Consider the following 72,089-nt stretch of genomic DNA (forward strand, 5'->3'; position numbering starts at 1 on the left):
CTATTTCTTTTCTGAAATGGGACTATTCAAAATTTACTTCCTCCTCTGTTAGTCTGGGAAGTCTATATTTTTGGAGGTATTCATCCATTTCACTTAGGTTATCAAATTTATTGGCATAAAGTTGAGCAAAATAACTCTTATTATTTCTCTAATTTCCTCTTCCTTGGTGGAAAGTTCTCCCTTTTCATTTTAAGACTACTATTTCATTTTCCTCCCTCCTTTTCTAATCAGATTTACCAAAGGCTTATCTATTTTATTGGCTTTTTTCATAGAACCAACTCTTAGTTTTATTAATTAGTTCAATAGATTTTTACTTTCAATATTTTTAATTTCTCCTTTAATTTTAGAATTTCCAATTTAGTATTTGATTGGGGTTTTTAATTTGGTCTTTTTTTTTTTAGTTGCAAGCCCAATTCATTAATCTTTCTTTCTCTGTTTTATTCAAGTAAGCCTCTAAGGATATAAAATTCCTCTTATTACCGCTTTGGCTGCATCCCACAAATTTTGGTATGATGTCTCATCATTGTCATTATCTTGAGTGAAATTATTAATTGTATCTATAATTTGCTGCTTCACCCAATCATTCTTTAAGATGAGATTGTTTAGTTTCCAATTACTTTTGGTCTATTTCCCCTAATTTTTGTTGAATGTAGTTTTTATTGCATCATGATCTGAAAAGAAAGCATTTACTATTTCTGCTTTGCATTTAATTTTGAGGTCTTTATGTCCTAATATATGGTCAATTTTTGAATAGGTTCCATGAACTGCTGAGGAAGAAAGTATATTCCTTCTATCTCCATTCAATTTTCTCCAAGATCCAACATACCTAATTTTTCTAATATTCTGTTTACTTCTTTAATTTCTTTCTATTTGTTTTGTGGTTTGATTTGTCTAATTCTGAGAGTGCAAGGTTGAGATCTCCTACTATTACAGTTTTGTTGTCTATTTCTTCTTGCAATCTCTTAACTTCCTCCTTTAGGAAGCTGAGTGCCATACCACTTGGTGCATATATGTTTAATATTGATATTGCTTCGTTGTTTATGCTACTTTAGCAGGATGTAGTTTCCTTCCTTATCTCTTTTAATTAGATCAATTTTACTTTTGCTTGATCTGAGATAAGGATGGCTACCCTACTTTTGACTTCACCTGAAGCATAATAGATTTTGCTCCAGCCTTTACCTTTACTCTATATATCCCCTGCTTTAAATGTGTTTCTTGTAAACAACATATTGTAGGGTTCTGACTTTTGATCCAGTCTTATCTGCCTCCTCTTTATTGGGGAGTTCATCCATTCACATTTACGGTTAGAATTACTAAATCTGTATTTCCTGCCATCCTAATAACCCCAGATTGTGCTTTCTATTCTTGCCTCCCCAACCCTCTTCCCCTTTTAAACTTATTCCTCTTGTATCACGATACTTATCCTCTTATAGCCTCCCTCCCCTTGAGTCTTCCCCCTTCCTTCCCTTATTACTCTTTTTCTTTTCCTTTCCTCTCCCCGTTTTTAATGGGCGAGAAATTTTCTCTAAAACAAATGTCATATTTTTCCTTTGAGCCAACTCTGATGAGTAAGATTCACACAATGTTCCTCCCCCTCTAAATTCCTCAGATATGATAAGTTTCTTAGCCTCTTTGTGGATGTGGTTTCCTTTTATCCCTCCTTCCCACCTTATTCTGCCATCATCCCTTTTCATATCTACTTCCCTTTTTATGTTATATCAGTACTATCAAATTTTAATTTTTTTTGTATATCCACAACAGAAATACAATTCTCAAGAGTTATTTTACCTTTCCTGCATCTCTTGAGTTCTATTCTTGGAGATCAAATTTTTGTTTAATTCTGGTTTCTTCAGAAACAAATGGAATTCATTTGTTTCATTAAATGTCCATCTTCTTCCCTGGAAGAAAATGCTCAACTTAGCTGGTAGTTTATTCTTGGCTGCATCCAAGTTCTTGTGCCTTTCGGATATCATATTCCAGGCCCTTCTTTCCTTTAATGTAGAGGCAGCCAGATCCTGGGTGATCCTTATTGTGGCACCTCGGTATTTAAATGGTTTTTGGCTGCTTGTAAAATTTTTTCCTTTATCTGATAGTTCTGAAATTTTGCCACAATATTCCTTGAGTGTTTTATTTTAGGGTTTCTTTCAGAAGGTGTTCGATGAATTCTTTCAATGCCTATTTTACCTTCTGATTCTATTACATCTGGGCAGTTCTCTTTGATGATTTCTTGTAAAATAGTATCTAGGCTCTTTTTTCATCATAGTTTTGGAAGTCCAATAATCCTCAGATTATCTCTCCTAGATCTATTTTCAAGTCTGTCATTTAGCAAGTAGATAATTCATGGTTTTCAGTTTGTCATTTTTGGTTTTGCTTGACTGATTCTTGCTGTCTCAATGCATCATTAGTTTCAATTTGTTCAGTTCTAATTTTAAAGAATTATTTTCTTCATTAGCTTTTTTACTTCTTTCTGTATATGTCCAATTGAGTTTTGATGTATTGTTTGGTCTGTGGAATTTTTTCCATTTCACTAATTTTTTTTTAGTGAATTATTTTCTTTTTCCAATTCACAGATCCTACTTTCTTGCGTGTTCTTATGTTTTCCAATTCAACGGATCTACTTTCTAGTGAATTCTTTATTTTTCCAATTCACAATTCTTACTTTCCTGTGATTTTTTATTTTTCCATTCACCAATTTGCACTTCCTGGGAATTTTTAACTTTTCAATTCGTATTTCAGGAAGTTGTTGCTCTCTTGTAAGGCTTCTTTCCTTTCCATTTATCTTCTAACTCTCTTTTGAGACTTTTAATGGTCTCTTCATGAGAGCATTATGTAAAGGAGGACAGTCTGATGCATTTTGCTGTTTGAGGTCTCTTCAGGTTTGCTGACCTGCTCTTTTTCTGCATAGAAGCTGTGATTGTTCTTTTCATCTTTTTTATTCATGTTTTAAAGCCTTTAGGTAGGTCTCCTAGGCAAGGGGTTCAGCTTCCTCTGCAGAGCAGGGAAAGATTTAAAGCGATTCCGGCTCCGAGGTATGGGAGTGCTCTGTTGAGAGTTTTCCCTTCCCCCAACAGGAAGTGGATTCAGCACTGGCCGAGTTATCAAACGGCTTAGTAGGGCTGAGTGGATTATCGATTGCCCTAGGCTAGAGACTAAGTGGTGAAAGTGTCACCGCCCAGGCCGGAGCCTCTTGTGGGACTGTGAGTATTAGCAGCTGAGCGCAGACCGCAGACCGCCTGGAACTCTGCCCCAGTGTCTCTGCCCAATGCAAATCGGCCCTGGTAAGCTCTATGGCCCTGCCGAGCTCCCCACTGTGCAGATTGAGGCTAACCTGGGCTGCGTCCTCCTGCCGTGCAGGATCACAACTGCCCCAAGGAAAAGCCCTTACTGCGGTTGGGGCTGCGCGCTTGTGCTGAGATCTGTGCTTTCACCCTCGGTTTGAGACTCTCCTCGAACCTAATTTCTCTCCCGCTGCGATCTCCCCTGGCCCCGCTAACCAACCTTTTTGGCGAGACTGCAGATTTTCTTTGGCAGGTGAGTTGTTCTACTTCTTATCTTTCCGAATTGTAGCAGTCAAGACTATTTTTGAGGCTCAATATAATATTGGTAACGAGGGTAAGAGAAGAGCTTAGAAAGTCGCGTGTGTCTTCTCCGCCATCTTGGCTCCGCCCCCCAAAGGAAAACAGGTTATTTAAATTCTTAAGGCTCAAGGAAACTTACTGTGGTACTTCTTTCTTTTACAACAATTTAAAATCTTATTATATGATTCTGGAATTTTAAAAAATGTCTATGTCATATTTAATAAATATATGTGTTCATATACACACATACATGCACATGCATATTTGCACATATAACTATCTATATCTATACCATTTATGTATATTATATATGTATATTTATATATACATTATATATAGGTATCCCTATATCATGATATCAATATACATGCAAACATATGTATATAAAATACATTTATATGTAAAAATTCATCTACATATCTATGAATATATATATATATACATATATATGTATGTGTATATATATATATATATATATATACACACACACATATACACACATATGTTGTTTGCCCTCATATTTGAAAAAGATCATTAACATCACAGGATGACATATTGGCCAAGAATGAATAGGAGTCAGATAAAGCAGAATTGTATAGTCATCAGCTTCACTTTCTCTTCCAAACATTGAAGTCTAGTGACTGAACAAAAATCAAGACATCTGGCAATGGTCTGGGATGTCATGGATGACCTTGGCATCTTTGATATCTGATCAAGTTCTAAGGGCTTCACAGTGCTTGCTTCAGCTGTCCTCATGATCACTAGAACAAATTGTTTTCAGACACTTGTTCCATTGGGGGAAGTCTTCACATGCTTGGGGTAGCCATCTCTCTAATTCATTAGCAGTTGTGAAACTTCTCAGTTGCTATATATATGTATATATATATATATATATATATAGAGAGAGAGAGAGAGAGAGAGAGAGAGAGAGAGATGAAGAATCCAGAATTTCTTTTTAAATGATCAGTTTTGTTAATAATCTGTTATATCTGTATTATTATATTATAATTATGCATAATTATACATGATTGTCTTTGACCATTATATATAGTTATGCATTATAATTAATTTATTACATTCTTTCCTCCCTTTGTTTGTTTGTTTGTTTTTTGTTATTTCACCTAGTTTGTTTTGTTCTTGATTTTGGAAATTTGATTTTTCTCTTTGATAAATGGTCAAAGGATATGAACAGACAGTTTTCAGATAAAGAAATCAAAGCTATCCATAGTCATATAAATAAATGCTCCAAGGTGTCAGTCTTTTCAAAGAAGCAGTTTTAATTATGTTGCTCAGTTTTATAACCTTTTTAGTTTTCTATTTTATCTATTTGTTCTCTATTTTTAAAGATTTCTTATTTATGCTATTTTGGGATTTTGTTATTAATTTTCTATTTTTAAATTTTGATTTTTCACTTTGATTATATCAAAAGATATAACTTTCCTCTGAATACTATTTTGATTCATGCAAGAAATATCAAAGATATAATTTTCTTTCACATAATTATTACTTCTGTTATTTGTTCTTTGAACCACACATTATTCAGAATGTCATTTAACTTTTACTTATGTCCCCTTAATTAATTATTATCTTTGCTGTATTAAGATCTACAATGGTTGCCTTTTTACATTAATTTATATTTTTGTGTCTCATTGCATGTTTTTTTAAATAATTTCATTAATGTCTGTTTTCTTATATCACCATAATTTTTCCTACCATCCATTCCTCATATTCACCCAGAAAGTTATCAGTTAATAAACAATATTTTAAAGACAAACAAAAGAAAGAAAAAAATCAGCATAACAATATATTGAACATGATAAATTTTTGTAAGACACCATGAGTTATTAAGAAAGAGATATATTCTTTAATGTGCTCATTCAGACGATACCATTAAATTCTCCAGTAGTTTGCTCAATGTATATTTCCTTCTGTTATTCTTATTTGTTTTTCTTTGTTAAAGGAACATTAGATTATCCTGAAATTATTGTGTTACTATATGTGGTGGAAATATTTTCATATGTTGCTGGTTTATGTCTATGTCTATGGTTACTTAAAGCATCATGAATTTTTCTCATTTATTTCTTTTGACAGTGTGAATTTTAAGCTTTATTTTATCTGATAACATGACTACTGTTTCTGCTTTTTTGTGTGTATGTTTAACTGATGCATAGTAAAGTTTGTGCCAGTCTTTAATTTTAATTTTATGAATATGGCTTGTAGCTGTGTTTCTAGATTGTTTTTGTTGTTAATTCATTCTTCTGCTCTTGTTTTATTGTAACTATTTAATCTAATCCATTTAAAGTTATAATGTTAATGTTGGTGTTTCCCTTTATTTGTTTCTTTTGTGTCGATTTTTATCCCTTTTATTCTAAATCCTAGTGATTCATTTTCTTTTCAGTCCTTTAACTTTAGTCAATTGCCACAGGCCCTCCCTAAATCCCTATTTTACATCTGCCTTTCCTATTCCAAGTACTTTGAATTTATTTAATTTTTTTCTTTTCCTCCCCCTCCCCCGTCCCCCTCCCCTCCTCTTCCCCTTCCCTTTCTCTTCCTCTCCCCTTTCTTCCCTTTCCCTTCCCTTTCCTACTAAGTGGTTCCAAATCTTCCTTCCCTTTAAATCTTTTTTGTAAAAAATGCATTTCATTATTGGACCCTTTCAGAAAAGTTTTGTTTGTTTTGTCATCTCATTATTTCTCTTCTAGTTCATTCTGAATTTTATTTTTATCATTCATGCATTATATCATTACTTGTCCCTTTCCCATATTCTCTGTGTAACAGTTGGATATAAAGCTTATGAAATACTGAATCCATGCTCCCTCTTCTATCTAATTTCTATTTTGCTGCCTCTGGAGATCTTATCCGGCCTTTTTTTTTTTTTAATTCATAAAGTATTCATTGTTAAATGGAAGCAAAAATTTGGGGTAGAAGTCTTTCTGTATCCAGATCCTGAGATCTACTCCTAATCCCTGCCTCTACCTTTCTCAATATCCATTCTTAAGATCATGTTATTATACCTCTGGTTCTATGTTCTCCCTATCCTTTTGAGAGTGGTCTCAGGCAATTTTTTTTTCTTGCAAGTTACTAAAAGGTTGTAGTTTTCTATTGATAAAGGCTATTTCCTTATATGGCAGCTTTCCTATATGACATCAAAGTCTGAATAAAGCAAAAAAAAAAAAAAAAAAGAAAAAAGAAAAGTTGTGATGGGAAGGAGATTGGAAACAAACAATAAATACTTAATGAAACCAGAAGAAAATATAGACAAGGTAGTGTGTCTTAGACGTAAAAATTATTTGCATTAGGCTAAAATACTCAAACAGATTTAGCCTTGATGCAAGTGATGATCTATCTTCCTTATTACTCTCCTTTTTATAAGGTTTTCATGGGAATCAGTTTGCTAAATGTGTTCAGTCTCAGGCTTATGAGCTTCTGTGGGGTAGGGACTTTACTTTCCTGTCTCCAGCTTTCATATTCTTTCCCCCACCTTCATGATGAAAAGCATCTAAGATAGGGTTATACACACTCAAATTGCTTCCCAAATAGTCGCTAGGTCCCTGGACTTGGAGGTAGGAAGAACCAGATTCACATTTTGTCCAAGATACTCTTTTGCTATATCACCTCTGGGCAAGTCATTTAATCTCTTTGTTCTTCTGTTCTCTCATCTTTAAAAGGAGAATGTCAGACTTGTAAGGGTCCACCATCTCTAGAACTATAAAATATGATCATAGATGGAACAGAAGCAAGTAGCTGTGATAATATTTTCCCAAGACTTTATGATGTCCTAGAGAGTTCTCTAAATAACTCATTTTGAGCAGTGTACTGGTAAATGCTTGACAACCAATTATCTGGGAAAAAACATTTTAAATTTAATATGCATTATTAACATTTTCTACATTCACCATCACTTTCTTAAGCCAAATAGAATCCTAATTTTTAGTAATTTCTGATTTTGAAAGTTTAAATGCTTACACTGAAAATGTAAGAATAGAACTTTATTAATTAGCTCCATTATACCTCTGACAGTTTCAATAGTAATGGTCAATATGGGATTAAGGGATGTGGCAACTGATCTAATTGAATACTGAACATATATTTGTTGAACACTCACTTCATACTAGCCCCTATGGGAAATACAAAAATTGCTAGGTTTTTGCCTTGATGAAGTTTAATAATCTGGTGTGCATAACCACATACATGAATAATTATAATACAAGACAGTGTGGGATAAGCACCCCAATCAGGGTTCAAATAAGGGACTATGTGAGTTATGAAGTATCTTTTCTAGAATACCTCATAAAAGCATAAAGAACTGGCATCTATATGGTGTTGACCATACTGACTCTCCAGGGTGTTAGAGGAAACATAGGGCAGGTGCTCTTGTTGGTTTGATTTGGCTGAAGTGCAGTGATGAATTTGCCAACTTCTTGAAGTGGGGTGTAATGATTGGCATGACTCTGCAGCTGGCAGCAGATCTTAGATTGTAGAGCATGTACCTCGAGAGCTGGGAGACTGGAGTCTAGGTTGGAATGATGGATAAACATTAGGAGTGGAAAAAGACCAATCAGATTGGAAGCAGGACCTGGGAGCAAGTGGGCAAAATGTTACTGGGAGTCTGCAACCAGCGGAGTGTTTTGGCTCATGTGGGTATCAAAAAAGACAGAGAAAAGTTGTGTTAGGCAGGCAGGCAGGCAAGCAGGAGTCGGACAGCAAGCAGAATGATAGGAACCCCAAAGACAATAAGACATAGCAAGGGGGTTAGGCAAAAATAGGGAGTGAAATTGGCAGGAATCTATACCATGTGTCATGAAAAGAGACTTGGGAAAACAAGAAAAGTTCTGAAAACTCAGGCAGTTAGGTATTTGAATATAACTCTCTTGAGCATTGTGGTTGAAAGCTGAGCAGATAATTTATAGCAATTGGCTGGATGGTAAACTTTGAGAGTATAATTGGGGTTTGAGATCTGTTTGACATCCTGGTAATTGTAATGCTTGAGGGACAAACATTCCCTCTCAGCACTGTTACAGTTGTGAGTATCCCGATCTTAAAGCTTTAAGGAAGCTTTGCTTTATGTGCAGGAATTCTTAAGGAAATCTCTCTGATAGATACTCTCTGAGAAGAAAACATGAGGACCTTAAAACTGAACACCAGAGGCAAAATAGGAGTCACCCTCCCTTGCCCCAGTCAGGGCTTAATGGGCTGAGCCAGGAAGAATACATCAAGGTAATAGACAAAAAAAAAAAAAAAAACTGAAAGTTGAGACTGAAAAGAGAAAAAAAATAGAGGGTTGAACTGTGGTGCAAAAGAGAAAAATTGAGGACGATTATTGCCTCCTACAGGCATCTCAGAGAAGAAATCTTAAGTTGAAACTATTGATTGCAGTTACTTCTTTAAGATCTGAGAGAAATTTTTCAAATGGCCTAAGCTTCCTCCAAGTTCCCCATCCCATTCCTGTCTAGGGACAATCACTGTAATAAACTATTCACTTCTTTTAGCTAAATGTTTCCTGTATGATGAATTTTTCCTTCAACAAAAAGAGGCCAGTCTTTAGATGGAAATAAATATAAATTTGAATTAGGGAAGACAGCCAAACATCCTTCTAAAAATCAAGAATTTTCCTAATTCAAAATCTGAGTTATGGTGATTATATTCCTAACATTTAGTTTGTTATAAATCCATAAGGCAGAAGAAAAACCTAAGGGATTATTATATTGCCCCTAGGCTAAAAACCAGCATTACTGTTCTAATATGGTGTAGTTGATTGAATGTGTTTGTTTTTTCATACTTAAATCTCTACTTTTTTTTTAATACAAAGTGGGTGTGGAGGAGAAGATGTGACAAAACTGCTTAGGTTAAATATACTCTCCACAGCAGATACTCTCTATCCTAGTACTATTTGTGATGGGGGAGGAAATAGCATATTTAAGAAGCGAAGTCCTGATTCAAGTAGAGGGATATGCAGTTCCAAATTTCAAGATCAACCAATAAATTTATTAAGCACCTTTTTATATACCAGGCATTATGTTAAGTATTGAGTATACAAATAAAAAAAAAACTGAAATAGTTCTTAATCTCAAGGAGTGTTCTATCAGAGGAGGTATACATACACATACACATAAAGGAAGTACAAGATAATAAATGTAAAGGCACTAACAGTTGGGAAGATCAGGAAATTACTCATGTAGAAAGTAGTATTTGAAATAAAATTTGAATGGGGCTAGGAATTCTGAGACAGAGGGGAGGAGGGAGGGTATTCTAGAATGGGAGGGACAAGCAATAGGAAAACTCAAAATAAAAATTGGGATATTATGTGTGAGGTACAGCAAGTAGGCCTAGATTGGTAAAGTCACTTTCCTAAGATCATATAATTAGTATTTAGAAGTGTAAGTTGAGCTAATAATTCTTATAATTTCAGAGCCTCCACACTCTTCACTGTATTTATGTTGAACCCTGGAGGAATGTAGAAGCAGAAGCTAGTCATACAGAGCTAATGTCTTATATCTAGGGTAGGGAGGAGGGAAGAGAGGTTGATATTTTGTCTGTTCAAATCTTGTGAAATATTGTTAAGGAATCCATGGTAACAAGTGGGGTAGAGATGAACATTAATAAAGGAAATATTAGCACACTCTGTAAGGCAGGGAAATTCAAGTCCAATGTGGACTTCTCAGGGACTTGTGTCAGCCTTCTGTTTTTCAAATGTTTCTCATTTGCCTAAGCCCATCTGGTTGTCAGATTCTTTCTAATAGACATTGTATAGTGAGATAATAAACAAGTTATCTAGAAAGGGTAGAGGAATACTATTGCCCAGAGGTAAGAGGCCAGGGTAGGTGACCTCTGAATCTCTTTTCTAAGTGTATGATTTCATTTAATTCATTTCCCTCCCCCTGCAAATTTTTAAAATTGCACTCTGCAGAAATGCCTTAAGGAACAGGCACAATAAATAAAGACTCCATGAATTCAAATATTTAAAAAAGGAACTTTTTTGAAAGAGTAATAAAATAATCTGGAGAGGTTGGGGGGAAGGTGTACAATAAACATGAGACTTCATCATCAACTTGGCCCTCTTAGGACATGCTGACTGTGCATAGGGCCATTTATTACAAGGATTCTAAAGGCCATTGAGGTGGGAGAGTTCTGTCACATAACAGGAATCCCAAAAAGAAGAGGTGTTAGAGGGAAATAATCTGCTTCCTTAGTGCCTGGGAACCATACCAGTAGAAGGGGACCTAGGAAGCAAAATTAGGGGAGAGAAAGAGAGAGAGAGAGAGAGAGAAGAGAGAGAGAGAGAGAGAGAGAGAGAGAGAGAGAGAGAGAGAGAGAGAGAGAGAGATTTTTTAGGTAAGTCCTTAAGGATTTTAAGATTTGAGACTTTTTTTCTGGAAAATGGGAATGATATTCAAATCATCCTTGATTATTTTAGCTGTGGACACTATAAATGGAGACCTTGACAATTATAGGATTTTATAAAACCATTCAGACTGATCTGATTATGCATATATAGATATAACAAATCTACTTTTATTTGGTTCTGTTCAGTTGGTTAAATTGGGGATTTCAAATTTGGGTGGCAGTACAGCTCTAAGCTGCTTATAGCCCTCCCCAAGTTGTATAATTTATCCCTTTGTTATGTTACTGTTATGAAACAGCAATAGGACAAATACATGTGAACCTAAAGAAGTCTTGACAGTGAACATCATTGATTTATCAGAGAAATTTCCAATGGTTTTCCATTATAAATAATGTTAAATCTTGATTTTTATATATGTGTTTTTATCACAATAATGGAAGTCCTTTACATTCCTGTACTTTTAGTGCTTTTAACATTAATGAGCACTATATTTTGTCCAAGGCTCTTTCTCCATCTAATGATACAATCATTTTTGTTATTAATGTGACTAACTATGTTAATTCCTTTCCTAATGTAAAACTATCATATTTTTGGTATAAATCCAACTTGGTCATAATTAATTATTTGGGAGAAATATTGTATAGTACTTTTGTTGAGGTTTTATCTTTATTTAAGATTTTGGCATCAAAATTCCTTAATGATATTGGATTCCTTCTTTTGTATTTTCAATGTTATTTTGCTTTATCTCTGTATGAAGCCCATGTTTGTTTCACAGAAAGATTTTGGTAGCTTAGAATAGTTTCTTTTTTTGGTCAGACATTTCATTCCTATTTCTATCATTTAACCTCACTGGGCTCCAGTTTCCTCATCTGTAAAATGAGGGGTTTGGGCTAGATGACTTCTGTGGTCCTTTCCAGTTCTAAATCTATGCTCTTCTATTCATGGCCAACCATCTTGAAAATATTGGTTACAAGGCAGATGGAATAAAAAAGCGAGGACATCTTAACACAACTCATCCGTTATTACTAGTACTGAACAAATCCATTCAAAACTTATGTGTCCCTGAAAAAATAAGGGGAATATGTTTTATAAAAGAAAGATATTATTATTACTCTATACATTATTATATGCATCAAACATATCCCATAATAGAGAACATAGGCTATTAGCCATTTTGTAAGGTAGAGTAGATAGAATGATACTCTTGGAGTCAGCAAAAACTAAGTTTGAATCTTGGCTCAGATGTTTGCATACATTTAGCTTTGGACAAATTACTTAAACACCATCTGCCTCAGTTTCTCCAGTTGTAAGCATCAAATGAGATAACATTCAAAATCATTTGTAAACCTACAAAATTATAACATGTATAGGTTGCTTTTATGTATTTATATATTATTATTTTTTTTTTTAGCCTTTAGAAGGTCATTTAATCTCCCTAAGCCTATTGTTTCATCTGTTAAATGAGGATTTCAATTATACATCTATGTTCCTACACAGATCAGAGGATCTTCTGAAATTTCAACATGGTGTATAGTAGGTGATGTAATTCAGAGAAAACAGTGTGTAATATATTATATAATATACGTATGTGTCTTTTGCTAGCTATTATTTATGAGAACACATATCCATCTGAAAATGGGCCAGTTGGCTCTGTTCAAAAGAAGCATTCAGAACCATCAGATTTATTGGCTCTGACTTAAAGACAGAATAAATAAATCCCTACACAAGTTTGAACTAATAATGCTGTCTTGCTCTGAGTTTTCATTCATGAAAACAGATAAAATAACAGGTCCAAGGAGAATGTTACTTTCCCAAATCTTTAGAGATAGTAACCATTAAAGATAGGATTTTAACCCAAGACTTTCCATTAAAGGCCTATAATCCTCCATTGTAGGACAATGAATTATCTATACTGTGTCCACATGCCACATTTCCCAATACATAGTAATTAAATTTTCATTTCATCCAAAATGTTTCTTAATAATTTTCTCTGAATTTGGTCATACACAATGTGTCTGAGGATACATTAGGGGTTTTTAATCATTTTGTGTATTATCACTTTGGCTGTCTGGAGAGTCTATGGATTCCTACCCAAGAAAATGCTTTTAGAAGCATAAAATAAAATGCATGGTACTACAAAGAAAACTAAATGTATTGAAAAATAACAAAGTGATACACTGAAATCTTTCCATAGATCCCTTGAAGATATATGGATTTCCAGGTTAAAAGCCCCTCAAATAGGCAAACATATCTCCAAAGAAGCAACTTTTTTTTCCTTAATGTGGGTTAATATATGTCAGTATACTGTCTTACAAATTGATTTAAAATAACATGTGAATAGTAATACCTTAATTTTCCCAATGAATCTCCAGAAATTCTGTTACTTTTTCACAAAAGATGCCAGCATCTCCTACTTTAAACCATGATCTAGATCTAGTCATGGAAGTCTGGCGACTCCCTCACGCATTTTTTGTCCTTTTTATCTCCTAAATTCTTCACACTGATGTTTTAGGTTCGTGTGTGTGTGTGTGTGTGTGTGTGTGTATGTGTGTATGTGTGTGAATCTAAATATGGCAGTAATTGTCACATATATGCTTAGATGATTGTCCCATGTGAAGCAGTAAGCACATATCAATTGTTGTCCAGTCTCTTTTTGGACTAAATATATTCTATCTGAATCATGCTATCTTTGTCTGCCTTCAGATGTTGCACAAAATAAGAAACTGATAATTTGACATACTGACCAATCAAATTTCTTCTTTCCTTTTATTGAGAACTGTCATGCTTCTAAATAGCACAATTAAGTGCCTTGACAAAACCTAGTGTCCGAGTCGACAACTCTTTTCTCCTGCATTTTCCTGCTAACCTTATTAATTTTATATAATCTATTGGAAGTTAGACAAAACCAAAATTTTTGTGCTTTGAAAAACATCTACAACTTTAGCTCACATTCTAAATTGAAGTGATAGCACAAGCCAAAACCCAAGCTTCTAGGTAAAATAAATGGCAAGTGAATTGCCAGGGAGTATGAAGATTGAACTCTTAAAGCAGGACCAAGAAACTCTTCCCAAGACTTTCCTAGGAAGAAAGAATCAAAATCTTATTTTAATGTGAATGCCCTAATTATATTCCCATTGAAAGGATAAAGTATGAAGTATGGGAAATCAGACCTGTGGGAAACTGAAATAAACATATAATCATTGAAAAATTAGGAAACTGAAAATTCAAATGACTTTTCCAAAGTTACACAGTTAATTAGGAAAGAGTTGTATCTAAAATTCAGGTCTCCTGCTTTCTAATCTACTTCTTCTTGAAATCGTTAAATCTATCTAGTTTAATCTATCTAATTAAATTTATCTAGTAATAGAAAATGGTTTAAATTTTTCAGGAACAGATCTGGATGAGAGGGACCAGAAGGTCATATATTTCTAAATAGGATAGGACATTATAATAAGTCCCATTGCTTGAACATTTCCTTTTTTAAAATTTTTTATTATAGCTTTTTATTTACAAGATATAAGCATGGGTAATTTTTCAGCATTGACCCTTGCAAAATCTTCTGCTCCAACTTTTCCTCTCCATTCCATTCTTAAGCAGCAAAACAAAGCAATACAAAACATACAACGACAAATGATATGAAACATAGAGAAGAGAAAGGGAAAAATAATCTGAAGTATCTGAAAACACAGGAAAAAAAATCAGCTATGACTAATGAACATCTGTACCAATGTTTATGCTTTGGGGGTATTTAGTTATATAAGACACTGGGTTTCATAGGAACGAAGAAGCAAGAAAGAATATGTTAGAAGGACAGAGGTCTTCAGTTTATAACATATGAGAGTTATATGAGTGGGTGGGAATATGTATTTGGGACAGTATATGGCTTTAGGAAATATTTTCCCATAGGTGAATGACTGAACTGCCTAAGGCTCCTGAATATGGGTAAGAATCAGAGAAATGTATGACTAATAGCCTAGGGGCACAAGGAGAGATAAAATGTACCAAACAGAATCCAAATACAAACACTGGGTATCAGGGTTAATTCCCAGAATTCAGATGCCAGAGGCATCCAAGCACTAAAAGGACTTGTTGCCCTTGGCAAGCACTGCTTTTTAAAATCAAGTGTTATTTTATTTTCCAGGAAATGTTAAAGAATGTCCAATTTTCAGAACTAAAACACCTTTTCTGTCCCTCTTCTATCCTTGCTTTCTCAATAACAACTCTCTAGCTGTTGGCACTCATCGTCCTAATTCACTTAATACTATTCATATTAAGTGAGTGGGAACTGGGAGTTCTTATCAGGTGCTTCAGATCTCTAACATTCTTTATGAGTGGAATTCTAAAATCATAGAAGGTAGAACACGCGGAACAATAAAGATCCTCTCAACTCATTTTGCAAATGTGTAAAAAAGAGTAGCAAGTGGAGTAAACCTTATTCAGAGTCTATATTTCAAATGGGATATATGATAAACCACACACACACAGGAGCATACACACAGACACACAATGTTCTATGGTCATAGATGGCCATAGCAGCTCAAACTCTCACTGTCATGAAATTGAAACATACACATAATATGCATGATATTTATATTTTCTGTGTTTGTCAGGGAAATTAGAGTTACCATTCTCCCTACTGCATCTAGAAATATCTAGAATTTTGTCCTAGAAGTCTATTATAAAAAAAAATTTTATTTTTTGAGGGGGCATTCCTAAAAATGCTGTGCGGTACCTTATACATACAGAGTATTTATAATATAAATGGTCTTTATAAATGTAAGGCTGATGAAAGAGGCAACAAGGGAATAGTGGGAAAAGATGGGAGTTAGAAGGATGAAAGATATACTTGTTTATCTCACTAGGCCAACATCCTAACAAGAACAAAAGGTTAATTTACCCAAGTAGACTCTTGTGGAAATTTTCTATGGAGAAGTAGCACTTAGGAAATTATCTACCAACAATAGCCTATGCTATAGACTTTGGGCATCCAATAAGGTACATTAATGACTCCTGAAAATACAAGGAAAATCTGAGGGGTATTTTTGAGGGAAAATATTTCCAGGAGCTGGTACTAGAGGTACAGATTAGAACAGGATAAACCCCTGAAAGAAATCCAGTGAGCAAATCATATATTTTGGTTAGCTAAAAAAAAGTTGACCTCAGGTTGTTTATAATAAGCCTACCTGTTTTCCACCAGGCCTGCTTCCCTCAGAGGACCCTATGAAGCTGCTGATTACAAATGGCAGGAGGATAGAAAGACCTTCCTACCATTTCATGGTTTCATTGCAGAATTATTTTTACTTGTGCTAATGAGTCTGCTCCTTTGAATTTGTAGGAAAAATAAGAAAAATCACCCCCCCCCCCCCCAGGGTCCAAGAGTGAGTGAGACTGAATGCCATTGAAAACAACCTGGTAATTCCTATGGTTAACATCAGATATATTTCAAAGAGTTAGGAGACAGCCAGTCAGAGAGATGAAGACAGAGAGACAGAAACAGAGACAAAGACAGAGACAAAAAGAAAGAGAAAAAAATAAATAGAAATAAAGACAGAAACAAAGAGAGATAAAGAGTGATAGTGACAGAAAATGACACAAAGAGGCAAAGAAATAGAGAAACAGAGACAATCAAAGGCAAAGAAAGAATCAGAAAAATAGAAACAGAGATAGATAAATATAATGAGATAACATGGGCAAAGACAGAAAAAGAGAGACAGATTTCTGCCCCCCCCCCCCCGCCATATACATACAAACACAGACAGAGGCAGACAGACAGACAGAGGAGAGATACAGAAAAAAGAAAGAGAAGAGAGAGATAGACAGAAATTGGTTTTGGTTTCTTTGAGTATGAAATAGAGATTTGTGTGTCTCTGAAAATACTTTCTTTTTCAACTTTTGAATATTCCAAATGCTGCAGTTGGATCCATGATATCACAGATATGGATATTGTCTCTCATGAGACAGATTATAAATTATCTATACCTGACCATGCTCTGTGTGAGTCCCACCAATGTCCTCCCAGCAGATTATGCTGAAGTCTACTTTTCATTTTCTGAACATAGTACAATAAGCTGATGAAATATATGAGATGACTAGTGCTTGTCCCAGATTCTTGCTCCATAGTGACTCATTTTGTTTTTTGGGGGGAATCGTACTTATTATCAGGATCAAGCCATATAATAGTTCTCCTTTGTAGCTCCATATTTGCAATGTGTTTCAGCTGTTCATGCCCATAATATAGCCCTCTATTGCCTTTCGGGTGATTCTGAAATGTAATTCTTTGGAGCCTGTAATGTGCCATGACTCACGGTCATAAAATAACAAGAAACTATCATTGTTGAAAAGATGGATCTGTTTCAGGTAAAATATTGGGGTTATTCTATATATCCAAAAACCTATAACCATTATCCTGCCTCCCCAAACTCTTCCCTACCCCAAAACTTCTTCTGTACCTCTCCTATATCCTGAAATGTAATAAACAGCATTTCTTTTTTAGCTTTCACTTAATTGCCTGGCTCTAATATGGCAGAAGAAAAGGAAATGAGCCCTATGGAGATCTTAGGTTAAAGATCCTCTGGGGAACTTTGGACTCCTCATGCCCAATGAGAATGCAGTGTATATTATTCTACCTAGGAAGTTGGACCAAAGTTGCCTCAGAGATTTTAACTTAGCTGCTTGCTAGGCCAATCATTCATTGTTGGCCCTGGAAGCTACAATTTTGCTCAGCTGCCTTCAGAGCCAAAGAGAATTGCTCATTTGCATATGTGAACTGTTCATTAGTGTCAGAAAGAAATGCCCAAACAATGCCAATAAAAGTGTCAAACAAAACCAATTACTGCATTTGGGTGATTTTATTTCTTCTTAGATTAAGACTAGAAAGGAAATTATATCACTTTGTAAGTAATGCATGGTGATGAAAGCAATGGGTTTTCTAGAGATATCATATAATTTTCTTTTTGTAAAACAATACTCCAATACTCTATTGGTTTAGTGATCTTAGTGTTCTTATTGCATCCTCCAGTGAAAGATATTTCAACCCAACCATGTATATGATCATCTTGTCTAACCTTTTCCCTTGTAATCTAATAAACTTAGCATGCTGGTCCATTCAACATACTAGGAACAGTGCTCAAGCTCTCTTCACTTTCACTGGACCCAAAGCATCTTTTGTCCCTCATTCTTTATACATAATTAGTCCATTATATTTTTTCCAGCTACATGTTTCCCAGATGATATCCTTTGGCATGATTCCTCATTTGTAATGTGTTGAAGTCTGCCCAGCACACCATGCACTTCTGTATTATCTTTTAAGTGAATCTTTAATTCTTTGGATACTTCACTCTTTCCTGACTCACAGTCATACAACATCACCATAAGATTACTGGTGTTTAAAAGAGGAACATTTTTCCCCCTTGAGGAGATGCTAGGAGCCCTTAAAAGAACTGGGAAATTTTCCATAATATGACTTAATCTCCTATTTCTGTTTAGCTTTGATTCAGCTTAAGGTCCATTTGCAGCATCTCTTAGAGATACAGGTCTTGGTGACAAGCTCTGATATTGTTCATGCAGTGACCTTGACATTAGGCATTCTTAAGTCTATTATTATTTTTTCTGTATACATAATTGGAACAAAAAGTTTTGAATGATTATGGATCATACTTAGGAGGTTCTTTAAAACCTAAGTAAAATATAAAGAAGAATGAAAATACGTTATTTTGTTCTTTAATGCCTCACCAGATGCTAACTGCTACTTGAAGTTTTTGCTAATCAATTTAGGCCCCAAAGAATTTCTGCTTTTTTGAATTCCCATTGTACTTGTTACTTCTATCATTCATTGGATATTAAAGCTGCTCCTTATATAATCTTAGAAAGATTATTTGTTAAGCCATTCTCCAATTGATAAATGGTTAAAGGATATGAAAAGACAATTTTCAGATGTAGAAATTGAAAATATTTTTAGTCATATGAAAAGGTGCTCCAAATCACTATTGATCAGAGAAATACAAACATACAAATGCAAATTAAAATTTGTATATACAAATATATAAATGTAAATTAAGACAGCTCTGAGATACCACTACACACTTCTCAGATTGGCTAAAATGACAAGAAAAGATAATGATGAATGTGGGAGGGGATGTGGGAAAACTGGGACACTGCTACATTGTTAGTGGAACTGTGAATGGATCCAACCATTCTGGAGAGCAGTTTGGAACTATGCTCAAAAAGTTATCAAACTGGGCATACCCTTTGATCCAGCAGTGTTACTACTGGGTTTATATCCCAAAGAGATCTTAAAGAAGGGAAAGGGACCTGTATGTACAAGAATGTTTGTGGCAGCCCTGTTTGTAGTGGCTAGAAACTGGAAACTGAGGGGATGCCCATCAATTGCATAATGACTGAGTAAATTATGGCATATGAATGTTATGGGATATTATTGTTCAGTAAGAAATGATCAGCAGGATGAATACAGAGAGGCTTGGAGAGAGTTACATGAACTGATGCTAAGTGAAACAAGCAAAAGCAGGAGATCATTATACATGGCAACAACAAGACTATACGCCCATCAATTCTGATGGACATGGCTCTCTTCAACAATGAAATGATGCAAAGCAGTTCCAATTATTCAGTGATGAAGAGAGCCACCTATACCCAGAGACAGGACTGTGGGAATTGAGTATGGAACACAACATAGCATTTTTACTTTCTCTATTTTTTGTTTGCATTTTGTTTTCTTTCTCAGTTTTTTCTTTCTTCTTGATCCGATTTTTCTTGTGCATCAAGATAACTGCATAACTATGTATACATATATTGGATTTAACATATATTGTAACTTATTTAACATGTATAGGTCTACCTGCCATCTAGGGAAGGGAGTGGGGGGAAGGAGGGGAAAATTTGGAACAGAAGGTTTTGCAAGGGTCAATGTTGAAAATTACCCAGGCATATGTTTTTAAAAAGCTTTAATAAAAAAAGAAAGATTATTTAATGTCACTGAGAATCAGTTTCAACATTTCTAAAATGAAGGGAATGACATGGGGAAAAAGAGAAATGTGAATTTATTAAATGCCTACTCTGTGCCAGGCATTTTAAAATATTGAATTTGATTCTCACAAATAAGTTATAAGGTAGGTGTTGTTATCATCCCCATTTTACAGGTGAGGAAATTGAAGAACAGGTAAAAATCCATGATAATGCAGTTCTTGTCTAAAGATGGATTTGAACTCTGGCATTCTTGATTTCAGGATCAATGCTCTCTCTTCTGTACCTCTTAGTAGTGATAAAATACCTCTGAACTTCTAAATGTTTATAATTCTATATACTGCCATGGAATCTTTTCTATTATTGTCTTGTTATTTAATATTTCTTGTGGATTCCATTCAGTATGCCAAAGAACAGAAACAGTTTTACATTCTTTTGCTAACCACTAGGCAATTGATAGCATATTAACAACCCCAAATATAAGCACTACACACACACACAAACACATATATATATATATATACACCTATGGTGACATTTATTGAGCAGCTTAACTGCTGTCTGTTACTATTGATATATTGTTAACTCTCTTAAAACAAAATGTACCACGATACTCTTTTAAATTTAACAAGCATTATTAACATTTTCTCTATCACTTTCTTAAGACAACCAACAAAACAATAAATCAAGCAGCCCTGGTTATATCATTTCCTGATTTTCAAAGTGTTAATACAGACATTGAAAAATTAATAATTAACTCTCCCAATGTGTCTCCCTTTCTAGATTGTGATATACACAATATTTATGATACACAAGATTATAGGGTAAATTGAAGGTAACCTTAGAAAGAAGGTAGTAACATTGAGGGGACCTTGGATCTTGTAGAAGATGGGCTTTGAATTTAATTTTTTGGAGACAGAAAAAAAGAGAAATAGCATTTCAGGCATGAGGGACAGCCAGTGAAAAGGTATGGATTTAGTGATGGGGCCAGTATGGCTGTATCACAGTTTGTGGAGGTTAAGAAGGTATAAGACGAAAAGAAAGGCAGAAAGCAGTCAAATTTTTTTTAAAGATTTTAAAAGCTAAAATATTCATTTTCTATTTGATCCTGGAGGTTTGTGTGTATGTGTGTATGTGTGTACACAGAGTAGGAAGGAAAGCATGATCAGGCTTGGGCTTTAAGAAGATGACTTTGAAAGCTGACTGGAGGATGACTAGAGTGGGGAGGGACTTGAAGCGGGGGATCATTCAAGGAGAAACACTAGAATTGATAGAATTTGCTTCATGTCAAGAATTGTAAATATGGATCTATCAATGACTTTAGATGTTTCTATCTACACTAATACTCTACTGCCTCAATTTTGGAGAAAGGGCATATTCTAAGTAATTTGCATCACTGTACACATATTTTGTCTCCCCAACTAAATTGTGAACTCTCTGAGGGTTAGGGTGGATCATGTTTTAAATATCTTTAAGCTCTACATTTCTTATCAAGGCGCTAGACCAAGATGGCAGTTACCTAATATCATTCAATAGGAAAGGTTAGATATAGGACTGTCCCACACTAACTTGCTATTTCTTTCTGAGCCCTGATGAGTATAAGTTCTGAGGAAATACTAAATTCTGTAAGATTCTCAGAGTGACTATTTTGTAAAATTGTTTGGAGGAAGAAATGAGGTAATATTTGTGAAGGACTTAGTATTTAGCATGGCACGGAATCTGCACTCAAAAAATGCTTGTTTTCTTCCTTACTTAATTCTACCTATCATTAGATCTATGACATTTTTCTTGTCTAAGTGAGATGGTTAGTGAGAATTTATCCAAATAATCTTGTGGCAGATTTTGGCATTTTAATAATCATCTTGTTGTATAACCCTGGGCAAGTATTTACTCTGGGTCTGTCTGTTTCCAAATCTGTAACATGGAGATAACAATAACATATACTTAACTACAAAAAACTTTCCACACAAATAAAGTCAGATTTAAACAACTGGAAAAATATTAAGTGCTCTTGGATAGGCCGAGTGAATATAATAAAGATGACAATACAACCTAAACTAATCTATTTATTTAGTGCTATACCAATCAGACTTCCAAGAAACTATTTAATGACCTAGAAAAAATAACAACAAAATTCATATGAAAGAACAAAAGGTCAAGAATTTCAAGAGAACTAATGAAAAAAAAATCAAATGATGGCGGCCTAGCTGTACTGGATCTAAAATTATATTATAAAGCAGTGGGCATCAAAGCCATTTGGTATTGGCTAAAAAATAGACCAGTTGATCAGTGGAATAGGTTAGGTTCACAGGACAAAATTGTTAATAACTATAATAATCTAGTGTTTGACAAACCCAAAGATCCCAATTTTGGGGATAAGGATTCACTATTTGACAAAAACTGCCGGGAAAACTCGAAATTAGTATGGCAGAAACTAGGCATGGACCCACATTTAACACCGTATACCAAGATAAGATCAAAATGGGTTCATGATTTAGGCATAAATAATAAGATTATAAATAAATTAGAGGAACATAGGATAGTTTATCTCTCAGACTTGTGGAGGAGGAAGAAATTTATGACCAAAGAAGAACAAGAGACATAATTTTGATTATATCAAATTAAAAAGCTTTTGTACAAACAAAATTAATGCAAACAAGATTAGAAGGGAATCAATGAATTGGGAAAACATTTTTACAGTTAAAGGTTCTGATAAAGGCCTCATTTCCAAAATATATAGAGAATTGACCCTAATTTATAAGAAATGAAGCCATTCTCCAATTGATAAATGGTCAAAAGATATGAATAGACAACTTTCAGATGAAGAAATTGAAACTATTTCTACTTATATGAAAGAGTCTTCCAAATCACTATTAATCAGAGAAATGCCAATTAAGACAATTCTGAGATATAACTACACACCTCAGATTGACTAAGATGACAGGAAAAGATAATGATGAATATTGGAGGGGATGTGGGAAAATTGGGACACTAATGCATTGTTGTTGGAATTGTGAATGGATCCAACCATTCTGGAGAGCAATTTGGAACTATGCTCAAAAAGTTATCAAACTGTGCATACCCTTTGATCCAGCAGTGTTACTACTGGGCTTATACCCCAAAGGGATCTGTATGTGAAAGAATGTTTGTGGCAGCCCTTTTTGTAGTGGCAAGAAATTGGAAACTGAGTGGATGCCCATCAATTGGAGAATGGCTGAGTAAATTATGGCATATGAATGTTATGGGATATTATTGTTCAATAAGAAATGACCAGCAGGATGAATAAGAGAGGCCTGGAGAGACTTACATGAACTGATACTGAGTGAAGTGAGCAGAAACAGCAGATCATTGTACACTTCAACAACAATACTGTATGAAGATGTATTTTGATAGAAATGGATGTCTTCAACAAAGAGAAGATCCAATTCAGTTCCAATTGATCAATGATGGACAGAATCAGCTACACCCAGAGAAGGAACACTGGGAAATGAATGTGAAGTACTTGCATTTTTGTTTTTCTTCCCAGGTTATTTTTATCTTCTGAATTCGATTTTTCTTGTGCAACAAGAGAACTGTATGGATCTGCACACATATATTGTATTTAAGATATACTTTAACATGTTTAACATGTATGAGATTGCCTGCCATCTAGGGGAAGGGGTGGAGGAAGGGAAGGGAAAAATTGGAACAGAAGTGAGTGCAAGGGACAATGTTGCAAAAATTACCAATGTTGCATATGTTCTGTCAATAAAAAGCTATAATAAAAAAAACATACTTTTCAGGATTGTTGTGAGGATAAAATGAAATAATATTCATAAAGTACTCTATTGACCTTAAATCACTACATAAATTCAATTGATTGATGTATGATTATTAAAATTTGTAGTAGCAATATTTATTTTTTGCTCAGAATCAATAGAAACAATAATTATACACGACAAAATTTCAACCACATGACTAAATGCCCACGAGTTGTACTAGATAGAAGCATTTTCTACAATGTTCATACCCATTCTGAATTCAGGAACTCTGGGAAAGCTTGGATCAGTTTTTTTTTTTTTAACCTTCTTAGTCACCCTTGTGTAAAGACAAAGGAATCCATAAGAGCACCTCAGTCATACTGACAGACACTGAAAACCACTCTTTGATGCTTCTCCAAATGTGAGGAATAGAGTTAGGATCTGCCTTGTTATTGTCGGATTTCCTTTGGTTCATCTTGTTCTGTGGAACCTCTAACTGCATCTTTTCATGACCAACTTATCAGTCCTGGAACTCATGGAATTTTGCTTTAAAGGTGAATATGGGCCAGAGACAAAATTTCTCTATCTTGCCTACCACCTTGTCTCCTATGTAACCAAATCTTTTTTTTCTTATATCGAGTTTGTTACTTCACATTTTCTATGTCACATTTGTCATCAGTAGAACTTGATTCTTTCCTCCTTCTTCCCTGACCCCCAAATTCTGAGGTGGAGGGCCAAGACATAATAGAATAAGAATATTACTTATTCATGTATGTGTTAGTTTACTAATTAAGCATGCATTTGTTGAAGATCCCATTACATATAACTCATTATATGACATCTTATAACACACACCATTATGTACATAGTAGATGATCAAGAAATATTTTTATGAATAAACAATGAAGGAATTATGATAGTCTTCCTCTTCAAATGTCTTCACATATACAATACATTTTTCAAAACATAACTGAGGAAGAAACTCATATTGACCTATAATACTGGTCATAATCCTGGCCCAGGACACTAACAATAAAAATATATATTTCTGTTGGGCCTTTAGTTTTGCAAAGCAATTTACATACATTATCGCTTCTGAACTTCATACCCCACTACAACTATATGAAGCAGGTGTAATTAGTCCCATTTTACAAGTGAAAAAAATCAAAGTCTAGAAACTGCCTTAGTCACAGAGTGAGTAAAGTTTAGATTTGAACAAAGGTCTTTCTGACTCCAGATGCAATCATTTATCAATTAAACTGTAAAGAATTCTATTGTGTTCTCCAAGGTTGTCTCTTTATCCCTGACTTCCTTTAAGTTTTACATATCAAGTTGCTTATGTCAGGATGAAGCCTCATACATCTTGGGCAGAATCTTGACATGGAGGTACCTGGTAGCAGCTTTTGCAAGCAAAGAATAATTTGGTTTGGAAATTGCTGACTTTTAAATTATTAACAACAGAGCACACTAGGAAAAGGAGGATTTCTTTAGCAAAACACTCTCACTGCAGTCCTTTCTCTTGAAATTGTCACCATGCAATATGAAGGATTGTTTGATGTTGCTGAGGCTGAGAAACACCCGTTCATTTTTTTCCTAAAGAAAAGCCTTTGTTTCTCAGTTTGATATTTTTCATGAATAATTGGAGACTGGGGAAATCGAAAAGGAATTTTGTTTCAGGCTGAAGTGAAGTGGTAAACATTCTCAAGTATCAAAACCTGCAAAACAATTTGCGTGCATGTATGTGTGTGTATGAATGTGTGTGTGTTGCTTAAATATATATATATATATATATATATATATATGTATACATATATATATATGTATATGTATTTATGTATGTATGTATGTCCAGGGCATTGCAAAGCAGAGAACTCTTATCAATGGATTTTTTGTTTGCTGCCCCACAGGAAGTCCCTGCAAAAACTGTCTCTCCAGACCTCAAAGTTCTCTGATAAGAGTTATTAACCTAGTCAATCCTTTATAGCCAGCCTCATCAGATTGTCAATGGAAGAGTCCACCCTGTCAAAGCCTTTAAGGACTGTGCAAGAAGGTGTAGCTATTTTTACTGATCAATAACTGTGAATCCTTAAGTTGTTCTGGAAGCTGACAGTCTCTGTGTCTCTGAGAGCATCCCTGTAGGTTTTGTTGTTCACTAGAAGTAGAGCAGAAAAAGGTCATTATTTCCCTCCTCCATGTTCCTGCCATACTCCTTATAGTAATCATTAATGTTAACTACAACTAGCCTTTCAATTCCTCTTATAGTTAAGACACTGGTTATACACACTCCTTGTTCTGAATGAGACTTCTACTCTAACTTAAAATTAGAAGAGAGGATCATAGATTTATAGCTAGAAAGGACCTAAAGAAATCACCTGTACAAACATTTCTTTATTTTAAAAGTGAAGAGAATGAATCTCAAAGAGGGCTTATGGACTGCTCTAAGTGTGCATATGTAATAAGGAATAAGACAAAATCTATGCATAAAAGAATAAATAACAATCTAGAAGCCAAATGAGTATTCCTTCAATGAAGTACCCCAGAATTTTAAGAAAAAGAGGGTTCAAAAAAGTTGCATGAAAGAACTGAGATTAAGAATGCTCTTTATAGGTCAATTGATTATTCTACATTTAAGTCAGGGAGGTTCACATTCTTTTCTTTTGATTTCTAAGTTAATGAGAGACAACATTTCTTTACCTTCTCTGTCACATCCCTTGATACTACAAAGGAATATTCCATCAGAAGATAGAGCTGCCTGTAAATCTAGGAGCTCCTTTCCCAAATCTCATAGTGTTACCCCATCCAGATACTGATATCTCACTTTCAAAGCATTATATAAGTCCTTACCTACTCAAAATCATAACTCTTGAACTCCATTAATGTACTCACTTTTGGTACTCATCCAGAAAATTCAATAAGTTCTAAAGAATGATATTTAATGAAATAATATAGCAAGAGAATAACAATGAATCATTTTTCCCTTTCTCTATACATCCTGTCACTAGAAGTTACATATAGGGAAAATGCAAAGTCTGGATGTGGTAGTGGAGGGTCAATTCATACATCTAATATATGGGTTGCTAATGTGATAATTGGTGATATCATGTTCTTGCCACTAGGTCTAATTAATGATATCACAGTCTCTGCTGGATATAAAGTCATAATATATACTTCTTATCAAGGGTTTCTTCCTATTGGTCTTATGTCATTGATACTCAGAATTCTCTTTATGGGCCCATAGTCTCTGCTGGTTTTTACTACATATAGCTTCAAGATATCTGTGTCCAGCTTCCCCTGCAGTCAGTTAAACCAGTTACCTCTTCCTTACATGAAAATGAGCTCTGACATTTCCATTTAGCTTAAAATTACAAAGGTTTTAAGAAAGGCCTCCACTATTTTTGTTTGTTTTACATAAAAAGAAGTATTTTAGTTTATCAGTTTTTTGGCTGGAATGGAATCCCAATTACTATTAATATGAAATACTAAATACCATTATAAAACTACATTAAATACTACTATCAATACTATTTTAATACTATATTTAATACTATTTTAATAGGAAATGCTAAATATTCTTCTTCACATTTTAAGCATTTCACTTTCTGGCTCCAACTTACCTTATCTTATTATGTATCACATCCTTTCATGCCCTCTATGATTTAGTCAAATAAGACTTTTTGATGCTTTTCTCTTTCAATGTTTCTTCTCTGACTGCCATGTCTTGGAAGTCTATCTGTCTTGACCAGAATATTTTCCTTCATCACTCCTATGTCTTAGAAATTTTACTTTCCTTCAAGGATCTGCTAAAGTTTTCATGTTTATATGGACCCTTTCTTAATCACTTAGTTTCTAGCACACTCTTCTCTTCAACTAATTATCTTGTATTATGCTATATGTATTTTGTATACACTTATGACTATATATATTGCCTCTCATATAGAATACAAACTCTTTGTTGGCAAGGGATATTTCATTTTCTGTCTTGGTACTTCAGTACCTACATAAGCCAGACACATAGTAGGGAATGAGTAAATGTCTTGTTTGATTGATTTTCTTATGCCAGGAACTAAGTTCTTTGAAAGGAAATGGAATTATCTGAACTAATGGATGCTTTTAAAGATAAATCTATTTTTTCCTCACACATATTTCCTGCTCACAAAAGAGCTTCACTCTGATTTAGGATCAAAAAAGTTTACATAACTACTTGGCCAATCTTTCTTGGGGGATTTTTTTTCCTCATCCCAAAGATGATCTTTCAAAAACTCTCACAAAGTTCTGTGAATTTGACCCATTGCAATCATCTCAGAAGACACAGATTGCACTCATTAATATAAATCACATTAAAAGCTATGTCCAGAAGCCAAGGTCATTGTCTTTCAATTACCTAATACTATTCCATGCACTTTATATATTTATGTGATCATATAGAAAAAGTGCAATTCAAGTACTTTTACATTCCTCTATATCAATCAATTAAACACCTGCTATGTTCCAGGCCCTGTGAAATTGGGCTAGGATGGATGGATAAATAGACAGATAGATAGACAGACAGATGGACAGATAGATAGGCAGACAGACAAAGAGACTAGTTAGAGATTTCCATCCAGAAGCCTCAAATTCTAAAAATCCATCTTACAGTTTTTAGCAGAGATCTAATAGTTGAGTAATAATTATATTTAGATTATTATCAAATAAGAACAATATCTTTAGTCAGTTATTATGAGAATCAAATGAAATAACATATTTTGTTGTTCCCTCATTTAAGTCATGTCCAACTTAATGTGACTTCATTTGGGGTTTTCTTGGGAAAGTGGTTTTCTATTCCCTGCTCTAGCTCATTTTACTGATGAAGAAACTAAGATAAATTGAGTTAAGTGACTTGCTCGGGATAACTCAGCTAAAAAGTGTATGAAGTTGGATTTGAACTTGCAAAGATAAATCTTTCTGACTCCAGGCCTGGTACTTTATCTTCTGTGCCATGTGGCTACCTGAGATAATGGATGCAAAAATTTTAAAATACAATATAAATCCCAGCTATGGTCATCATTTTCCTCATTAACAACAACATCATCATCTATTAACAGTATACTCATTAGAAAGGAAGTCAAAGGGGGGACTTCTGGCCAAGATGGCTGAGAGGAGGCACACAGCTGTGTAAGCTCCATGTTTTCTCTCAGAATTCATTTCATGACAAGCCTCTGAATTAATGCTTGACTGAAAAAAAACCCACAAATAGTTACCAAGAGAAGACATCCTTGAGATTCGACAGGAAAGGTCTGTTTTTGCTCGAGTGCGGGATGGTTTTAGATTGGGCACAGGCTGAGGGCAGCGGCAGCAGGAGCTCAGCAGGCAGCTCACAGCCGAGCAGATCGGAGGGGGGGTTGGGGTGTGATCTCAGCCGTCTCTGCGGGGAGAGCTTCGCTACAGGCTTGGATACTTTGCCCTGGCAGCAAGTCAGTAGCCCAGCAGAGAAGCTAAAAACACCGGGGGTGAAAAATACAACTCCAAACAGCTGGAGTTCCTTGGGACTGCCCACCCCTCCCCCACAGCGTCTCAGCACGCTCTCAGAGTCTCAGAGCACAGGCGCAGCACAGTCCTCCTAGTGCCTCGCTGCTGCCCCGAAGTCTGTAGAGGAAGCTCGGTAATACCACCCAGCCCCTCCCCCCCCAAAACCAGATTCCATTTGGGTTTTTTTCTTTTTTTCTTTGCTAGTTTGTCTTTGATTCTTCTCTGACATAATGAGCAAAAAATTGAAAAGGACCTTAACGATTGACAGCTTTTATATGGACAGAGAGCAGACTCTAAACCCTGAGGAGACTAAAAACAGATTATCTTCAGGTGAATCCCCATAGGAGGAGATCATCTGTTCCTCAGCACAGATGAATCTCATAGAAGAAATTAAAAAGGCTCTCACAAGAGAGCTAGAAGAAAAATGAGAAAAGGAGAGGGAGGCTTGGCAAGAGAGTCTGGAGAAGTCATCCCACTCATTTAAAGACAGAGTGGATAAAGAAAACAAATCCTTAAAAAATGGGATTAGTGAACTGGAAACAGAAAATAGCTCTCTAAAAAACAAAATAGGTGAAATGGGAAAAAATTCCATAGAACAAAACAATGCAACTGGACAATTAGAAAAAGATATAAAAAAAGTGAGTGAAGAAAATACTTCCCTGAAATGTTCCTGAATGGAACAAATGGAATTGAACACAACAAGAATCAGTCATGCAAAACAAACAAAAAATGAAACAATGGAAAAAAGGTCAAATACCTTCTTGGGAAAACAACAGACCTGGAAAATACATCTAGGAGAGACAATCTGAGAATTAATGGACTCCCAGAAAAATATGATTGAAAAAAAGAGCCTAGACACTATTTTCCAGGAAATTATCAAAGAGAACTTCCCAGAAGTCATAGAAACAGAGGGTAAAATAGACATTGAAAGGATTCATCCATCACCCACTGAAAGGGATCCTAAAATCAAAACACCAAGAAATATAGTGGCCAAATGCCAGAACCCTCAAACAAAGGAAAAAATACTCCAAGTGGCTAGAAAAACCCAATTCAAATATAGAGGAGCCACAATAAGGATCACCCAAGATCTAGCAGCATCCACATTAAAAGATCGAAGGGCCTGGAATATGATATTCCGAAAGGCTAAGGAAATCGGTGTGCAAACAAAAATGACTTACCCAGCCAGAATGAACATCTTTTTTCCAGGGAAGAAGATGGCCATTCAACGAAATAAGTGAATTTCACCTATTTTTGATGAAAAAACCAGAACTTAACAAAAAGTTTGATCTACAAATATAGAACTCAAGAAAACCTAAAAAGGTAAAAAGAAATCTTGGGCACTATATTTCTGCTATAAAGATGTATAAAGAATACATGTATACCTTGTTCTAGAAATTAGAGGTGGAAAGGACATTACTAGAAAAAGCGTAAAGTGGGGGTACTATATCTCACAAAGAGGCAAAGAAAACCTTATTATATCTGAGAGAAAGAATGGAGGGGGATGAATATAGTGGGTATCTTACTGCCATCAGAATTGGCTTTAAGAGAAAAATTTTAGACATATTCAATTTATGGTGAAACTCTTCCCACCTCATTGAAAAGTGAGAAGGGAAAAGTGAAAAGGGAAAGAATAAGATAAGTGGAAGGGAATATGGAAACTGTGAGGGAAAGGAGTAAGATGGGGGAGGAACTCTAAAGCAGGGGGGGAAGGGATACTAAAAAGGGAGGGCTGTGAGAAAGGAGGTGCTCACAAGTTTAATACTGGGAAGAGAGGTAAGGGGGAAAGAAGGGAGAAAAGCATAAACAGGAGTTAACAAGATGGCAAGTAATACAGAATTGGTAATTTGAACCATAAATGTGAACAGGGTGAACTCCCCCATAAAGAGGAAGTGGTTAGCAGAATGGATTAAAAGCCAGAATCCTACAATATGTTGTTTACAGGAAACACACCTGAAGCAGAGAGATATGTGCAGAGTAAAAGTAAAAGGTTGGAGCAGAATCTACTATGCTTCAGGTGAAGTCAAAAAAGCAGGGGTAGCCATCCTGATCTCAGATCAGCAAAAGCAAAAATTGATCTAATTAAAAGAGATAAGGAAGGGCACTATATCTTGCTAAAGGGTAGCATAGGTAATGAAGCTATATCAATATTAAACATATATGCACCAAGTGGTGTAGCATCTAAATTCTTAAAAGAGAAATTAAGAGAGCTGCAAGAAGAAATAGATAGCAAAACTATAATAGTGGGAGATCTCAACCTTGCACTCTCAGAATTAAATAAATCAAACCACAAAATAAATAAGAAAGAAGTCAAAGAGGTTAATAGAATACTAGAAAAGTTAGATATGATAGATCTCTGGAGAAAACGAAATGGAGACAAAAAGGAGTTCACTTTCTTTTCAGCAGTTCATGGAACCTATACAAAAATAGACCATATATTAGGACATAAAAATCTCAAACTCAAATGCAGTAAGGCAGAAATAGTAAATGTATCCTTTTCAGACCACGATGCAATAAAAATTACACTCAACAAAAAGCCAGGGGAAAGTAGACCAAAAAATAATTGGAAACTAAATAATCTCATACTAAAGAATCATTGGGTGAAACAGTAAATCATAGACATAATTAATAACTTCACCCAAGAAAATGACAATAATGAGACATCATACCAAAATGTGTGGGATGCAGCCAAAGTGGTAATAAGGGGAAATTTCATATCTCTAGAGGCCTACTTCCATAAAATAGAGAAAGAAAAGGTCAATGAATTGGGCTTGCAGCTAAAAATGCTAGAAAAGGAACAAATTAAAAAACCCCAGTCCTAAACACTAGACTTGAAATTCTAAAATTAAAAGGAGAGATAAATAAAATTGAAAGTAAAAAATAAACTATTGAATTAATTAATAAAATTAAGAGTTGGTTCTATGAAAAAACCAACAAAATAGACAAACCCTTAGTAAATCTGATTTAAAAAAAAGGAAAGAGGAAAATCAAATTATTAGTTTTAAAAAGGAAAAGGGAAAACTCACCACTAATGAAGAGGAAATTAGAGCAATAATCAGGAGTTACTTTGCCCAACTTTATGCCAATAAATTCAACAACTTAAATGAAATGGAAGAATACCTTCAAAAATATAGCTTGCCCAGATTAACAGAGGAAGAAGTAAATATCCTAAAGAGTCCCATCTTAGAAAAAGAAATAGAACAAGCTATTAACCAACTCCCTTAAAAAAAAATCCCCAGGACCAGATGGATTTATATGTGAATTCTACCAAACATTTAAAGGACAATTAACTCCAATGTTATATAAACTATTTGAAAAAATAGGGATTGAAGGAGTCCTACCAAACTCCTTTTATAACACAGACATGGTACTGATACCTAAACCAGGTAGGCTGAAAACAGAGAAAGAAAGTTATAGACCAATCTCCCTAATGAATATTGATGCTAAAATATTAAATAAAATATTAGCAAAAAGATTACAGAAAACCATCCCCAGGATAATACACTATGACCAAGTAGGATTTATACCAGGAATGCAGGGCTGGTTCAATATTAGGAAAACTATTAGCATAATCGACTATATCAATAACCAAACTAACAAAAACCATATGGTCAGCTCAATAGATGCAGAAAAAGCATTTGATAAAATCCAACATCCATTCCTAATAAAAACACTTGAGAGTACAGAAATAAATGGACTTTTCCTTAAAATAATCAGGAGCATATATTTAAAACCATCAGTAAGCATCATATGCAATGGGGAAAAACTGGAACCTTTCCCAGTAAGACCTGGAGTGAAGTAAGGTTGCCCACTATCACCATTATTATTCAATATTGTATTAGAAACACTAGCCTTGGCAATAAGAGTCAAGAAAGAGATTAAAGGAATTAGAGTAGGCAATGAGGAAACCAAACTATCACTCTTTGCAGATGATATGATGGTGTACTTAGAGAACCCCAGAGATTCTACTAAAAAGCTATTAGAAATAATTCATAACTGTAGCAAAGTTGCAGGATATAAAATAAATCCTCATAAATCCTCAGCATTTTTATACATCACCAACAAAATCCAACAGCAAAAGATACAAAGAGAAATTCCATTGAAAATAACTGTGGACAGAATAAATTATTTGGGAATCTATCTGCCAAAGGAAAGTCAGGAATTATATGAGCAAAATTACAAAAAACTTTCCACACAAATAAAGTCAGACTTAAATAATTGGAAAAATATTAAGTGCCCGTGGATAGGGCGAGTGAATATAATAAAGATGATAATACTCCCTAAACTAATCTATCTAGTGCTATACCAATCAGACTTCCAAGAAAATATTTTAATGATCTAGAAAAAATAACAACAAAATTCATATGGAAGAATAAAAGGTTGAGAATCTCAAGGGAATTAATGAAAAAAAAAATCAAATGAAGGTGGCCTAGCTGTACCTGATCTAAAACTATATTATAAAGCAGCAGTCACCAAAACAATTTGGTATTGGCTAAGAAATAGATTAGTTGATCAGTGGGAATACGTTAGGTTCACAAGACAGAATAATCAACTATAGCAATCTAGTGTTTGACAAACCCAAAGATCCTAAGTTTGGGCATAAGAATTCACTATTTTACAAAAACTGCTGGGATAACTGGAAATTAGTATGGCAGAAATTAGGCATGGACCCACACTTAACACTGTATACCCAGATAAGATTGAAATGGGTCCATGATTTAGGCATAAAGAATGAGAGTATAAATAAATTAGAGGAACATAGGATGGAAGAGGAAGAAATTTGTGACCAAAGATGAACTAGCGACCATTATTGATCACAAAATAGAAAATTTTGATTACATCAAATTAAAAAGCCTTTGTACAAACAAAACTAATGCAAACAAGATTAGAAGGGAAGCAACAAACTGGGAAAACTTCTTCACAGTTAAAGGTTCTGATAAAGGTCTCATTTCCAAAATATATAGAGAATTGACTCTAATTTGTAAGAAATCAAGGCATTCTCCAATTGATAAATGATCAAAGGATATGAACAGATAATTTTCAGATGATGAAATTGAAATTATTACCACTCATATGAAAGTGTTCCAAATCACTATTGATCAAAGAAATGCCAATTAAGGCAATTCTGAGATACCACTACACACCTGTCAGATTGGCTAAGATGACAAGAAAAAATAATGATGAATGTTGGAGGGGATGTGGGAAAACTGGGACACTGATGCATTGTTGGTGGAGTTGTGAACGAATCCAACCATTCTGGAGAGCAATCTGGCATTATGCCCAAAAAGTTATCAAACTGTGCATACCCTTTGATCCAGCAGTGCTACTACTGGGCTTATACCCCAAAGAGATAATAAAGAAGGGAAAGGGACCTGTATGTGCCAAAATGTTTGTGGCAGCCCTGTTTGTAGTGGCTAGAAACTGGAAAATGAATGGATGCCCATCAATTGGAGAATGTTTGGGTAAATTGTGGTATATGAATGTTATGGAATATTATTGTTCTGTAAGAAATGACCAGCAAGATGAATACAGAGAGGCTTGGAGAGACTTACATGAACTTATGCTAAGTGAAATGAGCAGAACCATGAGATCATTATATACTTCAACAATGATACTGTATGAAGATGTATTCTAATGGAAGTGGATTTCTTTGACAAAGAGATCTAACTCAGTTTCAAGTGATCAATGATGTACAGAAGCAGCTATACCCAAAGAAATAACACTGGGAAATGAATGTAAACTGTTTGCATTTTTATTTTTCTTCCTGGGTTATTTCTACCTTCTGAATCCAATTCTCCCTGTGCAACAAGAAAACTGTTTGGATCTGCACACATATATTGTATCTAGGATATACTGCAACATATTTAACGTATATAGGCCTGCTTGCCATCTGGGGAGGGGGTGGAGGGAGAGAGAGAAAAAATCAAAACAGAAGTGAGTGCAAGGGATAATATTGTAAAAAATTACCCTGGCATGGGTTCTGTCAATAAAAAGTTATTATAATAAAAAAAAGCAAAGGAAGCCAAAGACTTTTGGGTAGGGATAAATATTGTGGTATAAAATCATTGTGTAATACCATTGTGCTATAAGAAATGATGAACTCAATGATCTTAGAAAAACATGAATAGACATGCATGAAATTATAAAGAGTTTAGTGAGCATAACCAAATGAACATTGTATGCAATAACATTTTTTTAAGAACAACTCTGATACTTATATGAGCAGATGCTGAGTGAAGTGAGAAGAACCAAGAGAACATTGTGAACAGTAACAGCATCCTTGTGCAATGATCAAGTGCAATAGTTTGAGCTTTTTTCAGCAATACAATGATAGGAGACAATTCCAAAAGACTAATGATGGAAAATGTTATCTATATCCAAAGAAATAACATGGAGCTTTAAAGCAGAACAAATATGCTTTTATTTTTTATATTTTTTGTTACTTTTCACCATTTTTGTTGCTTTTCTTTCTTATGATTTTCCTCTCGTTCAATTTCTTCTTTTTAACATGACTACTCTGGAAATATGTTTAAATAATAGTATATATAACCTATATCAGATTGTTTGCTGTGTTGTAGAAGGGACAAAGAAGAGAAGAAGGGAGAAAAAATTGGAACTCTACCTCTTAGAAAAATGAATGTTGAAAACTATCTTTATATGTAGTTAGGAAAAAATATAATTAAACACAAAAAACTCAACTTTCAGTAACAAATTTTGACTATTCTAAACAACCAAATTAATTACTAAAAATCTGTGTAGGAAGATGCTATTTGCATTCAGAGAAAAAACCAACAATGATAAAAAGAAGAATGTTTATATATATATAATTATATATACACACACACACACACACACACATATATATATAGAGAGAGAGAGAGAGAGAAAAAGAGAGAGAGAGAGAGAGAGAGAGAGAGAGACAGAAGGAGATAGAGACACAGAGACAGAGAGATTTATATCTAATAGTAGCCATTTCTAAAGTGGATGTGATAAGAGAAAAAGGCGAAAAAAGAATTACATGATAATTATATTATAAATTAAATGAAATAGCAGATTGTACATAATATATTTGCAGTTTCATGTATAATCATCTTTTATTATTATCAACTATTTTATGGGAATGCTTGTTTTTTTTTTCTTAAGTTCAGAATAAAATAAAATTTTAAAGACATTTTAAATCATAGACTTAAAGAGTTCTAGCCCACTTTCTTCATTTTATAAATGAAAAAAAAAAGAGGCTCAGAGATTTACCTGCTATTGTATAACTGATTAGTAGAAAAATTGGATTAGATTATCCTATATACAGGTCTGTGTTCTCTTAGAGATTGAATTAGAATTCAGGGTGGGGGTAGGAGGTGTGGGAAGAGAATGTATAAAATGAACAATCAGATATAGAAAATGAAGGAAAGACAGAAGAATTTCATCCTTTAAAGAAAGAAATTAGAAAGGGTTTAGATCCTAACCTTCTGTCCCTGCAGCCAGAATGAGACTTATTGAAATGCAGATAGTGTAGACTTGATAGAAAAAGCAGCACGTTAGTGAGAACTTCTTATTTATCTGCATGGTGCCATAGGGTAGATACCCCATAGCCCAGACAGCACAGATCCATCAGACAGATGGGTACAGCTGCCACTGTCCCATTAGAGTACAGCATACAGACCAAACCCTGCACAAAACCTTTGAGCTCCAGAAATCCAGCCAGAAGTCTGCCAGGCAGGTAACATAATGATGATCATTTGTATAGAAACTTTTTATCTGCTACATTCTGGATAGGAAAGAAAGAATACCAAAATATCAGGATACAAAGAAGGAAGGAGATTGGCACAGGAAAAACTCTCAAATGGCTTTGAGAGATTCAAGAGGTGCAGGAAATAGGAAATCTAGTGAATCTTCTTTGAGCAGTTTCAATGACTTCTCTCTCTTATTTTGATATGATTTTACTTTAGATACAGAAAATTGAGAGGCTGCTAGCCCAGAAAGATTTTTTTTTTGGGGAATTGGAAAACTGTCAACTCAAACCTTGTACCTTAATTCACCTACAGAATTCTCTACCTCTGACATAAATGACATAGCTAAAATTCACAAATAAATTCCCAAGTTTGTTGTAAGACTTCTAGAATAATTTCTTTTATGATTGAAAATACTTGTTTCCATGTTTCAATTCTCTTCTATCTTTCTTTAGATGTCATCTCCCTCTGTTTTCATTCACAAAGTTCAAATACTTATGAAAAGAGTTTATTCAATGTGTTACATCTTCTGGAGTTACTTCCTAACTAATCCTGGTACTGGTGTACTAGATATCCAGAGGATGACTTATATCCCTATTCTCAGATAAAAGATGTTGATTTTTAAATAATATAGACCATGAAGCCTCAGCAGGTGTTATCCCATTAATTTTTCAGCTGGACATAATAAATTAGCTTCTAGAATTTACTAATGTAATATAATGTAATGTAATATAATGTAATGTAATATAATAAGACTAGTCTATATATAAGGTGCTCTCTCAAAAAACAGGAAATATGCTAACCTTCTGCACACACAATATTACTGAAGAAAGTAGGCTCAAAGGACATACATGGTCAAAATGTAAAGTCACAGTTCCTAATTACTAGACTTCTTTGTCTTTCTTTTAAAAAATCCTCATTAAGTTCCTCAAGTTCCTCTTAGATGTAGCTCTCTGTTGTCTCTGATAATTAATCCTTTCTAGATTTCACAGACAACATTGTCTCTGCCATAGAAAGGAAGATCATATATATAGCTTTGTCCCTTGTGTGGCTATCCTTTGTCAGCCTGTGTCTGTATTTATGCTTGTCCTTGGTTTATCACTACTCTGCTGAATGGAGTTTTATCCCCAATTTGTCCTGCCTTTGTTAAGACATGGCTAAATGTGGGAGTGGGGAGGAGAGAGAAAGGAAAAATCTCTCTCCTGAACCCAGGAAGAGTTCTCTCCAACATTTTTTGACTCAAAATAGAATTTAATTCCAAAATTAATTATTAAAATTATATATATATATATATATATATATATATATATATATATTAAAGCATTCTGGAGAGCATTTTGGAACTATTCCCAAAGGGCTATCAAACTGTGCATACTCTTTGACCCAGGCACATACCATTACTGGGTCTGTATTCCAAGGAAATCATAAAGAAGGGGAAAGGATCTACATGCACAAAAATGTTTGTAGAAGCTCTTTTTGTGATAGCAAAGAATTGAAAAATGGCTCAACAAATTGTGGTATATGAAAATAATGGAATATTATTGTTTTATAAAAATGATGAACAAGATGATTTTAGAAAGGCCTGGAAAAATTTATATGAACTGATGCTGAGCAAAACAAGCAGAACCAGGAATACATTGTCCACAATAACAGCAAAAATGTGCAATGATCAACTATGAAAGACTTGGTTCTTCTCAGTGGTTCAGTTATCTAAAGCAATCCCAATAGACTATGGACAGAAAATGACATCTGAATCCAATAAAAGAACTAAGGAAACTGAATGTAAATCAACACCTGCTATGTTCATTCTTTTTTCTGTTTTTTTTTTTTTTTATCTCTTCCATGGTTTTTCCTTTTGCTCTGATTTTTCTCTCCCAACATGATTCAGAAAGCAATGTATATTAAAAATAAATAAATTTACTAGGAAAAAAATCAAGAATCCTTGGTGCAATTTGTGCATTTTTTTATTTGCATATTGTTTTAGACCAGAACTTCCACTAAGTGGAAATTAAAGATCAATTGTGTTGGACACATTTTGCTGTCATTGTTATTTTTGGGGGTGATGGGGGATGTCACTGGATACAAATAAATAAATAAATGAATAAATACAACAATTTAAATATATTCTATTTATATCATTCAATATTTACAAATTACATATTAAACTATTTTAACATTCATTTTAAAAAAATGAATTCCAAATTCTCTCCCTCCTAAACCTCCTAACCTGAATAGTATGGTACTAAATATACATATGAAGTCAGATAAAACATATTTTTACACATTAGACATGTTTCAAAAAACACTACAGATACATAAATCATGACATATAAAGAAAATTTAAAAAAATGTTTCAATCTGTATTAGAGTTCATCAGTTTTCTCTCCGGAGGTAGATAGTTTTTTTTTTTTTTTCATCATGGTCTTTGGAATTATCTTGGTTTATTTTCTTTATTAGAGTAACTAAATCTTTCATGGTTAAGCATCCTTACAATATTATTGTTACTATATCATGGTTCATATTTGAAAATATAGAGTGAATAATCTTCAGTGTGAATCATATGGGATTGGCTTTTCTATAAAATGGAGACATATTAAAAAAAAAGATTAAAAGCCAAAACTCTACAATATATTGTTTACAAGAAACATATTTGAAGCAGAGAGATACATCTTGAATAAAGGTAAAAGTCTGGGACAGAATATATTATTCTTAAGCTTAAGTAAAAAAAAAAAAAGCAGGCATAGTGATCCTCAAACAAAGCAAAAGTAGAATTAATTAAAAGAAATAAGGAAGGAAACTAAAGCTTACTAAAGGGTAGCATCAATAATGAAGTATTATTAATACCTAATATGTGTTTTATCATCCATATTCTTACAAGAGATGTTAAATGACTTGTAAGAAGAAATAGATAGCAAAACTATACTAGTTGGTATTCTCAACCTCCCTCTCTCAGACCTAGTTAAATCTCTTTTTTTTCCTTGAAATTTTATCACTGAATTAATACATGGATAATTTTCAATATTCACCCTTACAAAACCTTGTGTTCTAATCTTCACCTCCCTTCTTTACTCCCTCCTTTAGATTACAAGTGATCCAATATATGATAAACATGTACAATTCTTTATATATATATATATATATATATATATGTATATATATATATTTCCTCAAATACCATTCTACACAAGAAAAAATAGATCAAAAAGTGAAAAAATGAGAAACAAAACAAAATGAAAGTAAATAACAACAAAAGAGTGAAAATACTATATTGTGGTCTACATTCAGTTCCCACTGTCCTCTCATTAGGTGCAGATAGCTTTCTTCAACACAATGCCATTGGAACTGGCTTGAATCATTTCATTGTAGTTGAAAGCCATGTGTTGTTGCCATGTACAATGATCTCCTGGTCCTGCTCATTTTACTCAGTATCAGTTCATGTAAGTCTCTCCAGGCCTCTCTGAAATCATTCTGCTGATGGTTTCTTACAGAACAATAATATTCCATGACATTCATATACTATAAGTTATTCAGCCATTCTACAACTGATGGACGTCCACTCAGTTTCCAGTTTATTGTCACTACAAAGAGGGCTGCCCCAAACATTTTTGCATGTATGGATCCCTTTCTTTCCTTTAAGATCTCTTTGGGCTACAAACCCAGTAGAAAAACTGCTGGATCAAAGAGTATGCACAATTTTATAGCTCTCCATAATGGTTCACAATATATCAAAATTATTGATTTTTCATTTAATAATATATTAGAGTTCTTCTTTGGTCACAAATTCCTTTCTTCTCCAAAGATCTGAGAGGCAAACTAACCTTTGTTCCTCTAATTTGTTTATAATATTATTATTTATGTCTAAATAATGAATCCATTTTGATCTCATTTTGGTAGAGGGTGTTATGTGTGAGTCAATGCCTAGTTTCTGCCAAAATGATTTCCAATTTTCCTGGCAGTTTTTGTCAAATAGTGAATTCTTATTCCAAAAGCTTGGGTTTCTCAAACACTAGATTACTATTGTCATTGACTATTTTGTGCTGTGAACCTAACCTATTTCACTGATTGACTCTTTCTTAGCCAGCACCAAATGGTTCTGATGACTGCTACTTTATAATATAGTTTTAGACCTAGTTAAATCTAACAAAAAAAACCTAGAAAGAAATTAAGAAGGTGAATATAATTTTTTAAAAGTTAAGAATCATAGACTTCTAGAGAAAACTGAAGGGGGATAGAAAGGAATATACCTTTTTTCAGCAGTACATGGCAAATACACAAAAAAGTTGTCCATGTATTAGGGCATAAAAACCTCATCTCATAAAGACATGCAGAAAGGCATCAAATAACAATTATATGTAATAAAGAGCCTTGAAAAATAGACCAAAAATTAATTGGAAACTAAATAATCTCCTCCTAAAGACTGTTGTGTCAAACAACAAATTTCAATAATTTTATCCAAGACAATAATCATAATGCGGCAACATACCAAAACTTATGGAATATAACTAAAGCAGTACTGAGGGGAAATTTTACATCTATAAATGCTTATATGAATAAAATAGAGAAAGAGAGGATCAATGAATTTGACATGCAAATAAAATAAGCTAAAAAACATGTTAAAACTCCCAATTAAGTAATGCATTTCATAATTTTGAAAATCAAAGGAGAGATTAATAAGTAAGAAAATTATTGAATAAACAAAACTAAGAGTAGGCTTTATGTAAAAACCAACAGAATAGATAAACTTTAGGTTAATTTCATTAGAAAAACGTAAAGAAAAAAGCCAAATTACCAGTACCAAAAATGAAAAGGGTAGACTTACCACCAATGAAGAGGAAATTAAAGCAATAATCAAGAGTTATTTTGCCATACTGTATGCCAATAGATCTGACAATCTAATTAAAAAGGGTGGCTTTATAAAAATATAAAGTGTCTAGATTAACAGACAAGGAAATAAAATACTTAAATAATCTCATTTTAGGAAAAAAAATGGAACAAGCCATCAATGAACTTCCTGAAAAAATTTCCAGGACCAGATGAATTTCTAATTGAACTCTAACAACTGTTTAAAAAAATTAACTATTTAGAAAAATAGGCAAAGAGGACTCCTACCAAAATCTTCTTGTGACACAGATATGGTATTGATTCCTAAACCATGAAGGAACAAAACAGAGAAAGAAAATTATAGACCAATTTCTCTACTATAAATTTTGATTTTATTTTGTTATTTCTTGATATCTCATAGAGTCCCAATTTTAATTTTTAAGGAATTATTTTCTTCAGTGAGAAAAATCTTGTTTCTCCTTTTTCATTTGACCAATTCTGTTTTTTTAATAGTTTTTTATTGACAGAACATATGCATGGGTAATTTTTTACAACATTGTCCCTTGCACTCACTTCTGTTCCAACTTATCCCTTCTCTCCCTTCCCCTCCACCCCCTTCCCTAGAAGGGAGCCAGTCTTATACATGTTAAACATGTTACAGTACCAATTTTGTTTTTTGAGGAGTTATTTTTATTAGTGAAGTTTTTCTTTTATTTCTTTTAATTTAGCTAATTGCATTTTTAAAGTATTATTTTCTTCAATAGCGAGTATCTCCTTTTTTCTTTACCAAACTGTTAATTCTCTTTTTAACATTTTCCTCTCATCTCTTTGATGAGATTCACATCTCATCAATTTTTTCTTAGATTTTGAAGATTATTTTTATCTTTTCAAGGGATTTTTGTTGGACTTGTGTACGGCATCCATTTCCCCCCACCCCACACCCTTGGCAGTTTAGCTTGGAATTGTTGTGACATTATGGTCTTTTTCTAAGTTTATGTTTTGATCTTTTCTGTAGCCATAGCAACTTTTTATGATTAGGTTTTTGTTGACGGTTTTGTTTGCTTATTTTTCCAGCCCATTTCTTGATTTTAAATTTTATATTAAGGTTGGTCTCAGATCCCAAGGGAGAGGGAAAGGGGAACTGGTCCAAGGTTCAGAATTTTTTGCATTACTCTTTTCAGAACTAGTTCTAGGGATTTGAAAGTGCTTCTAAAGTGGTAAGATTGAGGAAGAAGTGTGATCACTGCTCCCCTGGTTTTCAATCAGGTTCTTACTCAGGAAGAGTCCCTGATCCTTTGGGATTACAATTAGTACTGTTCCTAGGGGTCCTGTTTCCTCATAAGCACAAGTAGTCCTTTGGACCATTGAACTGTAACTCAGAATTCAGTATTGGCAATGGGACTGCCAAATGACATCTGGTCCAGTGTCCAATGCTTCAACAATGATCCTCTTTCTGACCAGTTCCTAGCTCCCCATGGGTTTGAGAGTTCCTGAACCTGCTTCTGCTTCTGTTGCACTACCTAGTCTCACCACTATCATTGTATTCATGTTGGCTCCAGGCCAGTTTTCACTCCGGTGTTACAGACCTTTCTTTCCAACTTCCTAAATTGTTTTGGACTGGGAAAATGTTATATTTTCTTTTTGCTGGCTCTGTTACTTCAGACTTGATTTGATACTTTATTTGGAAGTTATTTGGAGGGGAATGTTAGGAGAGCTTGGCTAAGTACTTATTATACTCTGACACCTCGTTTCCATTCTGGGGAGCCCTTCCAGATTTGCAATCTTATGTTGCTGGAGTGTTCCCCTCTGGACTGAATTCATTCATAGCCTGACTGCTAAAGATAGGCCCAATGGGTTTAATTGATATTCTTAACCAGTTGCATTTTTAGCTTTTTTGACCCAACCAAAGTGATTTGTATCTCATTAAAACAATCACAGTGTATAAATCATCTTGTTTGCATACTTAATCATCATATTGATTCATTGAATTATTGATCAAGAGGGGGCAAAAAATGTAAGGGAGCTCCATGCGCCCATAGTCCAAATGTCTGAAACTTTGGGACTCTACAGCCAAATGACAAACATATATGACTGGGATGCCTTCCGTCCTCTTTCTTAAGGTTTGCTGTTGAATTTTTTTCATTAATCCAATGCTAACTCATATGCCATCTCCTAGAAGGAAACCTTTCAGTGGGTAGCAGATCTTCTCCCTGAAATTTGTCTCTAGGCTTTTAGTTTACAATTCTTTGTGCACTCTGAGATCATCTGATAGAGATCTAGAGTGAGAAGTGATCTCATAGTCTGTCTAATCAATCTAACCTCTTAATTTCATGTATAATGGAAGACTGGACCAAGAGGATTCAGTCCTTGAAATATATTAAATTTGTGCTTCTAATAACCTAATATATAAAACTGTGGAACATTATTCAGGGCTTGATGATTCAAGAGGATTAGAGGTAGAAATGACTTGATGCAGAAAAGGGGATAAATGCCCCTTTGTTCCATTTTGTGCTTTATTTTCTGGGCAACAATTAAGAAAATAATCATTCATCAGCTGCCTTATTTTCTTTCTGACCATCATCCATTTCAGTACATGATACTTTTGTTTCTTTTGTATTTCTTCTTTTCTGAAAGAGTATTCTGGTAGCGGAGCACTCAAGCAATCACTGAGTTTCATTGATCTCTTAGTCACTAAAGAGAGTTCATGGACAACTGGAGCTGATCACAGTGGCATTCAAGTTAGTTGAGTAGTCTACAAGCAATATGCTTAATCCCGACCATCAGGGTCTTTAATTACTTAATCCATCAGATAAGACACCACATCCAAGCAAGAATACAGCCCTTTTAAGAGATCCATGATTACTGTTGTAAGCAATCTTTGTAGCAACATCATGAAAACAGAAAAGAACACACAGACCTTGGAGTCATGGGATTGTGGTTTCATGTTTTCCCTTCATATGTGCCCCCATTTAGGGTTTTTTTTTTTTTACATTCACTTTATAACCATTCTTAAATTCATCCTCCCCTCATATATTTTTGTGGGAGGAGTTTTGGAGTTTTGGAGGAAAACTTTATAACAAGTATATATGCTGTGCATTTGAGTAAATGCCTCTCTTAAAGAACTGAGTCTCCTGACTGATTATTAAGGGGAAGCATAATTATAATGGCTCATCAGCTTATATTAGCAGTATTGCCATCTACAGAGTTGCCTTTGGAACCTTAAAAGTAAGATCATCTTTGACCCCAACATGTCACTGCTCAAATGGATAGGGGCAATGGACCTCAGAGAGGAGTGTTATATACAAATAATGAATCTGGAGATTAGAAAAATAAAGCCAAATGTTTTGCCCATGATCATATTGGTAGTAAATATTGGATACATATGACTCTAGCAACTGTAACTTGCTACTTCTCTTATCATATAATATCATGTATTATAGTTACATAAGTTAAATTTTAACTCTCTTTAAGCATCATGCAGACAGGAAATCCTATCTTATCTAAATTTTGTACCTCCCCAAAATATATGCAAACATTATTGTTGCAGTCATATATAACTCAGAACGATTCAGTCTCAGTAGCAAAGTATTAGTAAGTAGAAAAGATTGCTCTGGTTCTGATGTCAGAAGACTTGAGTTCAAATTCCACTTCCGAATTCTAGTGCTACCCAAGTAATCTTGAGCAAGTCCCTTAACATACTTAGATTCAGTTTCCTCATTAGTAAAACAAAGGGGTTGAAGTAGATGCCCCTTGGGAATCTCTTCAGGCTCCAGAGCTATTATTTTGTGTGAAAACTGGACCTGAGTGTACCTAGCCAGAAGAAAAGGTCATGAAGAACTTAATGAACTAATTACCTCCATCTTTTTTATTCAAGCCCTTCCCCTTCCTCCCACATCACCTTTTGTCTGCATTCCTCCTGCAGCTGTAGTGTTCTGAGGCAGCTTGCCCAGACAGCTAGATTGCTGTGAGGAACATGTTTCAGAAACCATAAAGTGCAAAATAAATGTCAACTATTAGGTTAATTAGGGTCTCTAAAGGATGCTTCAAGTCCATAAGAGCCAACTTCACAGGAGCTAGCAGCAAAAACCTGGTTGCAGGAGTGGACATCTGAGCCCTGTCCTAGCTGGAGTAGACAAGGATGCCTTTCACAGCTGCTGATGGGGGGAAGTAAATGGTAATTCCTGACTACCCATCTGAGTGCTTCAGATATGCTTAGCAACAAGGGGGATGGAACAAGACATTGAAACTATTGATCAGGTAAGAGTGCTTCTGGGAGATCAATCCAAAAGATGGGATACCAGGGAGACCATTTAGACTGGAAGGAAATGGGGTCTGTGTCAGAGCAAAGACAGTCTGAGAAAAAAGTCCAAGCAGGTAACATATAGGTTCTCTGTTAGAGGGACTTCTCTGGATTTCTCTTTTTAATCAACCAGGGCAAAAATGGCTACTATGTGTCTTTAGATACCTTATTCTAATAGCGCTTTGGTGGACCTAGATGTACCTTTAAGCTTCCATCATTCAGCTGTCTTATACTACCACTGTTAGACTAATTGTCCTTAAACATTACTTTTGACCTGCCATCCTCCTACTTAAGGCCTTATCTACAATGGTTCTCTATTGTTCATTTCACTGAATCTGAGCAAATCTGTCTAATTTTCAAGGCCATTCAATCTGTCCTCTTCTAAGTATCCTCCTCTATTTCATCCTGATTGATTTTGTGGTTTTGCTTCTCTTCTGATTTCTCCTGAAACTACTTTTAAAAAATCATCAAAGTTCTTTAATCACAACATCCAATATTTTTTTAATTAGCATTTTCTTTGGCTTTTTTGAAACTTACCTTACTTCCTTCTTTGACCTTCCTCTCTTCATTTAGCTTTGAACAGTGCTCTTTCTTGGTTTTCTTCCTTCTTTTGTGGCTAGGGCGTTTTTCTTATTCATTGGTTCTCTTTCTTCCCTTCACTTGCTAAATATGGACCTTCCTTAAGGTGATACACTTGGGCTTCTCTCTCTATTCTTTTTTATTGTTGTTGATATATTTGATTTCCCCACCTTCAACTACCATATCTATGCAAATGGCTCAAATATATATTGATAACCTCCACCTCTGTACCTAGCTCCAGACCTATCTGCAATTCAATATCTCAGTAGCACCTCATTTGCAGCCTGGGTCAAATCCTTTTCCATTCTATTCTTTTTTGCTTAGATTCCTTGTTTCTTTTGGAAACCACCATTTCCCTAGGCATCTATTTAGAAACTTAGGAATCCTCTTTGACTCTTCCTTCCATCTTATCAATGCATATAATTAGTTTCTATGTCTTAATGATTCTAACTCTATAACAAAATATTTTTCCCTTCCTTTTCCATTCTTATAACTATCATTCTAATTCTAGCACCCACCAGTAACCAGGCTTCCTCCCTATAGTCTTCCTGCTCTCCCAATCTTCCTGTCTTCTGCTTCTCAATTAATCTAGATTAATGTTCAGTTTTGATCATGTAATAAAATATGTTCAATGGCTTCCCATTGTCTACTGAATAAATTCTAGTCTCTTCAATCTGCTATATAGAGCCTTTAATAATGTTTCAACCTTACTTTCTGGGCTTATCCTGTTTTTAATTCATATACTCTAGTCTCTCACTAGATTTTACCATCAACCATCATTTTACCATCAACCAAAACACACCCTAATTTTGTTTTTGACCATTCTCTTAGAATGTACTTTTTACTTTTACCTTGCCATATCTCCACCTATCTGAAAAAATAATCATTTCCTCCATGAAAATTTGAATATAGCTAGCCATTAAGTCTTCTTTCCCTTAATTCTTTTAACATTTCATGCCAGTCTTTTACATTTGCCTCAGTCAAATTAAAACCTGTTAAAGACGTTAGCTTAAAAAGTCCAAGATCTCCTAAAGCATCCAGGGTCATCCCCCATCACCTTGATTTATATCTTGCCACTGAATCACATTGGCTCTGGAAGATAAAATGAAGATGTTGCTTCCTCACTCAAATCCAATTCATTTGATGTCATGGCATCACCTTCCTGCTATTACGGTCTTTTTTTTTTTTTTTTTTGAGAATGAAAGACAAACAATAACAACAATATGTATATACACACACGTACTTCCAATTATAGATGTGTTACTCTACTTGAAGACTATCATTTTTCTCTCTCTTTCCCAATTTTCTCTTCTGCAGACTAAAAAAGTTCCAGTTCTTTCAAATGACTCTCATATAACTCAGACTAAAATCCTTTATATTCTTGTTGATCTCTGCTAATGTCTCTTCTAAACTGCAGTGTCCCAAACTAAACAGAATACTTCCTATGTGGTCAGACCATTACAAAGTACCAAGAGACTATTACCTCTTTATTCTCAGCAGTTGTGCCTCTCTAAATAAATCACAAGGCTGTACTGGGGAACTTTTAACTCATATTGAGCCTTCAGTACACTAAAAATTGCCATATCCTTTTTTTCTTCAGCCAAACTATAGTCTAAACATGTTTTTCCTATATTTATACTCACCCATTAGTTATGCAATTCTTCTTTTTGAGGTTCTCAAAGAATTTTGTATAAGTTATCTTTTTATATTGATCATTTTAGAAATTAAATGCATTATTATTAGTAATATTATCAGGAATCTAAGAATACATAATTGGAGGACTGCTGCTCTAGCATCTCAAGATATTTTCAGATATTTACTCCATGATCCAGAGTCAGCTATTCACCCCAGATTGGTACCATTTGTAACTTTGATGAATATGCCCTCAACACCTTTTCCCCCAGTTCTTATAAAAATGTTAAACAACACAGATTGAAACATATCTGTGGAGAATCCCACTGGAGACCACCTTTTAAGACAACATTAAACTATCAAAAATATCCTTTGAGTTTGGCCATTAAACCACTTTTGAATACATCATCTGCATCCATCCATCTAAAAGTATTCTTATCCAAAGTATATCTCTCCATCTTTTCTATAAGAATGTGTGTCTTATATAAATTTCTGGTTGTCTCAATTGTTAATCTTCCTCCATGCTAGCTACACAGCAGGATCTTTTGCTTGCTGAATATCTATAACTGCTTTCTTTTGTTCCCCCTCATTCTCTCATCCTTTTAATTGTAAAATACTTTTGATTAGACTTGTGAGACATCAGATAAATATTCCCAGGCTAAATTAGACAAATGGAGTCTATAGGCTCACAGAACCATGAATCTAGAGGTAGAAGGGACCGCAGAAGCCATTTAGTCCAACCCATTCACTTATAAATGAGAAAATGGTACCCTTGGAAGGATAGCTGACTTATTCAAAGTTAAACTCCATCCATGGCTAAGAGCTTCTTATCCTTACAGTTTTAGCTACAATTCATAAATTCCAGGTCTCATTCTCAGAAAATAGCTCTTTAAAATGCTATTTTACTTTCTCAAATACATGCAAAGGTAGTTTTCAACACTCACCTTTGCAATACCTTGGGTTTCAAATTTTTCTCCCTCTCCTTCATTCTGTACCTTCCCCAAAGCAGCAAGCAATTCAATATAGGTTAAATATGTGTGCTTCAATAAATACATTTTTAGTCCATTACTCTCTTCACAAATAAATTCGTTTCTTCTGAAAAGACACTTTGGCTAACATATTTAGTATTTCCCCAAAATACTATAATAAATTGACCTCTAGTGTTTTGCTGTATTCTCAGCTAAGAATCATTTCTTCTTTCCTTTCTAGCTATATAACCCAGACTCATCTTTTCAGGACCAGTTAAATTCCTACCTCCCCACAAAGAAACCTTCTCTCATTGTTCCTACTCTCATTAATAAGTCTTTACTCGGTACTTCTATTATACCTACTGGCCATCATATGATATGACAATAAAAAAATAATATTTAAATAACATGATTTTATAAGTGCATTACACTAAACCCCTCAAGGTAGGTATTTACAATTTCCTTTTATAGATAAGCATTTTGAGGTACAGAGAGATTAATTTTTGATTTTATACTATCTTTGTTTTATATACTGTAGTCTTGCCTTCTAGATTAGATGTCATTAGTTCTTTTAGAGTACAAAGTATGAACAATAATAGAACATAAGATCCATAAGTGGGTGTTCAATAAATATTTTTGATCAGATATTTGAAATCTCCAATGCAACTGAGAAGCCAGCTTCATATTTGGGAATGATATGTATATTTCAGGAAAGAAATGAAAAAGAAGAAAGTATGTGTTAGAAGGTAGTTTTCAGAAAACAAGGGACTTGATCCTCCATCAAATTTATAAAGGAAATTATAAAAGATATAAAATAATTTTGTATAAAGTTTGCAAATAAGGCAGTGTACAATATATCAACTCACTCTCTCCCTCCTTTTCCAGTGTATATCTTCTGAAATAATAGAGAGAATTCATCACTTTTTATTCCAGGGAAGAAGACCCTTGGTGCTAGAATCCTCCCATATGTCGCAAGTGAAGGGTAAACCTAACCTCAACTGTTACAGAAAAAAGAGTGAGACTCAAAACTTTGTACATCTGTGAAGTGTAGAATCTGCAAAGGAGGACAATTTACTAGTGTTTGTTACCCTGGGATCAGGTTAATTATAGGGAAGATAGAAGGAAATACAACAGACATTTGTATTAATGAATATCCTATCCTATTCCTACAGGCAATATTTCTTGATTTCTCCCTTACCTCATTTTTCAAGGCCCTTTCCCCAGATGACATCTTGCTCATTTTGCATACACTTTGCTTTTACTTATTTTTTCATCCACCGTTATCCTCCCCTTTTCTGCCAATCTTTTCCCTATCCTTATCCCTACTTTAGTACAACTAGGAATAATTTTTAAAAAATTAATATTTTTGTTATATTTGAAGTTTTAGACTGTTTCTCTCCTTCCCCATTCTGCACTAAAGAGGATCAACATCTACCATGAATTTATAATATACATGCAAAACCATGCTATGCATACTTCTATTTATCAGTTCTTTTTTTTCTGTAGGTAGATAACATCTTCCTTCATAGGTCCTTTTTATTTGATTTAAATATTTATATTCTCATAATATCCAAGTTATTTGAATCACATCACATCACAATCACAATCACATTACAATTATTTGAACAATATTACTGTTACCACATATCATATTTTCTTATCTATGTCATTTTTTCATTTTTATATCATTTTTCATTATTTCATTCAAATCTTCCTACGTTATTTCAAAAATCAACCAGTTTATCATTTCTTACAGTGTAGTTGTAGTTTTATGTCACAATCATATACTACAACTTGGTCAGTCATTACTCAACTGATCAACATCCTCTCCATTTCCATTTCATTGCCACACCAACTAGAGCTACAGAGAATGTTAGACCCCGTAAGTTTTTTTTCTCCTTTTTCCTTGATCACCTTGTGGAACAGACTTAACAGTGGTATTGCTGAGTCAAAGGGTATATAAAGTTTTATAACTTTTGGGGCATAATTCCAGACTGTTCTCCAAATTGGTTTAAGTTGACAATTCTTAATTTTGTGTTTTTTTTCTTTATATACTTTAAAAAAAAAAAAGCATTTTAACATGTGGCAGGTAATAGGCAGAATTAATTTGATGGCCAAATAAATTATTGAATGAAACAATATCAGAATCCTAATCAATATAGCCATGACAATAATGAAAACTAAAAGTGGGATAGATTGTAACATCACAGAATGGTAGAACTTGACTAGACTTTAAGAGACCATGTAGCTGAAAGAAGTTAGGGAGTGACCTTAATATTATAGCATAGTTAGTTGGAAGGAAGGATAGAAAACCACTAAGATGACTTATTTGTTATGTAATAAGTGGCAGGATTAGGTAGTTTTCTTTCCTTGTATTTTAGATTTATTTTCAGTACAACTTTATTTAAACACACACATATATATATATATATATATATATATATATACATGCATATACATACATAAATATATGTGTATATATATGTGTGTGTGTATATATATATATATATATATATATATATATATACACATACATACATGCACATACACCTCTTATATCCCTCACTAGAATGCAAACTCATTGAGAGCAGGAATTATTTTTTGTCTTCATAACCCCTTATCCTTCAGCACATTGCTTGGCATAGAGTGCTTAATTAATCCTTGATGATTGATTGATATTATTCTTGGATTGTATCCAAGAATTCTAAACTGCTACTCAAAGAATATGACTCTCTAAGTCAGAAACATGACCTGGGTAAAATTCAAAATAAGAATTGAGCAGAAGAAATTCCTCTAGAGTACCCAGAAGCCATTGATCACAGGAGCGTCCAGCATGCCACAATTTACTAGACCAGGTAAAAGGTGAGCAGTCCAATCTCCCTTTTGGGTTAGTGTGTTTCTTACCAAATATTATTCCTTCAGGAAAGAATCAGGGTAGTGATAGAAAAGATTCAAGTTAACTGCCACTCCTCAGAGCAATGTCAGGGGATCCAGCATTGTTACATGTTTCTGTGGGAAGAAAGGAAGTTTCCATTTACCACAATGTATCAGTGCTTTAGAGGGAGAAAACATGGCTTCTCTTGGGTGTCAGCATCCTGGGACAGTGCCCACAGTTATCCCACATTAGTTGTTTCTCTGCTTGTCTCTTCCATTCTTTCCCATAATTCCCATATCTGTTGCAATTTTGCTTTTGTTCCTACCACCCACCACACCTAGAATATTCTCCTTCTCTCTTTGCCTTTGGACTTTCTATCCATTCTTTGTATTCAACTTGAGTGTTTTATGTCCTAGGGGACTTCTCCTATTGAGGTGTTTTCCCCTTTAAACTTCACAGAAACTCTTTGTTGTAACTTTCTGATATTTATCATTGTTTACTACTTTTCTTGGAATAGATATGGTATCTTTATCACTAATAGATTAGTACAATCCATGAGGTTAATAATTGAGTCTTATCTAAACTTTCTCTCTCCCTCAGAATCTAGAAATAATCTCTATATGTTGAAGTACTTAAATATTATTTCTTGGTTTGGGTGAAATCCTTGCCCCTATGGAAGCAAAACATCAACTAAGATAGGGCACCAGGATTTTGTCTACGGGCACACAAATGTAAAATATTGACCTTTAAAGAATGTGCCATTTTAATACTTAGAACATTTACATATCACCATTACATGCACCACTTCAGGAGTTTAAAAATGTCTTAGTATCTAGTTAGCAAAAGAAAGAAGAAAAAAAGAAAGGAAGAGAAAGAAAGAAAAAGAGAAAAAGAAAGACAAAAGGAAGCTATTGAACACATTATTTGGAACAGTCATCTGTGTTACTATAGTAATTAATTCTCTCTCATACTTGACTAAATTTCACCCAATTGCTTCTTTCCTTCTCCTGAGTCTTAATTTCTTCATCTCTAAAATTTGATTAGTAAAAAGAGTATGACCTAATTCATGACCTAATTCATAGGTAGTGAATTTGCTTCTGAGACAGCTAGGAATCTAGAGTGAGTAAATGATCTGGAGTTAGGAAGACTCAGATTCAAATATGGTCTCAAATACTTCATAAGACACAACCTCTGTTTACCTTAATCTTCTGTAGAATAAAATGGCAAACCATTCCAGAACCTTTGTCATAAAAAACCCCACAGTGTTCACGAAGAGTCAGACACAGCTGAAAGACTAAAGAACAACAACAAAAAATTTAATTCATTATGTTTCTATGAAAGTCTAGGGAAAGGACATAAAATGAGAAATACTAAACTAAAAAAATGTCATAGACTATTTGTTAATTCTTATGTTTGTTTCTTTTTTCCCTTTCCTTGTAGTCCTAATCTTCAGAGTTCCTACTACATATAAATTTAATGAATACTAGTCGACTTGATGTATTGCTAGTACAAAGTTTCTTACCTCACAGCCCTCTGTGTATAGTCATTTTTGCTCACTTAGACTCCATCTACACAAAGCAGGAGACATCCTAGGGTCTAGCTTTTGTTCAAGAAGAAGTAGCTTATAGGAAAAAGTTAAGGAGGAGGAACTTAAATGGCCTCAAACACCCCTTAAATATGACTTTGATGGGTGCAAGGACTTTCTCTGGGATGCTAATGGTATCTCAGGTGAGCTGGAGAACACTGCTTTAGGAGATGTATTTTTCACATATTAAGCCTGAAGGGATGCCACCATACTTATGTGACTTGGATCCTGATAGAAGAGCAGTTGTAAGGCAGCAACAAAAAGAAAGAAGGGAACTCAAAGGAAAAGGCAAAATACCTACTGAACTGAAAGGCTAATTCCTCCTGACAGCAAAGCTGAGATACTCCCCCAGCCCTGTAGTGTTGGCTCAAATCCACAGTCTGCTCCCCTTCTCTCTATTGTAACTTCAAACCCTCTTTTTAATAGGATAAAAAGCAAGTTTTTGCTTTTAGTTCCTCTTTTTTTTTGCCTGCACCATGTTTTTTTTTGTTGTTGTTGTTGTTGGCATGAATGCAAATGTGTGTGTGTGTGTGTGTGTGTGTGTGTGTGTGTATTTAATCTCATTGCTGAACAAACTAAGAGCCAACATGACTTTGGTTTACCATACTTTCTTTTTTGCTAGATGGCTAATTTTTCTCACACAAAAAAGAACCCTTACTTTCTGAAAATTTAAGTTAGCATTTAAAGCTTTGCCAGGAAAAAATATTCAGAATGTTTCTGGAAATCTCTGCTTAGGTTTCAACATCTAATATAGGTTAATAAAGAACAAGGGACATTTGCTCTTGAAAGAATTGAGAGAAAGTGCTTTATTCCTCTTCAAGCCCAGACAATTGACAAGGAGCATATCACTGTTTTTTTTTTTCTTTCTTCCATCTCTCTGGTTTATTTGTCTCTACTGTCTTTATATGTGATAGGAAAAAAAAAACAGTTGTAGGGATTTAAGGGAAAGGGAACATGATTTTCACACATGATTGCTTTAGAAACTCTTCCCATCTGATTCATTTCTGATTTGGTCAGGCTCTCTATTCCATGGAGATCTTTAAGGTTGGTACATATATCTGTTGGAGTGGCTTAAATGATTATTCATACCAAGCTTCCTATGTTCCCTCTATTACTAAGATAAAGGAAGAAAAGCAAATAGAAAATTCATTCAAAGTAGCATACAACCAAGAAAACAACAAATCAACTGGCAAGCATTCAATACTTTTTGGCTGGCAGGCCGTTGTTGTTTGTCCTTTGTTCTAGAATGGCACCATGACATCAGGGAGGCGATGCCATGACATGCAAGATCACCTGACTCACTTTGTTCTCCAGAGCCATCTGGGTCAAGTGTCCAGATGGCCCTGCATGCAGTGGGAGACCTTGGCCTTTTTAAGCTAAAGTTTCCACAGGTCTCAGTGTGCCTCAGTCCACACTCATTTAGTGATTAAGGCTAGATAACAATTGAGGCAAAGAGTCACCTAGCCAGAAGGAAGGAAGGAAGGAAGGAAGGAAGGAAGGAAGGAAGGAAGGAAGGAAGGAAGGGAAGGAAGGAAGGAAGAGGAGGGAGGGAGGGAGGGAGGGAGAGGGAGGGAGGGAGGGAGGGAGGGAGGGAGGGAAGGAAGGAAGGAAGGAAGCAAGGAAGGAAGGAAGAGGAAGGAAGGAAGGAAAGGAAGGAAGAGGAAGGAAGGAAGGAAAGGAAGGAAAAGGAAGGAAGGGAAAGGAAGGAAGGGAAGGAAGGGAAGGAAGGAAGGAAAGGAAGGAAGGAATGGAAGGAAGGGAGGAAGGGAAGGAAGGAAGGAAGGAAGGAAAAGGAAGAAAGGAAGGAAAAGGAAGGAAAGAGAAGGAAGGAAAGAAGGGAAGGAAGGAAGGAAGGAAAAGGAAGGAAGGAAGGAAAAAGAAGGAAGGAAGGGAGGGAAGGAAGGAAGGAAGGGAAGGAAGGGAGGGAGGAAGGAAGGAAGGAATGAAGGAAGGGAGGGAAGGAAGGAAGGAGGAAGGAAGGAAGGAAGGAAGGAAAAGAAGGAAGGAAGGGAAGGAAGGAAGGAAAGGAAGGGAAGGAGGGAGGGAAAGAAGGAAGGAAGGAAGGAAGGAGGGAGGGAAGGAAGGAAGGAAGGAAGGAAGGGAAGGAAGGAAGGAAGGGAAGGAAGGGAAGGAGAGGAAGGAAGGGAAGGAAGGAAGGAAAGGAAGGGAAGGAAGGGAAGGGAAGAGAAGGGAAGGAAGGAAGGAAGGAAGGGAAGGAGGGAGGGAAGGAAGGAAGGGAAGGAAAGAAGGAAGAAGGAAGGGAAGGAAGGAAGGAAAGGAAGGGAAGGAGGAGGGAAAGAAGGAAGGAAGGAAGGAAGGAAGGAATGGAAGGAAGGAAGGAAGGAAGGAAGGAGAAGGAAGGGAAGGAAGAGAAGGAAGGAAGGAAGGGAAGGAAGGAAGGAGAAGGAAGGAAGGAAGGAAGGGAAGGAAGAAGGAAGGAAGGAAGGAAGGAAGGAAGGAAGGAAGGAAGGAAGGAAGGAAGGAAGCGAAGGAAGGAAGGAAGGAAGGAAGGAAAAGGAAGGAAGAGAAGGAAGAAGGAAGGAAGAGAAGGAAGGAAGGAAGGAAGAAGGAAGGAAGGAAGGAAGGAAGGAAGGAAGGAAGGAAGGAAGGAAGCTGGGAGGGGATTTCTGGCCAAAACAGAAATGATTACTATTTACATTCATTCTGAAAAACAAAACAAAATGAAACAACAACAAGAAGACGAACAACAGCAACAACAAAACTAAGTCTTGCTCTCAAGAAACATATTCTAATGAGAAAGATAACTTTCACATATAAAAATAAAACAGAAACAAGCAAATTAATCTTAGAAATGAAGGAAGATGTTAGCACCAAGGAAATCAAGAAAATCCTCAAAGAGAATATGAAACTTAGGCTTAGTCTTGACAAAATCAAGACTTAGAATCTTAAAATAAAGACAAAATCAGAGATTCTAAAAAATGAAAGTTTGAAGGAAAAATCAAATCAGAAGGATACTTTCTGGGATTTTCATGTGTGAAAGGCAGCAACGAGGAGAGTTTAGCTGGGGATAGTATGTACCATATGTATGTATGTATGTGCATGAGCAGATGCGGAGAGGATTATAATAAGACAAGAAATGAAGGCTGAAACCTGCTTATAAAGAGTGCCAAATTTGAATGCCAAAAAGAAAAGTAAACTTTTTTCCTAAAGGTAATAAGGAACCAATGGACCTTATTGAATATATTTATAGAAAGGGTGTTGGTGTGGGCTTTAGGAAAACATCATTTGGGCAGTAGAATTGGATGGATTAAAGAGGGGAGAAATTAAATAGGTAGGAAGATCCATGAGGAGTCTATTGTAATGATGAGTGTCTGAAATATAGTGTTGGCTTTGTGAGTATGGAGAAAAGGAAGAATCTGAGAACATTTTGGGGAGGTATAGGTAACAAAATGTGGCAAATGAATTATATGGAGTGATGAGGAAGAATGAAGAGTTAAGAATGACATACAGGTCGATAAAGTATAAAATTTGACCAAATATATTACTCAATATCCACTAAGTTTTCATTTTTTCTTGACCTTTTTTGTTGTTCAGTCATTTTCAGTCATATGAGATTTCTTTCTCCAGCTCATTTTACAGCTTTGAGAAAACTAAGGCAAGAAGGGTTAAATGAGTTTCTCAGGATCATAAACTTGTAAGTAGATGAAGCTGGATTTGAACTCAGTTCTCTTTAGTCTGTCTATCCATTGTTCCAACTAGCTGCCATTCATGATTTTGTTTACATTAGTTCTCCTATGCCTAGAAATCCTTAATTTTCTTTTTAATTTCTACTTGTCCACAAATTTGATCCATATATCTCTTCCTTCATAAAGACTTCTATGATCGGGGGTGGAGCCAAGACGGCGGAGAAGACACACGCGACTTTCTAAGCTCTTCTCTTACCCTCTTTATCAATATTATATCGAGCCTCAAAAATAGTCTTGACTGCTACAATTCGTAAAGATAAGAAGTAGAACAACTCACTGGCCGAAGAAAATCTGCAGTCTCGCCAAAAAAGGTTGGTTCCGGGGCCAGGGGGGAGATCAGCGCAGACGGGGGAGAGACAGATCTCAGCACAAGCACGCAGCCCCAACCCGCAGTACGGGGCTTTTCCTTGGGGCAGTTGTGATCCTGCACAGTAGGAGGACACAGCCCGGGTTAGCCTCCAATCTGCTCAGTGGGGGGCTCGGCTTGGGGCCATAGAGCTTTTCCAGGGCAGATGTGCATTGGGCAGAGACACTGGGGCACAGTTTGCGGTGGTCTGCGGTCAGCTGCTAATACTCACAGTCCCACTAGAGGCTCCGGCCTGGGGCAGTGACACTTTCACCCCTTAGTCTCTAGCCCAGGGCAATCTCTAACCCACTCAGCCCTACTAAGCAGTTTGATAGCAGGCCAGTGCTGAATCCACTTCCTGTTGGAAGGAAAACTCCTCACTCAGAGCACTCCCATACCTCCCAGCCAGAAATCGGTTTACATCTCTCCCTGCTCTGCAGAGGAGCTGAGTAACCCCTTGCCTGGAGACATATCTAAAGGCTTTAAAACATGAATAAAAGATGAAAAGAACGATCCACAGCTCTACAGAAAAGAGCAGGTCAGCAAACCTGAAGAGACCTCAACAGCAAACATGCATCAGACTGTCCTCCTTTACATGATGCTCTCATAGAAGAGGACCATTAAAAGTCTCAAAGAGAGTTAGAAGATAAATGGGAAGAAGAGAAGCCTTACAAAGAGAGCAACAACTGTGAATACGATTGGAAAAGTAAAAATCTCAGGAAAGTAAGAATTGTGAATTGGAAAAATAAAGAATTCACTAGAAAGTAGGATTTGTGAATTGGAAAAGACAAAGAACTCAAGAAAGTAGGATCGTGAATTGGAAAAGACAAAGAACACGAAAGAAAAGTAGGATCTGTGAATTGGAAAAGAAAATAATTCACTAAAAAAAAAATAGTGAAATGAAAAAATTCCTAGACCAAAACAATACATTTAAAACTCAATTGGACATATACAGAAAGAAGTAAAAAAAGCTAATGAAGAAAATAATTCTTTAAAAATTAGAACTGAACAAATAGAAACTAATGATTCATTGAGACAGCAAGAATCAGTCAAGCAAAACCAAAAATGACAAACTGGAAAAACCATGAATTATCTACTTGCAAAACGACAGACTTGGAAAATAGATCTAGAGAGATAATCTGAGGGATTATTGGACTTTCCGAAAACTATGATGAAAAAAGAGCCTGATACTATTTTACAAGAAATCATCAAAGAGAACTGCCCAGATGTAATAGAATCAGAAGGTAAAATAGGCATTGAAAGAATTCATCGACACCTTCTGAAAGAAACCCTAAAATAAAAACCCCAAGGAATATTGTGGCAAAATTTCAGAACTATCAGATTAAGGAAAAAATTTTAAAAGCAGCAAAAAAAAAAAACATTTAAATACCAAGGTGCCACAATAAGGATCACCCAAGATCTGGCTGCCTCTACATTAAAGGAAAGAAGGGCCTGGAATATGATATTCCAAAAGGCACAAGAACTTGTGATGCAGCCAAGAATAAACTACCCAGTAAGGTGAGCATTTTCTTCCAGGGAAGTAGATGGACATTTAATGAAACAAATGAATTCCATTTGTTTCTGAAGAAAAAACCAGAACTAAACAAAAAATTTGATCTCCAAGCATAGAACTCAAGAGATGCAGAAAAGGTAAAATAACTCTTGAGAATTGTATTTCTGTTGTGGATATACAAAAGAATACATGTATAAGTTGATTGTACCATATAACATAAAAAGGAAGTAGATATGGAAAAGGGATGATGGCAGAATAAGGTGGGAAGGAGGGATAAAAGAGGGAACCACATCCCACAAAGAGGCTAAGGAAACTTATCATATCTGAGGGAATTTAGAGAGGGGGAGGAACATGTGTGAATCTTCTCTCATCAGAGTTGGCTCAAAGAAAAATAATTGACATTTGTTTTAGAGAAAATTCTCTCTCACCTCATTAAAACAGGGGAGAGGAAAAGGGAAAAGAAAAGAGTAATAAGGGAAGGAAGGGGGAAAGACTCAAAGGGGGAGGAGGGATTATAAAGAGGATAAGATCGATACAAGAGGGTACATAACTTTAAAAGGGGAAAGAGGGTTGGGAGGCAAGAATAAGTAAAGCATAATCTGGGGTTATTAGGATGGCAGGAAATAGATTTAGTAATTCTAACCATAAATGTGAATGGGATGAACTCCCCATAAAGAGGAGGCAGATAGCAGACTGGATCAAAGTCAGAACCCTACAAATGTTGTTTACAAGAAACACATTTAAAGCAGGGGATACATATAGAGTAAAGGTAAAAGGCTGGAGCAAAATCTATTATGCTCAGGTGAAGTCAAAAAGCAGGGTAGCCATCCGTATCTCAGATCAAGCAAAGTAATTGATCTAATTAAAAGAGATAAGGAAGGAAACTACATCCTGCTAAAGGAGACATAAACAACGAAGCAATATCAATATTAAACATATATGCACCAAGTGGTATGGCACTCAACTTCCTAAAGGAGAGTTGAAGAGAGTTGCAAGAAGAAATAGACAACAAAACTGTAATAGTAGGAGATCTCAATCTTGCACTCTCAGAATTAGACAAATCAAACCACAAAACAAATAAGAAAGAAATTAAAGAAGTAAATAGAATATTAGAAAAATTAGGTATGTTGGATCTTTGGAGAAAATTGGAGATAGAAGGGAATATACTTTCTTCTCAGCAGTTCATGGAACCTATTCAAAAATTGACCATATATTAGGACATAAAGACCTCAAAATTAAATGCAAGAAAGCAGAAATAGTAAATGCTTTCTTTTCAGATCATGATGCAATAAAACTACATTCAACAAAAAGTTAGGGGGAAATAGACCAAAAAGTAATTGGAAACTAAACAATCTCATCTTAAAGAATGATTGGGTGAAGCAGCAAATTATAGATATAATTATAGATATAATTGTCACTCAAGATAATGACAATGATGAGACATCATACCAAAATTTGTGGGATGCAGCCAAAGCGGTAATGAGAGGAATTTTATATCCTTAGAGGCTTACTTGAATAAAACAGAGAAGAAAAGATTAATGAATTGGGCTTGCAACTAAAAAACTAAAAGACCAAATTTGAAACCCCCAATCAAATACTAAATTGGAAATTCTAAAATTAAAAGGAGAAATTAAAAGTATTGAGTAAAAAACTATTGAACTAATTAATAAAACTAAGAGTTGGTTCTATGAAAAAGCCAATAAAATAGATAAGCCCTTTGCTAAATCTGATTAGAAAAAGGAGGGAGGAAAATGAAATTAGTAGTCTTAAAATGAAAAGGGAGAACTTTCCACCAATGAAGAGGAAATTAGAGAAATAATAAAGTTATTTGCTCAACTTTATGCCAATAAATTTGATAACCTAATGAAATGGATGACTACCTCAAAAATACAGACTTCCCAGACTAAAGAGAGGAAGTAAATTTGAATAGTCCCATTTCAGAAAAAGAAATAGAACAGGCAATTAAACAACTCCCTAAGAAAAAATCCCAGGACCAGATGGATTTACATGTAATTTTACCAAACATTTAAAGAACAATTGGCCCAATGCTATATAAATTATTTGATAAAATAGGGAATGAAGGAGTCCTACCAAATTCCTTCTATGACACAGACATGATGCTGATACCTAAACCAGGTAGCTGAAAACAGAAAGAAAATTATAGACCAATCTCCCTAATGAATATTGATGCTAAAATCTTAAATAAGATATTAGCAAAAAGACTACAGAAAATCATCTCCAAGATAATACACTATGATCAAGTAGGATTTATACCAGGAATGCAGGGCTGGTTCAATATTAGGAAAACTATCAATATAATTGGCCATGTTAATAACCAAATTAAAAAAACCATATGATCATCTCAATAGATGCAGAAAAAGCATTTGATAAAATCCAACATCCATTCCTATTAAAAACACTTGAGAGTATAGGAATAAATGGACTTTTCCTTTAAATAATCAGCAGCATCTATTTAAAACCATCAGTAAGCATCATATGTAATGGAGACAAACTGCAACCATTCGCAATAAGATCTGGAGTGAAACAAGGTTGCCCACTATCACTGTTACTATTTAATATTGTATTAGAAACGCTAGCTATAGCAATAAGAGCTGAGAAAGAGATTAAAGGAATAAGAATAGGCAATGAGGAAACCAAATTATCACTCTTTGCCGATGACATGATGGTATACTTAGAGAACCCCAGAGATTCTGCTAAAAAGTTATTAGAAATAATCCACAACTTTAGCAAAGTTGCTGGTATAAAATAAACCCACATAAGTCATCAGCATTCTTATATATCACTAATAAAACCCAACAGTCAGAGTTACAAGAGAAATTCCATTTAAAGTAACTACTGATAATATAAAATATTTAGTAATCTATCTGCCAAGGGAAAATCAGAAACTTTATGAGCAAAATTACAGACCACTTTTCACAAATTAAGTCTGATCTAACCAATTGGAAAATATTAAATGCTCTTGGATAGGGCGAGCAAATATAATAAAGATGACAATATTACCTAAACTAATCTATTTATTTAGCGCTATACCAATCAGACTCCCAAAAACTATTTTAATGACCTGAGAAAAATAACAACAAAGTTCATATGGAAAACAAAAGGTCAAGAATTTCAAGGAATTAATGAAAAAAAATCAAATGAAGGTGAGCTTAGCTGTACCAGAACTAAAATTATATTATAGAGCAGCAGTTACCAAAACTATTTGGTATTGCTAAGGAATAGATTAGTTGATCAGTGGAATAGATTAGGTTCAAGGGATAAAACAATCAACAAATACAGCAACTTAGTCTTTGACAAACCAAAGATCCCAGCTTTTGGGATAAGAACTTACTGTTTGATAAAATTGCTGGGAAAATTGGAAACTAATATGGCAGAAACTAGGCATTGATCCATACTTAACTCCGTACACCAAGATAAGGTCAAAATGGGTTCATGACCTAGGCATAAAGAACGAAATTATTAATAAATTAGAGGAACATAGGATAGTTTAACTCTCAGACATGTGGAAGGGAAGGTCTTTATGACCAAAGCAGAACTAGAGATCATTACTGATCACAAAATAGAAAATTTCAATTATACCAAACTGAAAGTTTTGTACAAACAAAACTAATGCAGACAAGATTAGAAGGAAGCAATAAACTGGGAAAATATTTTTACAGTCAAAGGTTCTGATAAAGGCCTCATTTCCAAAATATATAGAGAATTAACTCTAATTTATAAAAAATCAAGCCATTCTCTAATTGAAAAATGGTCAAGGATATGAACAGACAATTCTCAGATGAAGAAATTGAAACTATTTCTAGTCATATGAAAAGATGCTCCAAGTCATTATTAATCAGAGAAATGCAAATTAAGACAACTCTAAGATACCACTACACACCTGTCAGATTGGCTAAGATGACAGGAAAAATATGATGATTGTTGAGGGGATGCGGGAAAACGGGACATTGATGCATTGTTGGTGGAGTTGTGAACAAATCCAACCATTTTGGAGAGTAGTTTGGAACTATGCTCAAAAAGTTATCAACTGTGCATACCCTTTGATCCAGCAGTGTTACTACTGGGATTATATCCCAAAGAGATTATAAAAGAAGGGAAAGGGACCTGTATGTGCACGAATGTTTGTGGCAGCCCTTTCTGTAGTGGCTAAAAACTGGAAACTGAATGGCTGTCCATCAGTTGGAGAATGATTGAATAAATTGTGGTATATGAAAATTATGGAATATTACTGTTCTATAAGAAATGACCAACAGGATAATTTCAGAAAGGCCTGGAGAGACTTACATGAACTGATGCTGAGTGAAATGAGCAGGACCAGGAGATCATTATATACTTCAACAACAATACTATATGATGACCAGTTCTGATGGACCAGGCCATCCTCAGCAACGAGATCAACCAAATCATTTCTAATGGAGCAGTAATGAACTGAACTAGCTATGCCCAGAAAAAGAACTCTGGGAGATGACTAAAAACCATTACATTGAATTCCCAATCCTATATTTATAGCAACTGCATTTTGATTTCCTTCACAAGCTAATTGTACAATATTTCAGAGTCTGATTCTTTTTGTACAGCAAAATAACGTTTTAGTCAGGTTATACTTATTGTGTATCTAATTTATATTTTAATATATTTAACATTTACTGGTCATCCTGCCATCTAGGGAGGGGTGGGGGTAAGAGGTGAAAAATTGGAACAAGAGGTTTGGCAATTGTTAATGCTGTAAAGTTACCCATGTATATATCCTGTAAATAAAAGGCTATTAAATAAAAAAATAAAAAAAAAAGACTTCTATGATCTCCTAAGTGGTCAAAACATTTCCCTTTAGGATATACATGGCATTTCTTCAAAAGAAAAAAAAAAATAACTTGAAAGTACTTATGCTATATTGTTCTTCAATCAAGTTCACTACAATGCTATGTAATTATGGGTAAATTCTCTCTATAAGTACTCTATAGATGCCCCCTACTCGATTATAAGATTCCCGAAGACAGAGACCATATTTTACTAAACTCAGAATCTCTCTAGCAGTCTTCTGTTCACAACTACTGCCTTCCTATTTGTTGAAGTTGGGCTACTTTGTTATAAAATTTTCCACTGCTATTTGGTGGTTGTATAATAAACTTAATAAGCAAAGTTAACTACTCATTTGCAAAACAGTATGGTTAATATCTACCTTTCTTACCTAGAACTCTTGAAAGAATGAAATAAAAATGCAAATGTTTGAAAATAAATTATAAATTGCCATATAAAATAAATATTAATACCTAGGACAAATTATTGATATTGGTCTGGATCAGTGCAAAATCAACAGAGGACAAATAAGTCAGATTGTTGCTTCCTCCCTCTCCCAATAAACATAGACCATACCTTTCTTTTTCTGTTTCCTATTTTTCCACTCCATTCTTACTAACTTTCCCTATCCATTTGGAGTTTTCTTGTAATTGTCTAAACTAAAACAAAACAAAACAAAACATAATTTTAAGATTTTCGCCAGAAGTTTCTCCTCATGAGTGTGCAAAAGATGTTTTAACAACTCCTTTTAAAAAACTTATACCTTCATCTCCTCCCAATAGGTACTGGAAAAAATGTAAACTATTAACAACCATATAGAAAAATTCTCTAAATCATGAATAATAATAACCATTAGTTAATTAAGATTAATTTCATCAGATTGACAAAGAAGGGAAATGATATGTTTTAAAGAAAATGTGGCCAGGACAGGCACATACATCAATGAACTGCTGGTAAAGCTGTGAATTGTTTCAGGCATTCTGCAAAGCAATTTGGAATTATATCCTGGAAGTCAATATACTGTTCAAATCCTTTGGCCCAGCAATACAACTGCTAAGCTTTAATCCCAAGAGATCAATGAGAAAGGGAAAGGATCTATATGCTCAGAATTATTTCTAGCAGCATTTTTTGTTTTAGTAAAGTATTGATAAAAAAAAAGAAGAGCCTGTCAACTGGGAAAAGACAGAGCAGATTATGCTATAGCAATGTAGCAATACTGTTACTCTGAGCAGCTAGGAGGTACCATGCATAGATTGACTGGCCAGGAATCAGGAAAACCTGAGTTCAAATTTGACCAGAGATATTTATAAGTTGCATGACTTAAACAAATCACTTAACCCTATCTGTGTCAGTTTCCTCATAAAATGAACTGGAGAAGGAAATGGCAAAACATTCCAGTTTCCTTGCCAATGAAACTTCAAATGGGGTTACAAAGTCAGACATGACTAAAATAACTTAACAACAACAACAGATTGTTATTCTATAAGAAATGTCAACAGATGAAAACTATATTTTCATGCATTTGGAAAAATAAAAAGCTATTATTTTCATTTTTTTTAAAAAAAGAACTAATATCATTCACTTTGCTGTTGCACCCAGTCTCTCCCTTATTAGAATGTAAGCATCTTGAATGCATAGGGTTTCTTATTTTTCTATTTAAACATGCAAAATTTTACTAATTAAAAAAAAAAAGAAATGTCAACAAAGGTGGAGAAAAAGTTCTGGAAAACCTGAAAGATTTGTGTGAACTGATGAAGAATGAAATAAAGAACTCAGAAAACAATCACTATAACATTATAAAGGTAAACAACTTTGGAAGACTTAAAATCACTGATTAACAAAATGATCAATTTTGACTCCAAAGGGATGATGAGGTGATCAACAAAAAATATAAAATAGCATTTACATTATCTAGCCTGGTGATATGGGTCTGTTTTGTTTGACTATAATTGTGTGTTACAAGGGAAGGAGGTATTCTGGGAGGAGGGTGTTGGGGTCTAAGGAGCTTTACAGTTGATATTATTCATAACAGTCCCCCTTCAAAAATAGAAGAAAAGCAAGAAAGCTACATAAAGGAAACAAATTTAAAATGTGTGGAAGAAAGCAAAAAATAAACTTAAAAAGCCATAGATAAGTAGGACAGTATTCTAATTACTATGTTTAATTTATTGTATATTTAAAACACACTTAGAAGAGTAAGATATCCAAAATAGAGATTCATGCTTTCAAAAACAATTTTTGTTTTACAACAGAAATGATCTTGCTTGGTGGTATCTTTCAAATTTGTTTTTTGTTGTAATAATAGACTGGTAATTCTCTTTATGGTTTTCTAGTGAAATATACAGTTCTCTGATTTATGGCAACACAATGTTTTCAGTTCTTTAGCAATGAAGAGTTCTATTGAATTCCTTCCTTCCTGGTAACAGTGCTGGGGAATCATCATAAGTAGCTGCAATTGTAATTTTGGATAAAATAAAGATATGGGAGAGTGAGAGGGAGTGATAATAGGAGAAACTATGACTCATCCATTCAAACAAACATTCCATCATCAAAATCATCGAGAAGAAAGAATTATGAAGCACATACAACACTGAAAAAATTTAAAAGTAATGAAATATTTTGAAGGCTTGTTACTAGAAAATACAGTAAGAAGAAAAGATGGCAGAGGATACATACTTCGTTCTGATCTTCTCCCACAATCCTCAGCTAATTACCAAATCCAGCCTCTGAATTAGTTTTGAATGGAAAAATCCACGAATATTGGGAGTGCAGCAAATTACTAGAAGAAGATAATTTTGGAGATCACCAGAAAAAAGTCCATTTCAATCAGGCATGGAGGGAGGTGGGCTAAGTGCAAGCAGGCTGAGCACAGAGTGCAGATCGGGGCACTGAGGGCTCTGTGTGGTGGAGAATCTATGGGGAGGAATCTATAGCAGTGTTGGCAACTCTGCCCTGGCTGCAAGCCAGTAGATCAGCAAAGAAGTTAGAAAAATATCCAACACAAACACAAAGGTAAATAGTAAATCAAATCCTGAAACACCAGAAGCTCACAGGACCTGGCCACGCTCACCAAGCACTGGGAGTGAGTCAATACCAACCCAGAGCAGCCGCTGCTGCTTGTGGAGGAAGGTTAGACAAACTCCCCTGACCTGAGAGGAGATCACAACTGTTTGTTTTTTTTTTTTTTTTTTTGATGAGCATAAAAGCAAAAGAGCTCTGACCATAGATAGGTTTTATGGTGAAAGAGAAGAATAGATTTCAAACTCTGAGGAGACTAAAAGCAGATTGTCTCCAAATGAAGCCCCAAAGGGTGATATAAATTGATACTCATCTCACAAGACTCTCTTGGAAGAAATTAGAAAGGCTTTTAAAAAAAGAGAGCTGGAAGAAAAATGGGGAAAAGAAACGAGAACTTTACAAGAGGGTTTGAAAAAAGAAACAGAAATTATATGAAGAAAACTCCTTACAAAATAGATTTAGTGAAATGAAAAAATCATATAACAGCTTACAAAATAGACTTGACTATTGCAAAATAGAAATGGAAAAAGAAAAGAACTTCCTGAAAAACAGAATTTGTGAAATAGAAAAAAAAATCACAGAACAAAACAAAACAACTCATCTAAAAATTCAATTGTTCAAATACAAAAAGGATTTAAATAAGGTAAATGAAGAAAACAATTCACTAAAAATCAGAACTGAACAAATGGAAGTGAATGACTTAATGAGACATCAGGAATCAGTCAAGCAAAACCAAAAAAAAAATGAAAAAAATAGAAGAAAATGTAAAATAGCTATCTGGGAAAACAACTGACCTGAAAAATAGATTTAGGAGAGGCAATCTAGGGATCATTGGACTTCCTGAAAACCATGATGAAAAAAAGAACCTGACATAATCTTAGAAGAAATAATCAAAGAGAACTGTCCTAAAATTTTAGAATCAGAAGGTAAAATAGCTATTGAAAGAATTCACAAATGAAAACTCCAAGAAATATTGTGGCTAAATTTTAGAACTATTGAACCAAAGAAAACATATTATAAACAGCCAGAAAGAAACAATTCAAATATTAAGGAACCACAAGAAGGATTACCTAGCAGCTTCCACCTTAAAGGATCAAAGGGCCTGGAATTAGATATTCAAAAAGGCAAAGGAACTTGGAATGCAGCCAAGAATAAACTACCCCACTAAATTGATATTTTCTTTCAGGGAATAAGATGGACATTTGATGAAACAGGTGAATTTAATTTATTTCTAATGAAAAGACCAGAGCTGAACAAAAAAATTTGACTTCCAAATATAGAACTCAAGAGAAGCATAAAAAACTAAAAAAGAAAAGAATTCTTGAGAACTATATCTCTGTTTTGGGTATATATAGAGAATGCATATATAACTTGATTTTACTGTTATAAAAATAAAAATAAAAACTAGAGGTGGAAAGTCATTGTACTGAAAAATGGGAAAGAGGAGGTAAAATGAGGGAAATTACATCTCACAGGCAAAAAAAATGACTATTATAATTGAAAGAAAGAAGGGAGGGAACTGAATATTGTGTGAATCTTACTCTCATCAGATTTGTCTCAAAGACAGAATATTAGGATATTTGGTTTCATAGAGAAACTGCTCTAATCTCATAGGGAAGATGCAGAAGAAAAGGAAAAGGAAAGGGGGAGGCTAATAGAAGGAAAAAGAGCAATATTAGGGGAAGATATAAAAGGGGGAGGGAGTATAAAGGGGGAGTATAAAGGAGCCATGAGGTTCTTATGAGGAGCTCATAACCAAAATACTGGGGAGGAGAGAAAGAGGGAAAGAGAAAAGTATAATTTGAGGTAAATAAGATGGTGGGAAGGACATAATTAGTGTTTTAATTGTGAATGTGAATGGGATAAAGTTTCCCATAAAGTGGAAGCTGGTAGCAAACTAGGTTAAAAGCTAGAATCCTACAATATGCTGTTTATAAGAAACACATTTAAAGCAGAGTGATACATACATCGTAAAAGACTAGAGCACAATCTATTATGCTTCAGGTGAAGTAAAAAAAGCAAGGGTAGAAATCCTGATCTCAGATCAAGCAAAAGAGAAAGTAAATCTAATTAAAAAAGAGAAATGGAAGGAAGTTATATCTTGCTAAAGGTTATAGATAATGAAGAAATATTAATACTAAAGATATATGCGCCAAGTGGTATAGCATCTAAATTCCTAAAAAAAAGTTAAAAGAGCTACAAAATGAAATAAATAGCAAAACTATAACAGTGGGAGAGCTCAACATTGCTCTCTCAGAACTAGATAAATTGAACCACAAAATAAATAAGAAAGAAGTTAAGGAGGTAAATGGAATACTAGAAAGTTAGATATGATAGATCTTTGGAGAAATTTGAATGTCAGAGTCAGAAAGGAGTACATGTTTTTCTGAACAATTCATGGAACCTATACAAAAATTGACCATATATTAGGGCATAAAGAATTCAAAATCAAATTCAGAAAGGCATAAATAGTAAATTCATTTTTTTCAGATCACAATGCAATAAAAACTACATTCAATAAAAGGCCAGGGAAAAAATAGAACAAAATCAATTAGAAACTAAATAATCTAATCTTAAAGAAAAAATTGGTGAAACAGGCAATCATAGACACAATCAATAATTTCATCCAATAATGAGACAACATACTAGAATTTGTGGCATGCAGCCAAAATAAGAGGAAATTTCATATCTCTAGATGCATACTTGCATAAAATAGAGAAAAAGAAGATCAATTAATTAGGCTTGCAACTAAAAAAGCTAGGAAAAAAACAAATTAAAAACCCCCAATCAAATACCAATTTGAAATTCTGAAAATAAGTGGGGAGATTAAAAATTTTTTAAAATGAATTAATAAATAAAACTGACTTAGTTTTATGAAAAACCCAACAAAATAGATAGATTTTTGGTAAATTTGATTATAAAAAGGAAAGAGGAAAATCAAGTTGTTCCTCTCAAAAATGAAAAGGGAGAACTTTCTACCAATTAAGAGAAAATTAGAGCAATAATTAGGAGTTATTTTGCCCAACTTTATGCCAATAAATAGAATAACCTAAGTGAAATGGAGGAATACCTACAAAAATATAGATTGTCCAGATTAACAGAAGAGGAAATAAATTACTTAAATAGTCCCATTTTAGAAAAAGAAATGGAACAAGTCACTAATCAACTCCCTAAGAATAAATCTCCAGGGACAAATGGATTCACATGTGAATTCTACCCAATATTTAAAGAACAATTAACTCCAATACTATACAAGCTCTTTGAAAAAATAGGGAAAGTAGAGCTCCTGCCAAATTTCTTTTATGATACAGACATGGTACTGATAGCTAACCCAGGTAGGGTGAAAACAGAGATAGAAAATCATAGACTTATTTCACTAATGAATAAAGATGCAAAAATCTTAAATAAAATATTAGCTAAAAGATTACAGAAAATCATCCCCTGAGCAAATAGGATTTATACCAAGAATGCATGGCTGATTCAATATTAGAAAAACTATTAGCATAATTGACTAGATTGATAACCAAGTTAAAAAAAAATGATTATCTCAATAGTTGCATAAAAAGCATTTGATGAAATCCAACACCCATTCCTATTAAAAACACTAGAGAGTATAAGAATAAATGGACTTCATAAAATAATCAGTGGCATCTATTTAAAACCATCAGTATGCATCATATATAATGGGGATAAACTAGAACAATTTCCAGTAAGATCAGGGGTGAAACAAGGTTGCCCATTATCATCATGACTATTCAATATTGTATTAGAAATGTTAGCTGTGGCAATAAGAGAAGAAAGGGGGATTAAAAGAATTAGAGTAGGTAATGAGGAAACCAAATTACTCTTCCTTGCAGATGATATGATGGTATATGTAGAGAACCCTAGAGAATCAACTAAAAAGCTATTAGAAACAATCCACAATTTTAGGAAAGTTGTAGGACACAAAATAAATCCACAAAAATCATCAGCATTTTTATACATCACTAACAAAGTTCAACAGCAAGAAATACAAAGAGAAATTACATTTAAAATAACTGTCAGTAGTATAAAATATTTGGGAATCTATCTCCCAAGGGAAAATCAGGAACTATATGCACACAACTACAAAACACTTTCCATACAAATAAAGTCAGATCTAAACAATTGGAAAAATAGCAAATGCTCTTGAATGGGTCAATTGAATATAATAAAAATGACAATACTGCCCAAATCAATCTATTTATTTAGTGCTATACCAATCAAACTACCAAGCCATTATTTTACAGACCTAGAAAAAATAATTATAAAAATTCATCTGAAAGAACAAAAGATCAAGAATTTCAAGGGAATTAATGAAAAAAAGTGCAAATTAAGGTGAGTTAGCTGTACCAGATCTAAAACTATATTGTACAGCAGAGGTAATCAAAAATAAATAAACAAAAAGAAAATATAAGATGCCTTTCAAATTATTTTCTAAAGCCAAAGTTCTAAAATATATGTTGTCATAATACATGCATTTGTAATTAAGTATTCAAGTAATTAAATATTCAACTAATGAACTTTTAGGGGATAGAACCAAGATGGTAGAGTAAAACCTGGAAGCTTCTTGAGCTCTCCAAGTTTCCCTTGAAAACCACATGAAACCAAACCTTTGAATAGAATCTGATGGAATGAAATCACTCTCTGGTCAAGATAGATTGAAAAAAAGGTCAGTCTCAATGGGGTGAAATGAGTATTTAGTCCAATTTAGGTCAGAAAGACTCTAGGAAAGCTGGTGAGAGTGAATCATGGCAAATCAGCAACTAAGACCCTCAGTCCTGACTCAGTAGAGGATCAAATCAGTAGGCAGTTTCCAATCCCAGCTCAAAAGGGAAACTGGGAAATCATGTTATTTCCCAAAAAAGAGCAGGCAAAGCTACCCCCTGCAAATACAAGGAGTTCCAGTGTTCAAAGCTGATTCTCAGAGTTGCACAGGAAGCTTGAGACAGTGCCCTTTTTACCACAGGAGGTTCTAAGGAAGGAAAGAATGTCTTGATAAAGAAGACCATAAATAATGAAGCAGTAACAACCCTAAATG

This window comes from Sarcophilus harrisii, chromosome 3 (assembly GCF_902635505.1).
Source record: "Sarcophilus harrisii chromosome 3, mSarHar1.11, whole genome shotgun sequence".
Classification (NCBI taxonomy): domain Eukaryota; kingdom Metazoa; phylum Chordata; class Mammalia; order Dasyuromorphia; family Dasyuridae; genus Sarcophilus; species Sarcophilus harrisii.